Here is a 72,089-nt window from a genome sequence, read left to right as displayed (position 1 = left end):
AATGTTCACTTGTTATGAAAGGTGTAGTTTTTGTAGTGCCAAAACCGACACACAGAAATGTAGTATAAGCAAAGTATCTGATTTATATAAATACATAAATCGTTTCTCATTTCAAAAGATAAAATGTTTTCGTGGTATAATTTTCATATGAAAGTTTCCTTATAATAGTTTTAAATCACATGTGACTCCTTTGATAAAACGCGTATAGTGAAAGTTTATATAACATACGATAATAATCGAGTGTTTTACTTGTATGATCGGAGGTTGCGGGATGAACTCACTTGTAAGATCGGAGGTTGCGGGATGAAAACCGAACAGAATTTCGGCTCGAGAAAGTGGATTTCCTCGGGATTCTCGGGAATCTCGGGAGCACAAACGACCTTCGGGACTTGAGCAAAGTGATCGGGGCTTCGGGGTAGCACGGGCATGGAAAACGAGCCAAGAACGTAAGAGAAATGAAAGAAATGGTGTGATTTCTCCGGAACCCTCGCATCCGTTTTATAGGGGCTGGGAACTGACCTCGTACGCTGGGCGTACGCGTGCATCATGCATGACCGAGTCCTTGACTGCCTCGGAGCTGGGATGGGACGGGGCATAGCCTCGCATAGGCGCGACGTGGACGATCCGAGGCCAAGGCCTCGCGTAGGCTGGGCGTAACTCGGCCCTATCTGGTGACTCCCCTTCGGATAATACCAAGGGTTTCTAATTAAATTTATATTTTAATTATTTAATATACTTCAAAAATTCATATCTTCTTCATACGAACTCTGTTTTCAAAGTTCTTTATATCCACGCTAAGGTGGGACCATACTCTACAACTTTCGTTTAGATCCCGTCGGCAAATTCCGAAATTATTTTTATTATTTATTTTTAAAAAGTCGCGGTAAGAAAATTTCTTTAGAAATTCATAACTTCTTTACCTGACGTCGGTTTTTGCCAGACGTTTTACCGCTAAAATACCATTGTTGAGACCTTCAATTCTCGTTTAGGTCATTCCGGCCAATAGTCGCTCGATCTCTTATTCGAGTTTTTAACCGTCTGCCGTTAAGCCGAACTTGAAAAATTCCTAACTTTCTTATACGAAGTCGAATTTGGGCGTTCTTTTTATGTACGATCACGGTTTAATGACATCTAACGTAATAGGTAATTTAGTTAGTGATTTTTGGATATTTTATTTTCGAAGTTAATTTTAATACAACTAACGTGGTTACAATACTTGACCTTTTAGGTCGTTTACATGTAGTTGAAATATCGGGTTGTCACATCATTCCCTCGTTAGAGGGAATTTCGTCCCGAAATTTAAAGCAAGAAAGATACAAGTGAATCAGAGAAAAAGATGCGGGTACTTTTGTTTCATCTGATCTTCGCATTCCCATGTGAATTCAGGTCCTCGCTTGGCGCTCCAGCGGACTTTCACGATGGGTATGTGACTTTGTTCCGTTTGTTTGACCTCTCGGTCCATGACTTCTACCGGTTCTTCCACGAAGTTGAGGCTCTCGTTGATCTCGATCTCGTCGAGTAGGATAACAAGTGTCTCATCGGACAGACACTTTTTCAAATTCGATACGTGGAAGGTTGGGTGTATGTTACTAAGTTCACGTGTAGATTAAGTTTGTATGATACAGGGCCGATTCTGGCGAGAATCTCGAAAGGCCCTGTGTACCTTGGATTTAGCTTTCCACGCTTTACAAAGCGTATTAAGCCTTTCCATGGCGAGACTTTCAATAGAACACGGTCTCCTACTTGGAATTCCAAAGGTTTTCTCCATTGGTCATCGTAGCTTTTCTGTCGGTCGCTAGATGCCTTCAACCGTTCACGAATCTGAACGATCTTCTATGTCGTTTCTCGTATGATTTCCGGACCGGTGAGACTGTTTTTAGTATCTCGTCCTTTAGGTAGTTGTGTGTCGCCAACTTCGGTCCAACACAGAGGGGATCTGCACTTGCGGCCATAGAGGGCTTCGAATGGAGCAGCATTTATGCTCGTATGATAAATATTTTGTATGAAAATTCGACAAGAGGTAAATGGATATCCCATGCCTTTCCAAAGTCAATCACACAGGCTCTCAGCATATCTTCCAAAGTTTGTATCGTTCTCTCACTTTGCCCGTCTGTTTGTGGATGGTAGGTTGTACTCATGTCTAATCCAGTCCCTAGGGAATTTTGTAGTGATTTCCAGAACCTTGATGTAAATCTAGTATCTCTATCAGAGATAATGGACAACGGAACCCCATGCAGTCGTACTATTTCCCTTATGTAAGTTCTTGTAATCCTTTCCATCTTGTCAGTCTCCTTGATTGGTAGAAAATGCGCGGATTTGGTGAATCTGTCGAGACCCATACGGTATCAAGTCCACCTGTTGTCTTGGGCAACTTGGTTATGAAATCCATAGTAATCTGTTTCCATTTCCATTCCGGTATCTCTGGTTGTTGTAGTAATCCTGAAGGTTTTTGGTACTCGACCTTAACCATAGCGCAAGTAAGACATTTACTTACAAAGGTAGCAATCTCTGCTTTCATGTTAGGCCACCAGTACAATTTCTTAAGATCCAAATACATTTTATCTGAACCTGGGTGAACGGAATACCTCGTGTTGTGCGCTTCAGTCATGACCACATCCCTGAAACCACCATGTCTTGGTGTCCATATACGGTCCATGAGATAATAGGCTCCGCCACCCTTGATTTCTAGATTCTTTTCCATTCCTCTCAGGGATTCACCCGTTACATGCTCGGGTTGTAAAGCTTCTAGTTGAGCCTCTTTAATTTGTGTGGATAAGTAGGAATGGATTGTCATATTCAGAGATTTGACTCTCCGACCAGTGTATTCTTTTCGACTGAGGGTGCCAGCTACTACATTGGCCTTGCCAAGATGATAACGAATCTCGCATTCGTAATCATTGAGTAACTCGACCCATCGTCGTTGCCGCATGTTGAGCTCCTTCTGATCGAAAATGTGTTGAAGGCTCTTGTGGTAGGTGTAAATAGTACTCTTCGTTCTGTACAGGTAGTATCTCCAGATCTTTAAAGCAAATACCACTGCTCCTAACTCGAGATCGTGTGTCGTATACTTTACTTCGTGTGTCTTAAGCTGACGGGAGGCATAAGCAATAACCTTCCCTCGTTGCATAAGAACACAACCAAGCCCTTGATTCGATGCATCACAGTACATTACAAAATCTTCTATCCCTTCAGGGAGGGATAGTATTGGTGCAGTGCATAAGTCTTGTTTCAGAGTTTGGAACGCCTTCTCTTGTTTTGCTTCCCAGTCAAAGATCATGCCTTTCTGGGTTAATGTAGTAAGAGGTTTCACAATGCTAGAGAAGTTCTTTATGAATCTGCGATAGTAGCCAGCTAGACGTAGAAATTGACGAAGCTCAGTAGGTGTCTTTGGTGCCGATCAGTTCTTAATGGCCTTAATTTTGGAGGGATCCACATGTATCCCTTTTTTGCTAACAACGTGGCCCAAATATTCGACTCTTCGAATCCAAAATTCACATTTAGAGATCTTCGCATAGAGCTTCTCTGATCGTAGTGTTTCTAAGACGCTCTGTAGGTGTTGACTTTGTTCTTCCTTACTTCGGGAGTAGATAAGTATATCATCGATGAATACTATGATGAACTGATGCATGTAAGGACAGCATACTCTATTCATTAGGTCCATGAATACTGCTGGTGCATTGGTTAATCCGAACGGCATCACTACAAATTCGTAGTGTCCATAACGGGTTCGGAAGGCTGTCTTGGGAAAATCTTCCTCCAGCACTCGTAATTGATGATATCCGGATCGTAGGTCTATCTTCTAGAAGTAGCTCGCTCCTTGAAGTTGATCAAATAGCTCGTCAATGCGGGGTAGAGGGTAACGATTCTTGACAGTGAGTTTGTTCAGCTCTCGGTAGTCGATACACATCCGGAACAATCTGTATTTCTTCTTTACAAACAAGACCGGTGCTCCCCAAGGTGAGAAACTTGGTCTAACGAATCCTTTCTGGTGAAGTTCGTTAAGCTGACTGGAAAGTTCTTGCATCTCTGCTGGTGCCAGACGATAAGGTGATTTTGCTACAGGGGTAGCCCCTGGAATTAAGTCGATTCTGAACTCGACCTGGCATTGTGGTGGTAATCCCGGTAGTTCTTCTGGGAAGATATCGGGGAAATCTCGTACCTCTGGGATGTTGTTTATATCCTTTACCTCCCGACTCGTATCGACGATGTGTGCAAGAGATGCCTGATAATCCTTCCGCAAACACTTTCGAGCTTGGATGCATGAAATGATGCGAAGGTTTGTACTTGATTTGTTGTCGTAGATCACTAATGTTTCATGGTTAGGGAGATTTAGACGAACGGCTTTTTCAAAGCACATGATGTCGGCGCGAAGAGGACTTAACCAATCCATGCCAACTATAACGTCGAAACTTTTTATTTGGACTGGCATAAGGTTGATTGGGAAAGAGTGACCGTCTAAAGTTAATGTACAACCCATGTATATGCAATTAGTGTTTTCCGTTTTCCCATTTGCCATTTCTATAGTGAATGATTCTTTTAAGATGCTAGGTTTACGTTTAAGTAAGTGAATAAAGTTTTGGCTCAAAAATCTTCTCTCTGCTCCGCTATCGAATAGGATGCATGCATATGAATTATCGAAAAGAAACGTACCAACAACTACTGTAGGATCAGCTACGGCTTCCTCGTGACCAATAGCTAATACTCATCCTACTCCACCAGTATTTGCTTCCTTTGGGCAGTTTCTTTTGTAGTGGCCCACCTCGCCACAACCATAGCATGCTTGGCCTACACCAGCACCGGGAACTTGAGTGATCGGTTTTGCTGGGGCCTTGCAGAAACGGACAGTGTGCCCCTTTCTGTTGCAGTTGGAGCACTGCATTTCCCGAGACGGTCCGTGGTGGTGGTAATTGCACTTGGTGCACTTTGGGAGGTTGCCCACATAAGGCTTTCTTGGGTAGAGATTTGTAGGAACGGTAGTAGGTACCGTCGCAGCGTTTACGAAAACCAGTTGTTGTTTCTTCTAGGATTCTTGGGAAGACCCACCCTTCCCCTTATTCCACCCTCTCTTCTTGTTGTTGTTGTTATTGTTGTTTCCCTTGTGTGGTTCTGGTGCAGAAGTTGTTGAGTTTTGATGATTTCCGTGATCAATAAGCGATTGTGCCAGCTCCTTGGCACTTTCAAAAGTGTTAGGTTTTGAAGCTAACACGCTTGACTGAATTTGGGGCGATAGTCCCCAAATGTATCGTTCTATTTTCTTGCTCTCGGGAGCAATCATATATGGGCAAAGGATTGCCAGCTCGCAGAATCTGTTGGTATAAGTTGCTATGTTGGTACCAATCATTCTCAGAGTCCAGAGTTTGTGCTCGAGTTTTTGAATCTCTCCTCGTGGACAGTACTCCCTCATCAACATGATTTTCAAGCTCTCCCAGCTTATCGAGTTTGCCACTATCAGGGTAAGTACCATAACGTGGCCACTCCACCAAGTTAAATCCCTATCAGTAAATGTGTAAGTTGCAAACTTGACTTTGTTGTGCTCGGGGCAGGAGCAGATTTCAAATATTGATTTCATTCTTTCAATCCACTGCCTTAAAACCATCATACCACCCGTTCCATTAAACATCTGGGGTTTAGCATTCGTAAAGTCTTTATAGGTGCACTCTCGAGGTTGCCCATGACTATCGTCATGGTTGGAAGGATGTATGCCAATTCCTGAACAAGTAGTAACAGGGGTATGGATCTGTGTCATTGCAGCTGCCACAGCTGCGGTGACTACTGCCTGGAACATGACAACATCAAATGGAGGAGGTGGAGGTGGTGGTGGTATCGGCGTTTCGTTGTTAGGGTTACGCCTGGGATTCCTGCGTGGCGGCATCTTTAACTATACATTTAAAAGATTACGATATGGATAAGAATAAATGAATAATGAATGTGTCTCATGGACTAACTCCCCATAGTCCAACAACAAAATGATTAGTATGACTAAATGAAGATGACAACATTTGGATAATAATTTCCATATGATTAGATATCTGTCAATAATACTGGGATTACAGATGTAACAAGTTCAGGAAAATGGCCTACGAGTAGACCTTACATCAACCAACATAGGTAACTTTTTGACAGAACTATGACTAGATCAAGACCTAACAGGTCTAAGATTTATAAGGATAGGAAATTTGACCAATGTTTTTAGATAAACTAGGTTATATCCAAAAGATGAGTCGACGAGATTCTATCGGCGACGAGAGCTGCTAGCATGAGTCCTTGATCCTGATAGTAGACGTTCTATGTCCTTCATAAGCCTTCCAGTTCTTGTTTGCTAAGCTCGAAGTTCCCTAACTTCAGCTCGTGTTTCAGTAAGTTCCCTCTGCAGAGCTATAATGCGGGCTAGAGTTCTATCGTAAGCAGACTCCAGTTGGCGAATGCGGACAGTGTTAACGCCAGAGTTGGGGGCAACCTCCAAGACTTGGTTGATAGTTGCTTGAGCCATTATTGTGTTTCGAGAAATTCTACGAACCATGATTGGTAGGACTCTGTCAGCAGAACCTCCTTCAGTGAGGTTGTAGAAACTTCGGTCTCCATTGTAGGGAATGGGTTGACCTTGTTCATGGCTCCATGTATTCAAGTTCGTGGCCCATAGAGGTGTGGGTCCTTGAAATGCAGGACGGGGATTCAGGTTTGGGTTTTAAGCAGCTTAGGGTAGGTTGTTGACTTCAGGCTCCGAGTCTGAACTATCGGAAAAACCCTCAGCATGGTGGTCATCCAAAGGGATTGGGTGATCATCTTCTGGTTCTTCCTCTAGCCATCCATCGTTGCCTTGGTTTGGGAAGTAGGGGTCCCCATGCGGGTGAAATCTAGCCATTTGACTATACGAGAATAGGGTTATAAGATTTGAACAGAACTTGCCAACATGTAATACTAATTAATCTATTGTATGCACCAAATACTCCTATAGCATTTAAATTGTACGTTTGATACTAGTGTCTATTTTTTGGTAAGTTTTGACTTGTTGCTCACTACAATCATTCCTCGATATACGTTAGTCTAATTTCAGATAAACATAGTTGATCAGGCTATATTCGTCCCAAATTTGATTACATATCTCGAGAACTAATCGTAGTGTTCAACTTGTCTTAATACTTTTGTATAGTTCTCATCATGAAAATATGTCGTTGTATGTATGTATTTTGGATTTTCATAACCTAAAAATAATCTATTTAAATGAAACAAGGATTTTAGGTACGAAAACTTTTGTCAGAGACTTTGAGTCCCTAAGCATTTATAGTTTGTATATCTTATGAGGTTCGATATACTTAGTTCACTATAAACATTGCTCTGATACCAACCTGTCACACCCCCAAACCGGAATGGCGGAAACGTTCGGGTGCAGATGACTGCATGTGGTAACGTAACAAATTAATACATAGTAAAGAAAGCAATACAACCATCATATATATAATTGAAATTTTACATTGTTTAAAAGAGTACATGTTCAAAACCAATTACAATATGATGTCAAAATATGAAATTAAACTAGTGCCGCAACATTCCTTCTTCAAAACCTGTTTGTTACCTGTAATTATTGAATCCCTGGGACATAAAAGTAGTTTTGAAAGAGTAGATTAGCATTTAAGCTGGTGAGTTTCATAAGAATTAAATGACAATGTTTGTATCAAATGAAATGTTTTTGTTATTGTTTGTTTCTTCCTAGAAAATCCAATATTTTCTACTAGTATAAATGTAGCCTTCTTTCAAGACCAATGTTTGTTTCTAGTAAATGTATGTACGTATAAAATTTCCAATACGTCTGAAAAACCCCGTAAATCATTGCGTTTTTAATACTCTATGTGAGTTTTATAACCATACTATTGACAAGGAATGCCTATACACAACGTTCTTCAGGTGTTGGAATGTTCTGACGTTTGTCATGCCAAATGGTGGATTGTAGCTAACAGTCAGGGTGCGGGTTGTAAAGACCGTATAGATCTATACACAAACACCATGCACCCCCTCCAAGGGATTCTGGTATATAATACAGGACTTGAAATGTGTACTCGAACGTATGTGAAGTTAATGTCTCACAAAACTTAGTATAAAACTGATTTACGTGTGAAAACGTTCATTCGTTATTGTATATGAAAGTAGCTTTTTGAAATAGTATTTCCATGTATGTAAAAGTTCGTAGTATTCTCGTAAAACTATACCTATTATAGTTTCCTAAAAGTGTGTTTCGTTTGTATAATAAACCCTTAGTGAAAATGTTCACTTGTTATGAAAAGTGTAGTTTTTGTAGTGCCAAAACCAACACACAGAAATGTAGTATAAGAAAACTATCTGATTTATATAAATACATAAGTTGTTTCTCATTTCAAAAGATAAAATGTTATCGTGGTATAATTTGCATATGAAAGTTTCCCTATAATAGTTTTAAATCACATATGATTCCTTTGATAAAACGCGTATAGTGAAAGTTTATATAACAGACGATAATAATCGAGTGTTTTACTTTTATTCCCCCCCCCCCCCCCCCTTAAAAGCATGTAAAAGTACTCATAAAACATTTAAAAGTGTGAATTATAGGGGTATGAACTCACTTGTAAGATCGGAGGTTGCGGGATGAAAACCTGACATAATTTCAGCTTGAGAAAGTGGATTTCCTCGGGATTCTCGGGAATCTCGGGAGCACAAACGACCTTCGGGACTTGAGCAAAGTGATCCGGGCTTCGTGGTAGCACGGGCACGGAAGACGAGGCAAGAACGTAAGAGAAATGAGAGAAATGGTGTGATTTCTCCGGAACCCTCGCATCCCTTTTATAAGGGCTGGGAACCAACCTCATACACGTGCGTCATGCATGACCGAGTCCTCGACTGCCTCAGAGCTCGGATGGGACGGGGCATAGCCTCGCATAGGCGTGACGTAGACGATCCGAGGCCAAGGCCTTGCGTACGCTGGGCGTACGGGGTTACGCTGGGTGTATCTCGGCCCTATCTAGTGACTCCCCTTCGGATAATACCAAGGGTTTTTAATTAAATTTATATTTTAATTATTTAATAAACTTCAAAAATTCGTATCTTCTTCATACGAACTCCGTTTTCGACGTTCTTTATATCCACGCGAAGGTGAGACCATACTCTACAACTTTCATTTAGATCCCGTTGGCAAATTCCGAAATTATTTTCATTATTTATTTTTAAAAGGTCGCGGTAAGAAAATTTCTTTAGAAATTCATAACTTCTTTATCTTACGTTGGTTTTTGCCAGACTTTTTACTGCTGAAATACCATTGTTGAGACCTTCGACTCTCGTTTAGGTCATTCCGGCCAAAACTCGCTCGATCTCTGATTCGAGTTTTTAGCCGTCTGCTGTTAAGCCGAACTTCAAAAATTCCTAACTTTCTTATACGAAGTCAGATTTGGGCATTTTTATACGTACGATCACAGTTTAATGACATCTAACATAATAGGTAATTTAATTAGTGATTTTTTGGATATTTTATTTTCGAAGTTAATTTTATTACAACTAACGTGGTTACAATACTTGACTTTTTAGGTCGTTTACATGTAGTTGAAATATCGGCTTCTCACACACGCCATAGTGAGTGTGGCAAGTGCCTTTTCTTGTTCTTCAACTCTTTCAAAATCATCATCCGTGTAATTTTCAATCTGTTTGTCAATTACTGTGCCATCTTCTGGAGTAGAAGTAATCCTAATTGGTCCTCTTAAAATGCTTCTCCAAATTTTGAAATCCTTCATTTTGATGTATTTTTCAATTCGGTATTTCCATTCAAGAAATCCTTCAGCTGATAGCAATCTAGGAATACGAGTAGTGGTTCCCATAATTGCATCCAAATCTTGATGAGCCATCATGCTTTGAGATTCCATTTGAGCAATCTTCAACCGGACACTAACACTCAACCGCACACTAACACTCAACCGCACACGTGTAACCACACACAATTTATCAGCAAACACTACACTTGTAACCGTACACACTTCAGCAGCAAACACCAACCGCACAAGCTTTAACAACAAACACCTAACCACACACAACAAATATCAACAGCACAAACTTCAACATCAAACACCAACCGCACACAACAAATATCAACAACACAAACTTCAAAGGATACGCTCCACCGCACACACTATTGGCAGCAAACCTTCAACAGTTGGCAGTAAACCTTTAACAGTTCTTCGATCAAAATTCTTAAAAAACAGTGAATTATTTTTTTTGTTGCACTTTCACACTCAAAAATAACTTCAATTGATACCAAATTGGCTCAGATACCAATTGTAAGTCCCAAATTTAATGATCCAATTCAGTAATCAATAAAGTTGATTATAATAAAGGAGAGATGTAGAAGAAGAACTAAAATCAAGCATGCACACATCTATATTCAGTAAATGTCAAGTACATCTTGAGAAAAGTACTACTACGGTAGAGTTCTGACACAAGCAACCAGTACAAACTGACACAACTCAGTTGCTATAAATAGTACTTCTCCTACCAGCACAAGAGTGTGCAGCCAAACACATGTGTGCGGCCGCACACACATGTGTGGCAGCACACATTACACGATAACATACAATCACTGCAAAATGACACTATCATCTAAACAAAATGATGCCTAGCTCAAACCACAAAATTATGTTCTTTCAAAATTCTATGGTTTATATGTGTTAATATGATTCTTGAAATTTTTATATGAATGTTCATGTTCTTATCTGTGACAACCCAAGTTGTTCCGTTACATTTCCCCATTACCGTTAACGGAATGTTCCACTGTATAAAAGTTATGTTACTTAGAGGGCATCAATTTAATAAACCTTCCATTTGGTTACATTTAACATGCCGTTAAGTCGTGATAAAAGGAAATAAAAACATAAGACACACATTTCCATTTATTTGGAAAATGTCAAGTTTTATTATTACGACCACTAAATCGGGTGCGACCAAAAGCCTCGTTTAACGGCAGTATCGGGTAAAATTCCACAGAGCCCCGACTCGGAACCCTATATAAGGGTGAGTGGACACCATTTGGAGACTTTTTACACTCTCTCTCTATACTCTCTCTCTAGACCCGTTTTGACCCCGAATCCGCAACCAAACGCTTCCAAATTGTAAGTCCGCTTACCCTAGATTGTTCTAAACATTACTAGCTGTAGTTATAGCCCAAAAACCACCCATGAAGGCATGGGATAAGGAGTTTACGGCCCAGGAACACTCTAGGGCCGTAAACCCCTAAAAAGGTGCCAAACATGCCTTTAAACTTGCCCTTAATCTTGGAAAAAAATTAAGGGAATTTCCTAGGAGTGTTTACACATCAAAACACAATGATTTAGGGCATAAATGAGAGCTTATGGCCCAAGCACATGCTTAGGCCGTAAACCCCTCATAAACTTGTCAAAATGCCCCAAAACACTCCCAAATCACCCTTAGGCTTGACACATAAATTAGGGGCTTATTCTCATGGGTTTAGATCACTTAAACATTAGGAATTGGAGGATTAATAGGAGTTTATGGCCCAGATATGTGTGAAGGCCGTAAACTCCCCAAACCAAGCCAAAATGTTGGTTTTTGTCCCCCAAATGACCTTAGACTATTTCTATAAAATACTAGGAAGGAGTTAAGGACTTAAACACATGAAATGGAGGGGTAAAAAGGAGTTTACGGCCCAAGCAAGTACCCAGGCCGTAAACTCCCCAAAACTCATTCAAATGATAGATTTAATCCTCCAAAATAGCATCACACTTCATTAGAAATCACTAGAAAGGCATTAGGGGCTTGAAACTTCCCAAAACTCTAAGGGTGAGAGTTTACAGCCGTAAACTCCCTTAGGAGTGTCCCTAGGCCGTAAACTCCCATATAAAGCCCTTAGGAGCCTTGAATCCCCTCATTCCTTTGAGGAAAAATGCTTAGAATAATTCCATGATGCAAGTAGAAACCTTAAACACCCTAGAACTCATCACCATGAGTTTACGGCCGTAAACTCATGGTGAGATGTCCCTAGGCCGTAAACTAGGTAATAAGGGAGTATTCTTGGATAGCAAGCTCCATTCCTTAGCTATTCACACCTTTAGACACTACCCGGGACACCTAAACACTTAGCCAAAGTGTTTTTCCGCTCCTTTGAGCACGTATATTTGTTTAATTAGTATTAAATATGCTAATTGTATGTGAACATATGTTATAATATGTTAAAATAGGTCATTGTGCGTGTTCAAGTCCTTGCGTGACACCGAACGCCCAAACGACACTTTCGTCGGACCTTCTTACACCAAGTGAGTTCATACCCCTGAATGAACCTTTTAATGTTTTTAAATGTTTTATAAGGGGGAATACAAGTTAAACATGCCAGTTATCATATCAATCACATGTGATTGATACCCCACATGCACCAGATTTTACCACACTGTACACTGTTTTACCGAGTAGGACACTAGAATGGCTTTCAAAAAGGTTTTAAATTGTTTCAAAACTCTTACTTATACTATTTTAACAAGATTCATTCTAAACTGGTTTATGAAAGATTTTCTAAGGTTTTCAAATATATTTTACAAAAGAATACAATTTGTGATTTTCTTTGGACATAAAGGTCCTTCATCAAAGATTCCCTATTTCGACGTATACTTTACTTGTTAAATACGACTACTTCGCTTATACTTATTTTATACTCCTACTCTGTAACGCTTTCACTTATACTTGAACTCACTTGTACCTAATGGACATTTATACTTATTCACACTCTTACTTAGTAATACGATTATACTTCGCTTATACTTGATATCGACTCTACTTCACTTATACTTGATACGCTCTTGCTTCACTTATTGTCGTCTCTACTTTGTGATACGCTTATACTTGTTCGAGACTTCTACTTCACTTGCGACTGCTTCTACTTCACTTTTTAGACACTTCTACTTCATAAAGACCACTTCTACTTGATACGCACTCAGTCGTAGTTAGATGTATGTCTGAGCTTATATAGGTACATATAAGTAATGATTGAAAGACTTAGGAAGGCTCGTCTGCCCTATTTCCTTTTCTTCGTTGAGATGTGGTCTGGTGGGATTGGATGGCTGTCCGAAGGTTGTTTGATTCATTAGTTATGTATTATGTGTATGGGTATGGACATATAGGAATTCTCTAGTCAGTTCAGTAAAGAGTGTCTACCTCTAGTCTATACATACATTAGAAACCCACTATTGGGAAGTCTCTACCTCTAGTTCAACACTTACACACTACCCACTATTTGGAATCCTCGACCCACTATTTGGGATGCATCTTCAGGACACGGCCTTCCCCGTCGTCTAGTTGGTAACCAGAGTCTCCTGTAGGGAGAGCGGACATTGTGTGTATAGATCTATACGAGATTGACAACCCTGCACCCAGACTGCTAGCTACAGTCCCAGCCTACCAAGCCAATGGGTGACAAATGTCACATTTTAGATGCTTGTAGGGCGTCTGGTACTCTAGTCAGTACGGTTACGAGTATCCTGGGTTACCTTATAATTCATGGCTTTAAGGTAACGGTATTTCACCGGCAATTTACATTGCTGGTATCTCACTTTTTAGAGTCACACTGTTTAGACCTTGCAAGATGTATCTTTCATTTGATACTGGCTGTGGTCTGTATCCTCTGTTTTAGACCTTACGAGATGCATCATTCATTTGATAATGTATAGGGTTTGTATCCACTGTATTCACTGTATCCACTGTATCCACTGTTATCACTGTATTCATAGTTTTGACCTTACAAGACGTATCTTTCATTTGATATTGCATGCGGTCTGTATTCACTGCTTTGGGCCTTACCAGTTGTACCTTTCATTTAGTACCTTCTGGGGTCTGTGTCTCTATTTGTTAAACTGAGCCAGGCGTGTCGTTCGTTCGATACTCTCCTGGAGCCTATGGTTCCTTTGCCTTAGTCAGCAGTCCTCACTGCTGAGGCATATGTTATTTCCCTGTCATCTCATGATTTCTTTAATAATCAAATTCAGCATTTTGATAATGATAGCGATTAAGGGAAAACCACTTTTTACACATAATACTGAACAGTCTTGGTAGAAGGCTGCTTTGATTAAAGAAAATATAGGATTTTCTGGAAAGAACTCTAATACACTGTAAGCACTTAAACTATTACTTTATGAAGTTACTTGAATGAAATGTCACTAAATACTTATGAACTCACCAGCATTTGTAAAAATGTTGATACTCGCTTTTCAAATAACTTGTATTCTCAGGTTAGCATTAGACAGGTACATCCCCGGATCTGTTAATGAAGATAGCTTAGTACCACACTGTATTTATTCTATTACTTGTATTACTTTGATGTATTAATGTAACCATGTAAAACTATTACTATTAGTGCAATGTCTTGTTGTACTTTGATTACTATAATGCATGTATTGTGATACTTGACATGACGTCATCCACCCCAGAACGTTTCCACCGTTCTGGTTTTGGGGTGTGACAGATTGGTATCAGAGCATTGTTTATAGTGAGCTTAGTATATCAATTCATAAAAGATATACAGCCTATAAATACAAAAGGGATAAAACACTCTGACCAAGAATTATACTTTAAAATATAACCATATTTTACAAAAGTATAATAACATCCAGAATCTAAACACTTGAACACAAGTATCACAAGAAGAACAAGAATAAAAGTCTTCGGATGTTGAGCATTACTGTCAAACCTGGGTAGTTATTTAATTGTAAGCTGGGATAAATGTAACCTGATCAACTACATTTATCCAAGATGCGATGAACGTGTGCTTGGGAGTGATAGTGGTATACAACATGTCTGAAACTTACCAACTAGGAATTCTAGAGCCAAACATAAAGTTAAAATACTATAGGAGTATTTTGGAACACTAAAAGACTCGCGTAAATCCCAGAATCATATTCAGATGATAAGAAAAAAAAACAAGAAATTAAAATACCATAGAGGTATTTTAGGATACATAGATAACCTTGTGTGAAGAAATAAAAGATCGTTATTGATATACCTAGAAAATACAGAGAGTATACTTCCAAGGTTATATATAATAAGAATCCCATAGGCTAAGAATGTGTGGTTTCGCCGTATTTCCTTTTCCTCGTTGGGATGTGGTTCTAGAGTAATATCACATATTCGAAGGCCTATCGGATCTAAGCTATATATGATTTTTATACCCTATGTAATCGTAGCAGGACTCGATATGGATCACTCAGTGAAATGTTAATAATCTCTTAGGATTCTTTAGACATTTCCATTCTCGCACGAACCCTGAAGAAAATCCTACCCACTTCAGTACTCGATAGAAGAGCTGATTCCGACTCCAAAGAATTTCATTGAGAGGATTTCCAGCTCGGAAACGAATGAACTAGGTCGAGACTATTGAATGCACCAAGTGCCCATATTCTTTTAGGGACAGTGGGGAGAGATTCGCCTAAACTTACGAGATTCCAGTCATCCGTCATGAAGTGATGACACCCAGAGTTGGAATCAGAAGGAAGACGGAGTAGAAATTCAATATGTCCACACGAGGAGAGAACCCTAGGTAACTACCCGAAGGAAACCAACGCCGATTCCAGTCAAAGATACAGGACAGACCGAGGGAGCCAGTACATGGAACCCGAGAAGTGTCTTTTCCTCGTGTTCGTCACACTAATAAACCCTTAAAATAATACAATTTAGTGAGTTAGTGGTTACAATACTCACGCTATGTGTTAGGTAAATCGCCTTGTTCCCGTTGCCAATGATGCGCTTAGAGCGGATCCCTACACTTCTGTTGAGGTTGTTTAGCCATAAGTCTTCATGAGCCTCTCTTTCCGCGACTTCGTTCTGAACTGTTCTCAAATCTCTCCAGACCGGAGAGTGAAACCTTTCCCAGTATAAAGGTAACTTAGTAGGAACGATTCCCATCTTATGACCTTTTTCTGATACTCATACTCTTACCTTGTACACCAGGTTTACATCATAGGCATGTAGGTCGACACTCAGACAACCAGTACTCTAGGCACAGGAAAAATTTATGCCTAATACAGTTAGGACAGATATGTCCAAGGTTTAACCATCGTCTCTCATTTTCATGCATTCCTTTCCCTGTAGGAAAACCATGCCTCCGAAGAAGCGTAACCAATCTACAAGCAAGAAACCTACTCTCTTATTCGATGAAGCTACGTTTCAAGCTGCAGTCTTGGCAGCCGTAGCAGCTGTCATGGCTCACCTGAATGCTAACAACGCCGATGTTAGCAAGGTGTCTATCGGGATTTCTAATCCTGACAATGGACAGCAGCAACCAACACTTCCATACTCAGCCACCCAAGAACCTCACTCAAACCCACTAAAGAGAAAAATCAAGATAGAGGTGGGAAGTACCTCGGCTCAAGGACCTTCCGATGGGCAACGAGCTGAGGTAGTCTATACCCCTATCAATCCTTCCCTCCCGACTCCAAGAAGATCATATCTAGGAGACCTTCCCCACTGCAACAGGTGCAGCTACCATTATCATGGTGCCTGCCGGGAACTCTATTGTGCTAGGTGCCACATGTTGGGGCATACTGCTCGCGTCTGCAGAACCCCGGTTGAGTTCATTACATTAACCACCAATGTGGCGACCCGTACAGTTTGCCACCTATGTGGTGAAACGGGACACTTCAAGAAGGACTGCCTAACCGAAGGGAAAGACAAAGACACAAAAGGAGCCTGACACTACTGCTTAGGCAGAAGCGACAAGGAACTCATTAGATTTTGGTACGTCTCTCGATCTCGGATAACTAAACTAAATACATTAAAATACTAATTCAATGTAAATTCTTCCCAGTAAGGCGAAAGTTGCAGCATTGTTATAAAATTTAAAATTCATCAGGTAAAACTATAATGACTAAACATATACGTTACGGCCATGTATATTTAAGATGGACAGACCTAGAGTGAGCGAATGCCGCCTCATTTCCTGTTCCTCGTTGGGTTGTGGATTTAGGGCGGGGTCGCTCAGTCAACAGTCCTCCCCACCTTAAATATACATGACTAGTATATGTGAGGCGATAATAGGAATGCCTTGTGAGAAGTCTTTCATGAAAAGGTACTCTATTCGGAAACACTTAGAACTCTCTATACTTCCGCGTCGACTCTATCAGTTCAAGAATCCACAGTAGTGATATGTAGGACAAAACCCGAGACGCCTAGAACTTGTGTGCCTGTTCGGCACATGACTCTATCGATCTTCATTATATATCATGTCGAAGTGTGCCCACTTTGACGACTCTGTTGATCACGGTTTGACTTCGTGAAACCATGTGTACAACCTTAGTGTTGTGTAAAAAGAACTTTCTCCATAGCCAAGTCGGCAAATAAAGGTTCCTTCGAACCTAAACCTAGCACAAATAATCATACCTAATGTGATCCGTTAATCGTCCCTCTTATCTCAAACCTTTCGAAGTACCCAAGAGAGGGTACCCCGCACTGTTGACCGACCCCTCGTAGTTAGATGGACATCGAAGTGAACGACACTACAGATACTCTAAGAAGACGACCACCAACCGAAGCATACTCTGTAGATTCCCCGGGAGACCCTTCGCACCTCGCACAATAGGTTCGTGAACCCAGAGAATAGAACTCATGAGGATGACCACTATAACCAGGTATACGCTGGCATACATCAAGTATTGCCGGTTAAGCCAAGCATGAGATCTACCACGAACCTCTTCGCGAAACACTTTCACCCTATTCCATAACGTAGGAGCCGGAGTCAAAAGGATCACTGCGGGTGGAGCGAGTAAAGTTCCGAGTGATGAAACCATATACCCGTTAGATTTGACCTAGACCGAGAAAACTCAGAAGCTTCGGAAGAGTAGTTGCATTAGGTGATCGCACTACTTAGGCACTTCGCCCACCAAGTTATAGACGAGCAGTGCCTATCATCCTCCACCCGCTCGCATGGAGGAATTCGTCATCGCCCAGTAGACGATAAAATACATTCTCCAAAGTGAACACTAGGATACCGAGAACCACATGATAACGTTTGCAGTCAAGAAGAATTGGTCAAGTGCGAAAGTAGTTGCATTAAATCTCATGACCCGGATCGCGAAGAGATCATAGGCTTGACACCAGCCCTGGTGTTAATTGAAGGGTTATGCAGGAACATACACTTTCCATGCTAGAATGAACCACAATCTTAGAGATTCATTGGATTATTAGGTGTTCCACAAATACTATCTCACGCAGAGATAGTAGAACCACCTCCCGAGATAGTCCAACACTCGTCTGGTGAAACCCTATCTCCCCGACCCTCAGGGTTTCCGCACCTCAAGCTTCATTAGTGCAGATTCCTTTTGCACAAGCTTGAGATAGACACTCTGCAGCAAACTGATACCCATAGTCACGCAATCCACTTGACGATCTAGAAAGTCTCTATCAGCCAGTGGACAGGAAACGCAAACCCAAAGACCACTCGAGCTCTCCAGAAACCAACCTGAAGGACTACACTACCAGTGCAAGAGAGAATGTTAAGAACTTCCGGATGGCGGTCACGTCAGTGATGATCTTGCCATAGAAGTACACTATGTTCTTAGTACTGAGAAACTCTACCCATTCCGAGAACCTAGGAGCATAAGAGAATCCTCATGGAGACTCGGTCCAACCTTATTCAGGCCGCTACTACCTCCGGATATACCACAAGATTCACACCCAGACGACCCACTTCTTAGACTTGACTTGATATGTGATTTCCCGACAACACTCTTCGTGCCTCACTCATCTTGATAGAACCCATCGAGAACCCTAACCTTGTAGATACACCAGTTGGAACCCACTAGCTACACTAGACGGAATCCGCATCCCATACGTGAAGGTCTGTCGGAATGACAAACACAGACTAGAGTTCACATGGGAATGCGAGGAAAACCGTATAGGAAGTACCCTCTTACTTCTAATTGGCCATTCATACCTACTTCCTTGCCTAAACCTGAATTACAGGAAGAAATTCCCTCCAACGGGGGGATGATGTGACAACCCAAGTTGTTCCGTTACATTTCCCCGTTACCGTTAACGGAATATTCCACTGTATAAAAGTTCTGTTACTTAGAGGGCATCAATTTAATAAACCTTCCATTTGGTTACATTTAACATTCCGTTAAGTCGTGATAAAAGGAAATAAAAACACAAGACACACATTTCCATTTATTTGGAAAATGTCAAGTTTTATTATTACGACCACTAAATCGGGTGCGACCAAAAGCGTCGTTTCACGGTAGTATCGGGTAAAATTCCACTGAGCCCCGATTCGGAACCCTATATAAGGGTGAGTGGACTCCATTTGGACACTTTTTACACACTCTCTCTATACTCTCTCTCTAGACCCGTTTTCACCCCGAATCCGCAACCAAACGCTTCCAAATTGTAAGTCCGCTTACCCTAGCTTGTTCTAAACATTACTAGTTGTAGTTGATATGTGTATTTTTATATATATTTATGTATAAGATATCTTAATATTTTAGCATTTATTATTATTATTTAGAACTAAAATAAACTTAATATGCTTTGAAATATTTAATTACAGTTAAAATGGGAGATGGAATGCAAAAGAAAGAGAATTGAGCTGAAAAGATGCAAAAAGGATATTGCTGGCAGATTGACCCCTCTTCCGTGTTTCGGGTATATCTGATGACTCACAAGTCCAATTGATGAGATTCAAAATGTTCTGAAAACTAGAAGAAATTTCCTACGACTTATGTGAGAGGGACTTTTGGCTAATTCGACACTTATCTTATCCAAAATCGGACTTGAAGATGAAGCATAAAAGCTGTACGGAAATTCCCTCCAAGTTACTTATTCCCCAAGCACCACTTTCCTTATCTTTATTTGCTTAATCCCTAAGCCACATTAGTTTCCTTATTCCAATCCAACTCTAATATTCCATATAAATCCATCTCCATCAACTATAAATACCCCATATAATTCCACCATTTGAATAATCTATGATATTCCACTTCGACTTGTGCAATAAGAAAACTTCATAGTTGCCGTTTTGAGGGTCTAGGAGGTTGCCGGAAGGCCGTTAAGCTAACGGGAGCGGAGATCGGAAGGCTTGGAGAGCGGATACGTGTCGGTAATCATATGGGCTGTTAACATGACCATGTTTAGCATTCCATTGTGTTACTATTCTGTATTTAGTTTCTGACTTGGGTGTAAAAACTTTTTACTTTGTGTTTATGATTGAATGAAGCTTTGATTATTAGACTAATTGCTATATTGAATAGTTTGTTTGTGTTTAATTTATCTTTCCAAGCTTGTTAAAAGATCCTTACGTATTAATGATAATTATTTGTTGTTAATTGTTAAGTGAATTGAGTTGTATGAACATATGCTTGATTGATTGTCTCTTATGATTTTGATGACCATTGAGATTATAAGTCTAGGAATAACGAATGTGAAACTAGGATTAACTTGGAAATAAGTAAGTTAATGTGTGAGCCTTGTTTGATAACCATCAACAAGAGATTAATTGAATGATCAATTTGATTAACTATATTTACAACTCTTGCTTGATACGAACTGAACACTAGGAAGCATGTTAGTTTAATCAACTGATCACTGTTTGAATTGACTTGTTTGCTAAAGGATTAGTTATAGTGAACGCGAATCTAATCATTTTAGGAATCGGTGAACATGAATAAATGAATTTGTGTATGCAATTGTCTATGTTTTTAAAGTGTAATTTGTCTAAACCAAAGTACCTGAAAAGATTTGCTTTCCTGTTAGTTTATCGAGAGTTGTTAATTAATTGTTCGTTTGAGATTTACTAAACTACTTCTTTATTCTTTCCGTGTGACCTGTAACCTATAATTAAATATTTTAAATTAATTCACCACCGTTCCCTGTGATCGACACCCGACTTACCTAAGCTATATTGTAATCTGACTAGGTACACTGCCTATAAGTGCATAGTTAGTCTAAATTTGTTAGGTTATAAATATTAAAATTAGTGGGTACTTTTGTGCACATCAGTAGTTATAGCCCAAAAACCACCCAAGAAGGCATGGGATAAGGAGTTTACGGCCCAGGAACACTCTAGGGCCGTAAACCCCTAAAAAGGTGCCAACCATGCCTTTAAACTTGCCCTTAAGCTTGGAAATAGATTAAGGGAATTGCCTAGGAGTGTGTACACATCAAAACACAATGATTTAGGGCATAAATGAGAGTTTACGGCCCAAGCACATGCTTAGGCCGTAAACCCATCATAAACTTGTCAAAATGCCCCAAAAACACTACCAAATCACCCTTAGGCTTCACACATAAATTAAGGGCTTATTCTCTTGGGTTTAGATCACTTAAAGATTAGGAATTGGAGGATTAATAGGAGTTTACGGCCCTAACATGTGTCAAGGCCGTAAACTCCGCAAACCAAGCCAAAATGTTGGTTTTTGTCCCCCAAATGACGTTAGACTATTTCTATAAAATACTAGGAAGGAGATAAGGACATAAACACATGAAATGGAGGGGTAAAAAGGATTTTACGGCCGATGCAAGTACCTAGGCCGTAAACTCCCCAAAACTCATTCAAATGATAGATTTAATCCTCCAAAATAGCATCACACTTCATTAGAAATCACTAGAAAGGCATTAGGGGCTTGAAACTTCCCAAAACTCTAAGGGTGAGAGTTTACAGCCATAAACTCCCTTAGGAGTGTCCCTAGGCCGTAAACTCCCATATAGAGCCCTTAGGAGCCTTGAATCCCCTCATGCCTTTGAGGAAAAATACTTAGAATAATTCCATGATGCAAGTAGAAGCCTTAAACACCCTAGAACTCATCACCATGAGTTTACGGCCGTAAACTCATGGTGAGATGTCCCTGGGCTGTAGACTAGGTAATAAGGGAGTATTCTTGGATAGCAAGCTCCATTCTTTAGCTATTCACACCTTTAGACACTACCCGGGACACCTAAACACTTAGCCAAAGTGTTTTTCCGCTCCTTTGAGTGCGTATATTTGTTTAATCAGTATTAAATATGCTAATTGTATGTGAACATATGTTATCATCTGTTAAAATAGGTCATTGTGCGTGTTCAAGTCCTTGCGTGACACCGAACGCCCAAACGACACTTTCGTCGGACCTACTTACACCAAGTGAGTTCATACCCCTGAATTAACCTTTTAATGTTTTTAAATGTTTTATAGGGGGGAATACAAGTTAAAAATGACAGTTATCATATCAATTACATGTGATTGATACCCCGCGTGCACCAGATTTTACCACACTGTACACTGTTTTACCGAGTAGGACACCAGGATGGATTTCAAAATGGTTTTAAATTGTTTCAAAAGTCTTACTTATACTGTTTTAACAAGATTCATTCTAAACTGGTTTATGAAAGATTTTCTAAGGTTTTCAAATATATTTTACAACAGAATACAATTTGTGATTTTCTCTGGACATAAAGGTCTTTCATCAAAGATTCCCTATTTCGACATATACTTTACTTGTTAAATACGACTACTTCGCTTATACTTATTTATACTCCTACTCTGTAACGCTTTCACTTATACTTGAAGTCACTTGTACTTGATGGACGTTTATACTTATTCGCACTCTTACTTAGTGATACGATTATACTTCTCTTATACTTGATATCGACTCTACTTCACTTATACTTGATACGCTGTTGCTTCACTTATTATCGTCTCTACTTCGTGATACACTTATACTTGTTCGACACTTCTACTTCACTTGCGACCACTTCTACTTCACTTGTTAGACACTTCTACTTCATAAAGACCACTTCTACTTGATACACACTCAGTCGTAGTTAGATGTATGTCTGTGCTTATATAGGTACATATAAGTAATGATTGAAAGACTTAGGAAGGCTCGTCTGCCCTATTTCCTTTTCTTCGTTGAGATGTGGTCTGGTGGGATTAGATGGCCGCCCGAAGGTCGTTTGATTGATTAGTTATATATTATGTGTATGAGTATGGACAGATAGGAATTCTCTAGTCAGTTCAGTAAAGAGTCTCTACCTCTAGTCTATACTTACATTAGAAACCCACTATTGGGAAGTCTCTACCTCTAGTTCAACACTTAAACACTACCCACTATTTGGAATCCTCGACCCACTATTTGGGATGCATCTTCAGGACACGGCCTTCTCCATCGTCTAGTTGGTAACCAGAGTCTCTTGTAGGGAGAGCGGACATTTTGTGTATAGATCTATACGGGATTGACAACCCCGCACCCAGACTGCTAGCTACAGTCCCGGCCTACCAAGCCAACGGGTGACAAATGTCACATTTTACATGCTTGTAGGGCGTCTGGTACTCTAATCAGTACGGTTACGAGTATCCCGGGTTACCTTATAATTCATGGGTTTAAGGTAACGGTATTTCATCGGCAATTTACATTGTATGCTGGTATCTCACTTTTCAGAGTCACACTGTTTAGACCTTGCAAGATGTATCTTTCATTTGATACTGGCTGCGGTATGTATCCTCTGTTTTAGACCTTACGAGATGCATCATTCATTTGATACTGTCTAGGATCTGTATCCACTGTGTCCACTGTATCCACTTTATTCACAGTTTTGACCTTACAAGACGTATCTTTCATTATATATTGCATGCGGTCTGTATTCACTACTTTGGGCCTTACCAGCTATACCTTTCATTTAGTACCTTCTGGGGTCTGTGTCTCTATTTGTTAAACTGAGCCAGGTGTGTCGTTCGTTCGATACTCTCTGGGAGTCTATGGTTCCTTTGCCTTAGTCTGCAGTCCTCACTGCTGAGGCATATGTTATTTCCCTATTATCTCATGCTTTCTTTAATAATCAAATTCAGCATTTTGATAATGATAGCGATTAAGGGAAAACCACTTTTTACCACATAACACTGACCAGTCTTGGTAGAAGGCTGCATTGATTAAAGAAAATATAGGATTTTCTGGAAAGAACTCTAATACACTGTAAGCACTTAAACTATTACTTTATGAAGTTACTTGAATGAAATGTCACTAAATACTTATGAACTCACTAGCATTGGTAAAAATGCTGATACTCGCTTTTCAAATAACTTGTATTCTCAGGTTAGCATTAGACAGGTACATCACCGGAGCTATTGATGAAGATAGCTTAGTACCATGCTGTATTTATTCTATTACTTGTATTACTTTGATGTATTAATGTAACCATGTAAAACTATTACTATTAATGCAATGTTTTGTTGTACTTTGATTACTATAATGCATGTGTTGTGATACTTGACATGACGTCATCCACCCCAGAACGTTTCCGCCGTTCCGGTTTTGGGGTGTGACACTATGAGTTATTGTTAGATCATAGAAATTATTTGCTGAATTTTTTAATGATTAATTCTTGATCAATTATGTGTTTTAATGGAATCCATAGTTTGTCCTCAAGTTATAGATTACGAAAAGTCACTCTTTTAAAGTCCATATTAAAACTCATAGGTTAAATAAAATGAAAGGTCACTCATTTTAATAATCCATTAACTCATAAGTTATGAAGTTGAAAGGTCTTGAATAGTTTCATAACTTGCCTTCAAGTTTGGAATTTGTAAAGTCTCACACTTTAATACTTTAATTCAAAATTGAACCTTAGAATTTTAAAAGTTTAAAATTCAACCTTTATACTTCTATAATATTAAATGTTTAATTACTATATATATGTATAAGAATACGTCAGTCTTACTGTTGGTAGGCCTCATTCACGAAGTCGGACTATAAGGGGGTATAAGGTTACTTCCTATAAAATCGTGGTTTAATGGGTGTCCAATCTCACCCACCGCTTCCTTGACTGGTGGAGGGTCGTTAGCCGAACGGGTAGGATAGGAACTTAATCCTCATTAAACATATAATGAAATTATAAAGTAACTAAACCTTTATTAATTCCCAATCTTAGTTACTTTAAGAAAATGTGAAATAGGTGCTAACCCATGAAATTATAGTTTGCACCTTACCAAGTCGTTAATGGAGCGTGTGTGGTTAACCAACGCACTAACAAGGACTAATAAGAGTGGAAAAGGATGACTTAAGTTTTATCATAGATCGATGGAGTGCATGTGGTTAACTGGTACATCGATTAGGTGATAAAATTAATGGTACCAAGTCAATTTTCATGGTTATTCACACCTTATTTGTGATCCTCAACATCCCAGTCACAAAATTGAGAGGGTACAATCGATATTTAAACATGCCATTGAAATTTCAATGTATCTCAAAAGATCTAGGAGTTTCAAATCCAATTAAAACTTAATAATTTATTTTGTTTCGAATGGTGAAAATTGGTAAATCGCCATTTACCTACCTTCAAATATTTTATAGCTTGGATTACGACATCCCTCTTCTAAGTTATAAAATAGTTTATAGGATCATAACCTTAATATTTCATCTGGGTGACTTATTAAGGACTTCTTATCTAATTAAAACTTGTCTTTCTTTTCTTTCAGATGTCTTCGAACACTGCTGCTAGCTCAAACCCTACAGGTTCTTTTTCCCTCATGAACTTGTGTGGGAAAGTCACTTTTGATGGTTCTAAGTTCAATGAATGTATTAGGTACATCAGGATGATTACCCGCTATGAGGACAAGGAATATGTCCTTGACAAGGAGCTTAAGGTTATCAATGAGTCCACTACTACTCCCGAGGAGATTGCAGAGTTTGCTGCACATGAGAGGGATGCTACTAAAGTGTCCTGCAATTTGTTGGCTACCATGACTACCGAACTCCAAAAATCCTATGAACATTTCTACCCCTATGAGATGCACCAGGATCTGATGGAAAGGTACCATCAGAGCGCGCGTCAAGAGTGGTATGAAAACATCTCTTCCATGTTAACAGCCAGGATGAAGGATGGTGAACCAATCACCGATCACTTGCAGAAAATGAAAAGGTTTGTGGACCGGTTGGTGAAACTTAATGTGGACTTTCCTGAGGACATGGCAATTGATATCATTCTACATTCCTTACCTCTAACTTATGATCAATTTCGTATGACTTATTATATGAACAAGGAGGAAGTCAAGCTTAGCAAAATTCAAGGACTTTTAAGGATGGTTGAAAATGGCCTTGAAGGTAATGTAGTTTTTACTTCTACTCCTACTCCTACAACAACCCCTATTCTAGCAATTAGGCAAGGAAAAGGGAAGAAAAGGAATCCCACTCCAAAGGGTACCAAGGGAAAGTCTCTTGATGGCTCCTCTTTAAGTGGGACCAAGAAAGGTCCCATTCCTCCTCCTTCAAACCCAAAGGAAGCACAATGCTTCTACTGCCACCAAAAGGGGCACTAGAAGTGAAGCTCCCCTAAGTACTTGCAGGATGTAAAGGATGGGAATGTTAGACACACCCATGCAGGTGTTTATACCATATTGTCTAAAAACTCATTGCATACTAACTCTTGCGTTCTTGATACAGGTTGTGGTATTCACATTTGTAGTGATTTCCAGGGCCTAAGAATTAGTGAAAAAGTGGAGCACGGGAAGATAAACTTAATCATGGGCAATAGGAAAGCATCACATGTAACCAAGATCGTAGTTTATTATTTATTGCTTAATAATGGGTTATTTTGGATTTGAATAAATGGTGTTACTCGTCAGAAATGGAGAGAAATATTATTTCCTTTCATAGTTTGTACAAGCAAGGATTCACATTTTCATTTGATAATAAAATTGGTGTTATTGATGCTTTTTATAATGATGTGTTTTATTTTAAAGCATTACCTTGTGATGGTGTATATGAAACTGTGTCGATTGGAGACATCTTAGGAAATAATGTATTTCATATTGATTCTTCGATTACCTTGGATAAAGCATCCTTGTGGCATTGTCGTCTTGGGCGTGTCAACAAGAAGCGCATAGGACAACTCCAAAAGGTTGGAGTTTTGGAATCATTTGACCTAAAATCAAATGATAGTTGCGAGTCTTGTTTACTTGGAAAATAACAAAATCACCCTTCACTGGTACTTGTGAGAGGGGTGAAGGTTTGTTGGACTTCACACACACAGATGTGTGTGGACCATTCAAAACCACCACAAGGGATGCTAAACGCTACTACGTGACTTTTACTGATTATTACAGTAGATATGGATATATCTACTTAATCAAACATAAGTCAGAAACCTTTGAAAAGTTCAAAGAGTTTAAGCAGTTCGTGGAGAATCAACTGGGCAGGAACATCAAGATACTCCGATCCGATCGGGGAGGAGAGTATCTTAGTATTAAGTTCCTTGACTATCTTCAGGAATGTAGGATTGTCTCACAATTGACACCTCCTAGGATACCACATCTGAATGGTGTGGTTGAGAGGCGTAATTGAACCTTGTCGGACATGGTTTGTTCCATGATGAGTTAAGCTTCGTTAGCAATCTCATTCTAGGGGTATTCGTTAGAGATTGCCTCCCATATCCTTAATCTAGTTCCTACCAAAAAGGTTGCGAAAAAATCTCACAAGATGTGGACTGGGATAGTTCCAAATCTAGACCACATCAAGATTTGGGGTTGCAAGGCTTTTGTGAGGTGTGAGTCTCACGAAAAGATCGAACCTCGAAGTGAGAGGTGTCCTTTTCATCGGCTACCCACAAAAATCCTTTGGTTACCTCTTCTATAGACCCAGTGAGAATGTGGACTTTATGGTAAGAAGAGGAGTCTTTCATGAGAGAGAATTTATAAACCAAGGAGACAGTGGGAGGCAAATTGACATTGAAGATCTTCAAGAGTCAAGTGGTGAAGGAACCTCAAACACTAGCTACCAACTGAGGAGGAAACTCCTGTTGAGCCGATAGATGAGTTCGTACCTCCGAGGCGTTCCACTAGAGTTAGGAGCACACCGAACTGTTATTATGGTTATCACATCACTAATGAAGTTGATACATTTATCAGTGACAATACATTGATAGATTTGGATGAACCTAATAATTACAGGGAAGCCATGGCAGGCCCCGAGTATGCTAAATGGACGGAGGCTATGAACAACAAGATTCAGTCCATGTATGACAATGAAGTTTGGAATTTGGTTGATAATGTACCAGGTTGTAAGACAGTTGGGTGCAAATGGATCTTCAAGAAAAAGACATGCATGGATGGGAAGGTGCACACTTACAAATCGCAACTGGTGGCGAAGGGCTTTACTCAAACTCCGGGAGTTGATTATGATAGGACCTTCTCACTAGTAGCAAAGATTAAGTCTATTAGGGTTCTGATAACCATAATTGCATTTCATGATTATGAAATATGGAAAATGGATGTCAAAACTGCTTTCCTTAATGGAAAGTTGCCTGGGGATGTTTACATGGCTCAGCTAGAGGGTTTTGTCGATGCAGAGTACCCTAATAGGGTGTGTAAGCTTGAGTAATCCATTTATGGGTTGAAACAAGCATCTCGTAGATGGAATCTTTGCTTCGATGAGAAAGTAAAAGATTTTCGCTTTTCGAGGTGCGAGGATGAGTCTTGTGTATATGTTAGGGCTAGTGGGAGTATAGTTAGCTTTTTTGCTACTATATGTGGATGACATACTGCTCATAGGAAATGACATCCCAACTTTGCAGTAGGTTAAGTCCTGGCTTGGGAACTGTTTTGCTATGAAGGACCATGGAGAAGCTGCCTATATCCTAGGAATAAGAATACTGAGAGATAGGAGTAAAAGATTAATTGGACTTAGTTAGAGTACCTACTTGGATAAAGTGTTGGAGAGGGTCAACATGGACAATTCCAAGAATGGAGACTTACCAATCCAGCACTATGCCAGACTTCCACTGTTGGCTCGATCATGTATGTTATGACTTGTACTCGTCCTGATCTGGCCTTTGCTTTGAGCATGGTCAGCAGACAACAAGGAAACCCTGGCAAGGCTCACTGGACTGCGGTAAAGAATATTCTGAAGTACCTACTGAGGACTAAGGACTGGGTTCTTACCCTCGGTGTGAGTGATGACTTGAGAGTAGAAGTGTATAGTGATTACTTGGAAAAGTTCCAAACATGGTCTGCTCTCAGTCAGGCTCGGTCTTTACCCTAAATGGAGGAGCAATTACTTGGAAATGTCCCAAACACTTGCTCAAACTCACGGTTTTGATGATGGTGGTGGTATTATTTCACCCAAAAACAACATCCATGTTGTAAATGGTGAAATCCAAGCACCAAAACCTAAGTCGAAATCAACATAATGCACTTTTTTCTACAAGTTTGTGCGAAAAACACCACATGCATCCAAAGTTTTCTATCAAAAATGATTTTTGAACATTTCAAACTCATTAATGGTCTTCAAACCAACATGTATGTGATGATCTTCAAGCTCAGATGCTTGATGATCAAAGTTTGTTGTTAAAAAGCTTTCAAATAGGTTCAAGAATGATTTATTTCCAAATAAATATCTAAAACTCCTTTTCTAATCAAATCTTACTTTTCCCTGTACTCCACCAACAAAATGAGATGTTCTACAAATTTTCTGGAAAATCAATCATTTTTCTTGAATTATTATAATTATTGCAATGAAATATGGAAATAAATCATATAAAATACTTTCTGAGGTCTATAAATCCTAGGTAAATTCGTGGATGACCCCTATGCCAGATAACGACTTCTCATTAAGTTTCATCGATTTTTGTTACTATTTAGTGTGGTTTCGAATTTTCTTTTTGTTTAGCCCCAATAAATCACAAAACCACTTTAGAGATGGTGAAAAGGGTATTTAATAATTTTAATTTTCGCAGCTCCTACCCTATGTTCAAGACTAAGAAACACATTTTTAGAATTTTTCATAATGCATTCCTATTTTTCTTGATTTTTGTGTTTATAATGGACTAAAAACAGGAAAAATAGTTCTACTAATCCAAAATTCATGAAAATTTACCAGAAGAACTCAAGATATATTAGAACTCTAAATAAAAATTTTGATGATTTTTCTATTATTTTTCCCCTATTTTCTAAGATTAAATACACTTAAATCCACAAAATTGGATTTCAGAAGATAAAAACCACCTTTGAGATTTTTCGCAGATTATTTAAACTTTAAATAAAGTTTATAAAAATTTTGGTAATTTACTTTAACTATTTAATAATCATTCTTCAATTAATGATTATTGAAAAGGATTAAACAAAGAAAAATAGCAAAACTATTTAAAAAATATCTTGTATATTTTTCAAAGCTTTTATATGTATAATAGCAATGTTACAAAAACTTTGAGAAATTTCGTAAGTTGTTTTCTATTTATTTCAATTTTTATTAGAATAAAGGGACAAAAATTATAAAATTCGGTTAAACAGTTTAGAAATCCATTTTTATATTTTTCCCAGTTTTGAATGCTTAACAACATTAATACAAAAAGTTTGGGCAATTTTGGAAAGTGTTTTCTACTTATTTCAATTTTTAATAGAATAAATGCACAAAAATCATAAAATTTGGTTAAAAAGCTTAGAAATCCATTTTTATATTTTTCCCAGCTTAATAATATTTAATAACATTAATACAAAAAGTTTGGGCAATTTTAGAAACTGTTTTCTATTTATTTCAGTTTTTATTAGAATAAATGTTCAAAAATCATAAAATTGGGTTAAATAGTTTAGAAATCCATTTTTATATTTTTCCCAGCTTAAGTATATTTAATGGCAGTATTATAAAACGTTTGGTAATTTTTTGTCATCTGGATTCTATTTTTCAAGAATTTATATTGTTATGAAGGCATAAAATTTTGAAAAATAATTAATCACATCAAAAATTCAAACGAAAATTTTTGGAAGACGTCTACTGTATTCAGAACAAAAATCTAAAAATTGATGAATTTTGGAAATTTTTTGATAATATTTTTGGATTTTTAGGAGTTTAAAACACATTTAAATGTATTGAATAGCGTTAATTAATATTACAAAATATGGAAAATGATATCCAAAATTATCTTAATCACACGAGTTATAAAATTTCACGATTTCAGAAAAATGTTTGTAACTTAAAAATATTAAATTTTGGCACATTATTGGCATAATTCTATTGTATTAGTAAGTATACTAGTATTAGATTTCAATTAGAGACTCATTAGTGTGTAACATCGTTATAGGAAAACGATAGTTGTGCGAGTGGAGCGTAGAACAAGGCATCATTTGCATCATCTCAATGCATATTGTAAGTATTAACGCACTCCCCTATTTTCGGTTTTTAAATGTTTTGGGGTGAAAAAACATATCCTAAACTATTTATATTCGTTGTATTTATTTGACTCGTAAAAACTTGGTTGCTAGATTTTGCATATTGTGAGTATTCACGCACTCCCTTATTTTCAGTTTTTAAATATTTTGGGTTGGAAAAAGCATGTCCTAAACTATTTATATTCGTTGTATTTATTTGACTCGTGTAAACTTGGTTGCTATATTTTGCATATTGTGACTATTCACGTACTCCCCTATTTTCGGTTTTTATGTTTTGGGGTGGAAAAGCATGTCCGAAAAACTATTTTTTTTTTGTTGTATTTAAATTGATTTGTATCAAACTTGATTTATTTTTTATTGCTATATCTCTCTATATATGTCTATGCAACACAACACAGAACATGAGAACTTATCGTCTTAAGTCTCTTCCCTTACACTTTTCTCCAACCATTAACTCTTTGATCCAATGGTCATTATGGATAGCGCTATTAGGAATTGACAACTCCCCACTCGCACGATTGCTAGAGTGCATGATACCATATAATCAATGGAACCATAAGCATAGATCTTGATAGGGCATCAGTCATACGCTTGGTTGGGAACTCATTGTTTTCTCATACACATACAAACTCGTTACTTATTATAGCAATAAAATTTGTTTCTCATTATAGCAACAAACTTTTATTACTGAAAACTTATATACTTGTTTTAGCAATGAAATTGTTTGCTCCTTGTAGCAACGAAATTGATTGCACATTTTAGCAATGAAACCTGTTTACTCCTTTGAGTAACGAACTTTATCTTCCATGAGAATATTAATGTTGCATCTTATTTGGGCAACATACTTTATCTCTCCTGATGACAAAGAACTTTGTTTTTACAAACTTATTTACTCATTTTAACAATATACTTTTATTATTGGAAACTTTTATCAAAACTTTTGATTTCAATTCATGGAACCAATATTATTTTGTTTATCTGTGAGTACTCACCAACTATTGTTATAGTGGACGCTCGTTTTACATGCTTTTTCAGGAATCATCGAGTAAGTGGCACTTAGGGATACATCACTGTTAGGAGTGTTCACATGTGTTTTATTTCAATTTACATTGTAATTTCTTTTAAAATTTGTTCAAACCCATTGTAAATTTGTAATGAATTTTAATACTAAAATTGGTGTCTTTTAACTTTTTCTTTGAAACCATTTATACGGTCACGCCTCGTGTTTCCGCTTTAGCGGGGTGTGACATTAGCTTATTCTACTTGTGAATTAGAGTACATAGTAGTGAGTGCAACGACAAAAGAGGCGATATGGCTGAAGACTGCATTGGAGACCTTGGAGTTGTACCAGCTATACAGGAGCCTATGGAGATTTTCTATGACAGAAATAGTGCGGTTACCTTAGCCAAGGAACCAAGAGATCATAGCAAATCTAGACACATTGACAGAAAATATCACATCATAAGACACAAGATAGAAGAAGGACTCCTCATGGCAAAAAGTTTATCGTCAGAAGAGAACCCTGCAAATCCCCTCACGAAGGGACTGACTAGGGTTAGGCATTCGTAACATGCAAGGAGCATCGGGCTGAGAGACAATATTAGTTTTAATAATTAGACAGTTTTTTGAAACTTGTAAAGTGTAATTAACATTTGATGATTAAATAAAAGTTGTTATTTATTTATGAGTAAAGTGTTACTATCTTATGTTGATCGTTTACTATTGTTTTAATTTTGCATGTTTTGACTTCCAGAATAATTATTTTATTCAAACTCTTGACAGTTGGTCATTCGTTGGAAGTAGGTATTGAATTAAGATTGTCATGAATTTAGCGTGTATGATTTGTCTAAGGTGCATTAGACATAGTAATGGTTGTTGCAACATTCATGAGTGCTCATAACATCTAAGTATTGGATTAAACCCACTCTCACTAGTATCACTTCATGGAATCTATCTCGAGTGATCGTGAGATGGTAATATCATTAATATCTTCAAAACTAAAGATACGAGTCATTGACTATGAGTTGGTTATCCATTAATTATATGAAAACACATTAGTAACTTTATGTCATAAAACGTGCTTGTGTGCATAATTCAACTAGTAGTTAGTACAAGCATATGTGTGAAGTTTATCTGTTCCTTCAAGCAATAGAAGCGATATTTGGGCCCCTCAATGATTTGGTTTTGACTTATGTATCGGGCCCGATCAGAACCTAATTCATGTGTTCAATTTAGTTCTATGTCAAACAAATCAGAGATCGAGAAACAACTGTTGGACAATAAGTACAACATTGTTCCATGTATTTGTCCAGTTGATATCTTGAGAACAGACTTATCTAAAATGGCGCTTCATAGATCAACAAAGTTTTAAAAGAGCTACGATTGATGGTTGGTTCCTGAAGTTATACTTGAAACTATAGTTATCAGACTTATCCAAGCGGGAGACTATTGGATAATGTGTCTAAGTCCATAACTATATTTGATATGAACTTGACCCAACCCGGCATGGTACATTTGGGTTGCACTTCACCTAACAATTTGTATGGATATTTTTTTGAGAATAAGATGTTTCTGATATATTAATATATTATCAGTTATAATATATTAATATGAATCATATTATTTAACTAGTGTTGATAAAGAATTAATTTAGTGATCAAAAAAGTCTAATTAAATATGGACTCTTACATATATATGTATTGGACAAAGATTTATTTAGGATGGGCTGAGTATATGGAAGTTCACGGATAGTCCATGGAGCTTTTAACCCATGGATCCTAGGTAAATGAAGAGTCAAGGTATTAGGGTTTAACCCTAATCCTCCATAGTATATAAAGAGGTCCTTTGTTCTAGAATTGGCACTAGTGTGTATGAGAAACAAGGGTGGGCCGATTTTAGCAAGCATCATATTCTCTTAAGTGTTTCCAAGTTGTTTTGGGTGATTTATGACACCACTTGAGGCATCCACACTATTGTTGTTAGGCTCTACAACTCCAAGCAATCAACCACAAAAGCGAGGTATGTTATTCTACTTAAATTTTATATTACAAGAACCCCAAAACATCCTAGTTAGGTTGTAAACTTGGAAATCAAATTTGCATGTATTTTAAAGAAAACATAGATCCAAGGTTTCTAGTGTTGCATGTACGCCATAGGAGTGTTAGAATGATCGAAACCCAACAGATCCACCTTCCAAGCTTAATAACACACAAATATGGAGAGAAAACACGATTTAGGGTTTCTGAGCTCAAAGGGGGTTGTAAAGGAGTCTAAGGGAGGCTCATGACCCTTTAAATAGGGTTTAAAACCTTGGAGATTCGGGTTTCATCCTCCAGATCCAACTCGTCGAGTCATGTCCTCCCACTCGTCGATTTGGTCACTTAAGACACACGGCCAAATCTGTTCCTACTCTATGATTTAGGGTATCGAACTCATCTAGTCGAATTTTTAAAAAAGGAAATATAAGACTATAAAGTTTATACCAGAGACTCGGGGTGTTACAGGAAAGATCATTAGCCCCAATTAGCCACTACAACTAATTTGGGCAGAGTTCTTGGTCCACTTCAAACTCAAATTCTGCTTAGCTCAGAACATGCTAGAACTAGAGAATTAGTTTTTAACACTGAAGAAGGGAAGCAAGTGCATTGACGAATATACCAATGCTTTCATAGACAAGATGGAGTTTTATTTGTGCATCGTCCCTAACGAACTAACGAAAGTCGATAAGTATAAGAAGAGACTACCATGAGAGTATAATGTGCCAGTATGCCAGGCACCTACTCTGGAGGAGGCTATCTGGGCTGCTAAGTCTGTTGTGGAGATGATCAAGAGCAGATTCGCCAATAAGGTTGAAGTTAGCGAGAAGAGAAAGTCTGAATGTTCTTCAAGGTCAACCAAGAAGAGAAAATTCTTAAACTCTGGAGGAGAAGGAGGTGAAGCAAGATGGTGCAATAAGCTCAAGAAGAAACACTTTGGAAAATGTGGTGATGATGTGAGATGTTTCAAGTGTGGAATGTTTGGGCATTACGTCAATGCATGTACATTCAACAAAAGGGTGTGTTACGGATGTAGTGTGGAGGGGTACTTCAAGCAAGATTGCCTAAAAAGGGAATGAGCTATTAACCCAAATGCACCGCCAAAGCCAAAGGCAAGAGCATTCGAGATGATCCACGACGAAGTCGGTGACAATGCACGGAACCAGAAGTGAGGACTTTATATCCGAAGATCAAGATATGAAGTAGCCATGCAAATACTATCATGTGGTGTAGCCTATTAGATGCATAGTATAAGGTGAACTTGAATACCTTCATAACCGTTTCAAGAAATAATATAAACATTAGTTATGTTATCTGATGTGTTAAATAACTATGTGAAATTCTTGTATGGTGACTTGGAAAACTACGAGACAATACCTGGAACGAGTATGAGTAAGTGTGAATGGTAGTAGAGGCATATACTATCGGAAGCACAGGACTTGCACATTGATCAGGGAAAGTCACAAGGTTACCAAGGTGCCAGTAATTGATTTTTTTTATTCATGTATGTCGTTGCCATTTTTTCGGTAGTGACTAAGAAGATTATTGTTATTCCGACCCTAGTAGTCGTATTAAATCTAGTCCAACTAAGATAAGTATGTTACGTGGTTTAGAGAACCAAGTTCGATGTAACATCAGACTTAAGCCATAAGATCGAAGTGAAAGATAATCGACGCAATCAAAAGAAGTATCGTAATCACCGAGAAAGTACGAAACTTGTAGGTAGGAGTGCTACATACTAGAATGTGATTACATCAAATTAGAACATGAAAGAAGGAAACTTCCATTATGGAATTTGACTCTAAAAGACCTGAGTCTAAGCGTTGTGTCATATGATGAGAAGTCATTAGAACATGACCCATCAATCTATTATCGTAATCAAATGAAAGAACTTATCTTAAGTATGTTAAGAAGAAGGAGTCTCCAATAACAATTGATTTTGTAACTCGAACGTTACGATTGAAATTCCAACATAGGATAAAGACCGTGTGCAAGATTGAAGACCGACTGCAGTCAAGAAGTCCAAGAGTAAGATACTTATTCTAAGGAATAAAAGAAGTTATGGTTATTACCTAAGGTGAAAAGATAATGTAGGGAGTCATTATACAACCCATGTTATATTGATGATTTCGGGACGTAATCATCCTACAAGGGAGATAATTGTAACACCCGCAGATTCGGGCTAGTCAATAATAAGCGTTAAAAATAATTTGTTTTATTATCTAGGATAGATAATCTTAACCAAAGTAGTAGTTATGGTTAACAATTGTAACATATTTCACATAATAAATAAGAATTATGTGAATATTATGTGTTTCATGATTATTATAACATAAATAGGAAAAATCAGCCGAATCGTCTGTAAATCGTAAAAATAAGTGCACCAACACACACACACACACACATATATATATATATATATACACATACACAGAATGTACGCGTCTCCCCGATCCCGAAAATATAAATTTCATAGAAATCCGACTGCATATGAATTAGATATGATTTTTATAAGATATAAAAGTCAGCCGCACACAATGAATGTATAACATAAAAATCTACGAAGAGAATGGTTGAGTTTAGCTAATGTCACCAAAACGAAAATCTTAGTAGTCTTTAAAATATGAATTTTGAGAAAAAGAATGTCAAAAACGGAGTTCGTATGAGAGTTAAGATTTTAGCAAAATAATTTAATTTTATAAAAATATGAACGAAAAATATATTCAAAATTAGCCAACAGAATCTAAACGAAAGTTGTAGATCTCGTCGATAGCTACGCGTGGATATAAAGAATGTCAAAAATAGAGTTCGTATGAACGAGTTATAAGTTATAATAGCATATGTACGTATTAAAATAATGTACAAATCATATATATGTATACAAATATATATATATATATATATATATATATATATATATATATATGTATATATATATATATATATATATATATATATGTATGTATATATATATATATATATCATTAGAAAGATATCGACGATGCGATCATTATAAGACTAGGTGTTGAGTACTTTCGACATTAGTTTAGTACAAATATCATTCAATCTATCTAAAATAATATTATAAAGGGATGTTTAGTCGTTTATATAACTATAAGGTCATTAAGTAACTATAGAGGGTAGTTTTTGAAATTTCAATTACTATAAATAAGAGCCTCTAGGCACTCATATTTCTTGCATCATTCTCTTGATTCAACAGTCTTTCTCTTCTTATCCCCCAAGCATTTCTATACCTCGTGATTCGACTTCTCTTTTTGTAGTTTTTAGTAAATTAAGATAAGCGGTAAAGCGTTGCAAGAATCTTTCTTAGAAATATTCAGCGACGAAGATCTGCCCCCGTAAAGCCTGGTATCTAGCCAAACCTCTCGGTAAGTGAGTTATGCTTACCCTACTTTAAGTATAGTGATATGTGCATGTTAAGTCATATAGTTTTTATAGATTATTAATACTTTTTGGCTAATTTATTGCAATTATGGAACAAAAGGTGCTTAATCATGTTTGGATTATATTTTCAGTTCAAAAGGAGTGATTGGAAGAAAAGGTAGATGCTATAGCTATTTGGAGTTCGGGAATCAAAGAATAAAGAAAAGAGACAAAAATAAAAAGGAACTCGGCGAGTTGACCATTGACTCGACGAGTTCCCACAAAGGTTCTCGAAGCAAGAAGAATCCTTACCCTGTTGGGCATGGGAATTTAATGAGGGACTCAACGAGTCACCCCATGGACTCGACGAGTTGCCTCTAATATATAAAAAGAGACTTCCTGATCATAACCCGATTTTTGGATGAACTCCTAGGGAGAGAAGCGACGATTAGAAGACGTATTCAAGTGCTGGGAGTTAGAGAATCAAACCTAGATCCAATTGTGAGAAGAATTAAAGAAAAACTCAAGTTTACTTTTATTATTCTTTAAGTTGAACCATGTTTGATTTAATAGAATTCGTTTTTGACTTTAGTTTTGCTGTAATCATGAACTAAACCTATTTTCTTCTGTTTAGGAAAGACAAAGTTTGTGATTATGTGTTGATTTTATGATTTGGATTATCTTTATTTGGTGATTTGTTTTGGTAAGCTTGTTAAACCCTTATGTGTTAGTTATTACTATTTTTTGTTAATTAATCTGTGATTAAGTTGCATGACAATCTCTTAATTGCTAATCTCATATGATTTTTGGTTATATGCCTAGGAATAGTGAACGTGAAACTAGGGTTAATAGAGAATAGGAAAACTAATGTATGAGCTTGTGTGACAAACCATCAGCAAGAGGTTAATTAAAAGACTAATTCAATTAACCATTACAAGTCTTACATAACCTGAATAAATAATCTAGGAAATTCATTAATTTAGGCAACTGGGCACTGCTTAGATTAAATGGTTTTCTAAGGATTACTAATAGTGAACGTGAACCTAATCATCTTATTCGGTAGCCAAAGACAGATTAATCCATTGCACTTTTCATAAAATCAACCATAGGATCAAATGAGTCAACCCTAAACAAGAGTCTTCTTTATTATTGAATTTAGTTGATTTTTGCTTACTTAGTTGATAGTTTAGGTTTTAGTTAATTGTTTAAGTTTCTAGTCTTGCAAAACTAGAGTAAACTCTTCCTTTTATTATTTATTTTTTAGATAATACTAGTAATTAGTTTAATCTGTCGTTCCCTGTGTTCGATACCCTACTTACCTGAACTAAACTGCTAATTGATAGGTACATTGCCTTTCGTGTGTTTGTCATGGTGTTTAAGTTAGTAGGATTAAAACTAGTGGGTTTCACACACATCAAGTTTTAGGCGTCGTTGTCGGGGAACGGTTCCAACTTTGAATTGATTACTATTGTTATCGATCCTTTGTCTGAGATTCTTCTTGCACAAGGTTACTGTTTTTATTAGATTTAGCATTAGGATTGAGTTTTTGGTAGTAGTTTTTAGGAAATTTCGTTTAAACATTTTTGCTGTTTTTGCACTCGACTCGCCAAGTCCCTTCGAACTGACTCGACGAGTCCAACGCTGAACAGAAAACTTTTAGTTTTGTTTTTTGTTCTTTTTATGCGTTTTTTCTTTTGTTTTGTTTGCAGTTGTTACTTGACCCAAGGATCCAATACGCCTTTGGTTCCTCCACTTGAAGATCCAGAGTCTGCTTTAAAGAAGAGCAAAGGACAAGCTGTTGGAGAATCCACTTCTTCGAAAAGTTTGCCTTTGAAGAATCTAAAGTCCATTTTCAGCAAGAAGAATAGCAAAAAATCAGGAGCATCCAACACCTCTTCTTTGGCAAACGAAGATCTAATCAAGGAAGATACCGTGAATGAGTCCGAAAGGGAAGAAAGCAAATTTGGAGAAGACAACGATCTAGAAGGTGGCTTTGACAACACCATGGCGAACATTGATGAGGTTCCCATGGGTGAATGGAAGAAGAGGATACGAGATGACACCATCCCGGGGCTTGTGCAACCCGTAATTCCAGCGACTGCCACTTTTGAGCTCAAGGGTCACATACTCGCTCAACTCAAGGAGACACCCTTTTACGGAAAAGACCACGGAGATGCTTATAAACACTTGGATGAAGACAATGATGTAGCTGATTTCTTTAATGTTCCAAATGTGCCTCGTGAAACCCAGCTGCTTCGCATGCTTCTAGTTACATTCAAGGGTGCTACAAAAGATTGGCTCAAGTCACTCCCTCCAGGATCCATCACTACATGGGCTAAAATGAAAGAAGAATTCATTGACCAGTTTTGCCCACCTTCTAAAATTGCCATGTTAAAGAAATTTATATCCAACTTTGAACAACAACCTGGAGAGTCCCTTTATGAGGCATGAGAAAGGTACAAAAATCTACTAAGGAATTGCCCACACCATGACCTTAATAGCCAACAAGAAGTCTCCATCTTTTATGATGGAGTCAATGTTACAACAAGGCAGTTACTTGACTCGCAAGGCCCCCTCACAAAAAGGCACCCCTGTTGATCAAGGAATTAATTGTGGAGTTCTCTAAACATTCTAGAAAATATCACAACCCACAGAACGAAGTAAGTAGGGGGTAGTGAACACGGTCAATGATAGCATGGCGGCAATGATGGCTAAGATGGATCAAACAATCCATGCGATTCGAGTTGGATGTGAGAATTGTAATGGACCTCACCTCCCAAGGGATTGTTACTTGGATGAGAATAGAGATAAGAAGGCTCAAGTATTTTATTCAAGTAGTGACCGATTTGATAACAATTAGTGAAAACCAAAAAGAGAATGGCTCCCGTATAACGAGTATAAAAAGGCTAAGGAGGAAAAGTTCAAACAAAAAGAGAGGGTTTTTATCAAAAGGAGGAACCGGTGCAAGAGAAGAAATCTGATTTTGAAGACATGCTCACGAGATTTGCAGATGCATCTAAAAAGAGACACAATGAAACCGATGTTGCAATAAAAGAACAACGAAACATGTTAAAGGAGCAACAAGGGATGATTAAAGAACATCAAACCATGATGATATATCAACAAGCCATGCTTAGAAATCAGCAAGCATTGATTCTGAATATTGAAAAACAACTGGGCCAACTTGCACTACAAATAAACAAGAGACAACCTGGTGGACTTCCAAGTAATACCGAACATAACCCGACAGGTGCACACATAAATATCATGACAACTAGGAGTGGGAACATAATTACCCCTCTGATCCCAATTCCAGAAGAAAATCCCAAACTGGTGCAGGAGGAAGCAGAAAAGAAGAAATCCCCAAAATCTCTGAAACCCGACGAGACTCGCCGAGTCGATGACATGGAATCAACGAGTCCCCAGCATGAAACGAAAAAGGAACCTCCTGTAAAACCTTATCAACCTCCACTACCTTTTTTAGGTCAAGCTAGAAAAGATAAACATGATGTGGATTATCAAAAGTTCCTAGAACACGTAAAATCCCTTCAAATTAATATGCCCTTCATCGAGGCGGTTGCACAAATGCCAAAGTATGCTAAATTCTTAAAGGAAATCCTCACTAATAGGAAGAGGATGGAAGAAGTGAAAAAAGGTAGTTCTTAATGAAAACTATTCAGCCGCCATGCTAAACAAAATGCCTAAAAAGAAAGGTGACCCGGGAAGCTTGACATTACCATGTCAATTCGGAACTTTGGCAACCATACATGCATTAGCGGATTCAGGGGCAAGTGTAAATCTCATGCCATATTCGTTTTATAAGAAGTTAAGCCTTCCAGAGCCAAGGCCAATTTGAATGGCAATACACTTAGCAAATAAAACAGTGACATTTCCAAGAGGAATATGCGAGGACATATTGGTAAAAGTGGAGAAGTTTGTATTCCCATCGGACTTTATAGTACTAGACATGGAAGAGGATCCTCAAGTCCCGATCATACTTGGAAGACCTTTCCTCAACACTGCAGATGCCATAGTAGATATGCGAGATTCCAAACTCACCCTTTGGGTGGGAGACGAATCAGTTACATTTGGAGTTGATAAAGCAATGAAGCATCCAAGGTTTAGTGATAACACGAAATTCTCCGTAGATATGATGGACGAACTAATAGAAGATTGGAAAGAAGGCAAGTCGAACAATTCCTCTATAAATTTTGCAGAAGAATTTGATGTTGAAAGGAACCTTAAAGAGATAGAGAGACTGTTTGAAGAAGCCGACTACGATGATTTCGTCAAAAGTGCAGAATTTACGACTCGTCGAGTCGCCACCACAGACTCGACGAGTCCATACAAGGAATCACGATCAAATGAGGAATTTCGCATAAACTCGACGAGTCATCTATATCGACTCGATGTGTCCAGTGCACAGAACACAAAATCAGACCTTAAAACGCTATCTGGTCATTTAAAGTATGCATTTCTTGAAGAAGGTGATCGAAAACCTATTATAATAGCTTCTAACCTTTCCAAATCTAAAAAATAAGAATTAGTCCATGTCCTAAAGAAGAGAAAGAGTTCCATTGGATGGAGTATCACCAATATCAAGCAAATAAGCCCCTCTTATTGTTCTCACAAGATTAACCTGGAAGAAGAAGCAAAGTCGGCAGTGCAACCCCAAAGAAGAATGAATCTGAACATGCAAGAAGTGGTTAAGAAGGAAGTAATCAAGCTTTTAGATGCGGGGATCATTTATTCTATTTCCAACAGTCCATGGGTTAGTCCCGTTCAAGTGGTGCCCAAGAAAGGCGGGATGATGGTCGTAACGAATGAGAAGAACGAGCTTATTCTGACACGAACGATAACTGGTTGGCGAGTGTGCATCAATTATGAAAGCTAAAAAATGCCACTCGTAAAGACCATTTTTCTCTACCTTTTATTGATCAAATGCTTGAAAGATTATCCGGCCATAGCTACTATTGTTTCTTAAACGGACTTTCGGGTTACTTCCAAATACCCATAGACCCAATTGACCAAGAAAAGTCTGCTTTTACTTTCCCGAGTGGGACTTTTGTCTATCGCCACATGCCCTTTGGGTTATACAATGCACCTGCAACATTTCAAAGATGCATGACAGCCATATTCCATGACATGGTGGAAAAATTCATGGAAGTATTTATGGATGATTTTTCTGTTTTTGGATCTTCCTTCCATGATTGTCTTGCTAACCTTGACTTAATGCTTGCAAGGTGTGAAAAGACCAATTTAGTCCTCAATTGGGAAAAATGTCACTTTATGGTTAAAGAGGGTATAGTCTTGGGCCACAAGGTATCCAAAGCAGAAATTGAGGTTGATCGGGCAAAAATAGATACAATTGCTAAATTACCTCCACCCACTAATGTAAAGGGCATTATGAGTTTTTTAGGTCACGTGGGATTTTATCGTCGTTTCATAAAAGATATTTCTAAAATAGCTAGACCTCTAACACAATTACTTTTAAAAGATGCACCATTTAATTTCACTAAAGAATGTCTAGAGGCTTTTGAATTTTTAAAAGAAAAATTAACTAATGCCCCGATCATTATTGTCCCGAATTGGAACCTACCTTTTGAAATAATGTGTGACGCGAGCGACTTTGCATTAGGAGCTGTACATGGCCAAAAGGTTGATAAGCACTTTCAACCCATTTATTATGCGACCAAGACTTTGAATCCAGCCTAAGAAAATTACACCACAACTGAAAAAGAATTACTAGTTGTGGTGTATGCTTTTGAAAAATTCCGCCCTTATCTTATTTTATCTAAACCCATTGTTTTTACTAACCACTCTACTATTAAGCATTTGTTTGCCAAGCAGGATGCAAAGCCAAGATTAATCCGATGGGTACTTTTACTTCAAGAATTTGACATCTAGATCAAGGATAAAAAGGGGATAGAGAATGTTGATGCCGATCATCTTTCTAGATTAGAAAACCAAGAAAGGGAAGACAAAGACAACATGGGTTTTGAAGATAGCTTCCCCGAAGAATATTCGATGGTGATTGTGAGTGAAGAACCATGGTATATAGACATTACAAATTACTTAGACGGCAATTACCTGCAAAAAGGCCTTTCCCATCAACAAAAGAAAAAGTTCTTTGCTGAAATTAAATATTATTTTTGGGACGAGCCTTATCTTTTTAAAAGCTTTACCGATGGAATAATAAGAAGATGTGTATTTGGAAAGGAAAGTAGAGACATCTTGGGACACTGCCACAATGGACCTGCTGGAGGACATCATGGGGTACAATACACTGCTAAAAAAGTGTTTGATTCCGGTTTTTATTGGCCCACTGTGTTTAAATACGCAGCTACTTACGTAAAAGAATGTGATGCTTGCCAACGAACGGGGAATATATTGGCAAGGAACGAAATGCCCCAGTTGAATATTCAAGTTTGTGACATTTTTGATGTTTGGGGTGTAGATTTCATGGGACCATTTCCTTCCTCTAAGGGCAACAAATATATCCTGGTGGCGGTAGATTATGTGTCAAAGTGGGTGGAAGCACAAGCATTACCAACAAACGATGCAAGAGTGGTGGTGAAATTTGTAAAGAAATTATTTTCAAGATTTGGAGTTCCTAATGCATTAATTAGTGATCGGGGAACCCATTTTGCTAATGAACAACTCGCAAAAGTATTGCAAAAATATGGGGTACGCCATAGATTTTCAACGCCTTATCATCCACAATCCAATGGGCAAACCGAAATTACGAATAGGGCGATGAAAAGAATTTTGGAAAAAATCGGTGGGGTACAATAGAAAAGATTGGGCGGATAAATTGGATGATGCACTTTGGGCATTTAGGACTGCATTTAAAACACCAATTGGAACCACACCATATAGATTAGTTTATGGAAAAAATTGTCATTCGTGGAACTTGAACACAAAGCTTACTAGTCTTTGAAAACATGTAATTTTGAGCCACATGAGTTGCGTGAAAATTGAATCTTGCAACTGAATGCTTTAAAAGAAATGAGGAATGAGTCTTATACTAACTCATTGATTTATAAGGACAATACAAAAAGATGGCACGATGCAAGGTTGAAAGGAAATAAAGAGTTTAAGGAAGGACAAAAGGTGCTATTATTCAATTCAAGACCCAAACTTTTTCCGGGAAAATTACGCACTCGTTGGACCGAGCCTTTTTCTTATTAAGCATGTCTATCCTTATGGTGTTATTGAGTTATGGAACAAAGATGGATCAAGTTTCAAAGTTAATGGGCATCGAGTTAAAAGATACGAAGAAGGAATGACACAAGATGAAAGAATTGAAGAAATGTTGGACTTAGAGGAAACCGCAGCAACGTAGAGCAGGAAGGAGTCCAGCTAACGACTCCTAAAAAACAGAAGCGCTTGACGGGAGGTAACCCGTTACGAGAGTTTGTTTTATTTTCTCATTTTATTTTTCATTTAGGTTTCTTAGGATTTTTTTTCTTCTTTCTAATTCTTCTTAATTATTTGCAACTGATTGCTTGAGGGCAAGCAAGGCCTGAGTGTGGGGTGTGGTTCAATCTTATAAAAATATTTTTTTTTGATAAATTTTCAGTTATTGTTAAACAACTTAACAAGACTCATTGAATTTGTTATCTTACTCGACGAGTCCACATGAATTAAGACGGTTCAGTCTCGCGACCTGACTCGCCGAGTCTGACCCAGATTCGACGATTCGACTTTATTTACTGAAAAAATAAACAATTTTTAAATCCGGTAAAACTAGGGTTTTAACCCTTATTTGGAACACATCTCAGCCGACACACTCGATGTTCACTCTTTTCTCTCAAAGATTCATCACCTTCTTCCAACTTTCTCTCCATTTTTCGAAATTCATCAAACAAGGTACGTAATTTCTGCTATATTGTTGTTAAAGTCATGATTTTTAGATGTTTGGAAGTATCAATTTGTTAGAACACCCGTTTTTGGAATTTTAGAGATTTAGGGTTTTGATTTTGACTGAATTGTGGTGTTTTGGATGAATGTTCTTGCATTAATATGCCTTATACACATTTCGGGACAAACCCTCAGACTAATTTTGTGTTTTCACGGGTGAAATTTCACATACCCGTCGACTGACTCGCGCAGTTCATCAGATTCGTCGAGTCTGTTCATGGACTCGACGAGTCTCGTCGTAATACAGAATAGATGTCCTTTTGATGCTTCTGTGTTTCTTTGGATTGTGTGTGCAAGGAACATGTTCAGCTTCGATCGAAGCTCCCGTAGAAGCCAAGGTTCTCACCCTTGGTTGACTTTTTCACGCATCAATTCCGATTCTACGATGAGGAGGTGGAGGAAAAGACTTAACGAACTAAAGAAGAAAGAGATTTATGTGCCCAATGCACTTGATTGGGAATGGTTGGGTGGAGTGCGATACAAAGAGGAGTTAGCACCTTACTTGGTCAAAGCAATCAACCACAATGGAGTTTCTCTTACGTCTGATGGGTGGAACCAGCTATTCAGAATTCAAGAGCTGGTGTATCAAGAGCTATGTTGGGAGTTTTCTCAATAGTTTCTTTCCAGGGAGGAGATGACTATTACAATCCCGGGAACATAAAATTTTGCCGTGGTGGGGAATATCGCCAATGCAGTATGGTGGAGCTATCTTGGAGACTTGGGATTTATGACCAACAATTGGTCAATACTGCTGAGTTTGGAACATTTTTGGAGCAGTGCCACCAAGTCTTTCCGGATGGAGTAACAGGTGATCTTTGGTGGAATACTATCGCCAACAAGATATACGTTGCAAAATCTGCTCAAGAAGGAGCATTCGATCCCCGACTCATCGACTCATTCACTGTCTTATCTCAAGTACCATCAACCAAAGGAAAGATGATGACAAAGTCCCTACCCTTGATGTATTCTATTTATGGAGTATTATTACTCCTAACACTTTTTGTTGCATCCTGTATTTCATAGCTGCATATTTGAGTGAGGGGGCGATCATGGATAGAAAGACTTAAAAAGTAAATCGTGGGATGTTCGTGACCCGCCTGGCTAAGTCCTATGGTTTGATGAATGCAGGGGCGTGGGACATATTGATGGAGGTTCCAACCCCTCCTTTTAATCCTATGGTTTTTAGGAGGGCAAAGATTATTGAAGACTATGGAGGGGGCCACTATGCCATTCCCCATGATGACCCGGTGATAGCACCCGAGGAACCATGAAGGAATGTGACGCCAACAGGAAGCTCTAGAGGAACCACTGGTGGTCCCAGTCGATGATGATGTACCTATGGATTGGTACAATGTGGAAATGAGGCGGCTCCAAAGTGATTTGGCAAGGGGGATCAGTTTTAGCAACCAATCACATATCCAATTATTCAATCACTTCCAACTCCAACACATTGATGGGGGTAATTACCCATACATTCATACATGGGAGGAACGGATTTAGGAAAGGAGGACAGGAGCTAGTGGAAGTCGGGCGGTGCATGATGATGCTGATGATGATGATGAGGAGGATGCGGAAGAAGAAGAATGATTTATCTTTTTTATTTTTGGTTGTGTTCAAGAAAAACAATTTTTATTTGATGTTTGAACTAGTAGTTTTAGGAATTTTGATTGCTCGACTGGTTGTTTGTTTTATTTCATTTCATAATTTGGATGTTAGGGTTGTAAACAAAAGACCTCGGGAGGAGTGCTAGGAAGGGTGAGTTTAAGTGAAAGAGAGAAGCGAGTTCGAGTTCAAGTCCGGCGCTTACGAGAAGTATTAAAAGTGTCTAAGTACTCAAGAAATTTTTTTGCATGAAAGGCTTTGAAGTGATTATAACATGTGTTTAAACAGAGAACAGATTTTTCATACAGCGATGGACTCGCCGAGTGCACCTATCAGACTCGACGAGTCCTAGTGTAAAAAATTGGGTTTCGGCATTTTTGCGTATCAACTCGGCGAGTCTGTCTACTAACTCGACGAGTTGATACGAATTTATCATCTCAACTTGCTGATTTGGTATTATCTCACACGGAAATTGGCTGCACTTATGAAGTATGATTCCTGGAGGTTTCCCAGAGTTTTTCTTGCATTTTTTAGCTTTCAACCACACGTGACAGGACAACCAAGGCATGGATGAGCTGTTCCCATGTCTAAAGTCAGCTGAAGATGGAGCTTTAAAAGAAACGAATCAATCTCGCGACTACTATCCTAGGGGATTTTGTTCCAATTCCCTTTTTACTTTTGTTTACTTTATCATGCATAGTATGCAATGGGGACATTGCATAAATTAAGTGTGGGGTAGGGGATTGGTTACATTAGTTAAAATTTTAGTTAATGTTGGCTTAATTTTAAAAATTTTACATAAAACTGCTAGGATTAATTCATAAATTATGGTAAAAGCTATTAGGAATCATGCTAGTATTATGTTTGATGATTCTATGAGGACCCAAATGTTTAGTTGAGCCTATATACGTTATAGTGCATTTCTAGCCTCCTTATTCTAGTGAAATCGTGGGACAAAAACACGACCTTGCTTAGTTTGATGGATGCAATATGTTTAGCATCGTGTACCAGAAATCTATCCAGGAATCCTTGTATCTTAACCATTAAAGGTTGAAGTTAAACGCCCATGCTTAAGCATGTCGGTATTGAGTGAAAAAAAAAGAGTGAGTTACATGTGAAAAAAAAAAAGAGAATTACAAGAAAAAGTTGTAAGAATTTTTGAGCAGTTAAAGTAAAGATCAAAAGAGCAAAATTCCAAAAGTTCAAAAGTTAAAGATACCAAATATCCAAAAGGCGGTGAATTCAAAGAAATCAAAGATTAAATTCTCAAGAAAGTGAAGAATTCTGAAGAGTTTTATAAGGGTATCAAGAATTGTAATTTTCTAGATTATGTATGCTTGGGTAGCTTTATAAAAATACCTTGAGGCTAAGAGAGTTTTCTAAGGATGGATTCGGAGGGATGCATAAAATGAGCACTGTTCAAAAGAAGTGGGAAAGTGTTTATGAGGATTGTGAGTATTTAGAGTATGGGGGTTCTTTAGGAAAAATTTTAGACATAAATGCATGCGTTGCGGTCTTGACATAATGGCTAGGTTTGATTAGGATTATCTTATGTCATGTTAGTATGTTTAAAAATTCAGTTTTGCTTGGGGACAAGCAAAAGTCAAGTGTCGGGTAATTTGATATGTGAATATTTAGTCATGTATTTTTTATAGATTATTAATACTTTTTGGCTAATTTATTGCAATTATGGAACAAAAGGTGCTTAATCATGTTTGGATTATATTTTCAGTTTAAAAGGAGTTCTTGGAAGCAAAAGGAAGCTGGAATAGCTATTGGGAATTTGGGAATCAAAGAATAAAGAAAAGAGCCAAAAATAACAAGGAACTCGGCGATTTGATACTTGACTCGACAAGTTCCCACGAAGATTCTCGTAGCAAGAAGAATCCTTACCATGCCGAGCATGGGAAGTTAATGAGGGACTCGACGAGTCACCCCGTGGACTCGACGAGTCGCCTCTAATCTTTAAAAAGAGACTTCCTGATCATAACCCGATTTTTGGATGAACTCCTGGGGAGAGAAGCAACGATTAGAAGACGTATTCAAGTGTTAGGAGTCCGAGAATCAACCCTAGATCTAATTATGAGAAGAATTAACACAAAACTCAAGTTTACTTTTATTATTCTTTAAGTTGAACCATGTTTGATTTAATAGAATTCGTTTTTGACTTTAGTTTTGCTGTAATCATGAACTAAACCTATTTTCTTCTGTTTAGGAAAGACAAAGTTTGTGATTATGTGTTGATTTTATGATTTGGATTATCTTTATTTGGTGATTTGTTTTGTTAAGCTTGTTAAAGACCCTTATGTGTTAGTTATTACTATTTTCTGTTAACTAATCTATGATTAAGTTGCATGACAATCTCTTAATTGCTAATCTCATATGATTTTCGGTTATATGCCTATGAATAGCGAACGTGAAACTATGGTTAATAGAGAATAGGAAAACTAATGTATGATCCTTTGTGATGAACCATCAGCAAGAGGTTAATTGAAAGACCAATTAAATTAACCATTACAAGTCTTACTTAACTCGAATAAATAATCTAGGAAATTCATTAATTTAGACAACTGGCCACTACTTAGATTAATTGGTTTTCTAAGGATTAGTAATAGCGAATGTTAACCTAATCATCTTAATCGGAAACCAAAGACAGATTAATCCATTGCACTTTTAATAAAATCAACCATAGGATCAAATTAGCCAACCCTAAACAGAAGTCTTATTAATTATTGAATTTAGTTGATTTTTGCTTACTTAGTTGATAGTTTAAGTTTTAGTTAATTGTTTAAGTTTCTAGTTTTGCAAAACTAGAGAAAACTCTTCCTTTTATTATTTGTTTTTTAGATAATACTAGTAATTAGTTTAATCTGTTGTTCCTAGTGTACAATACGCTACTTACCTTAACTAAACTGATAATCGATAGATACACTACCTTTCATGTGTTTGTCATTGTGTTAAAGTTAGTAGGATTAAAACTAGTATGTTTCACACACATCGTATAGCTTACATTTAAATTTAGTATCATTATTATGAACTTATAAATTATATATATAATATAATATATAATATATAAAGTATTATTATAATATTTTTTTAACTACTCGCGGTACGGGGAATCTAGTTTGAAGGGCCGCATAGGGTTGCTGGATTTCAGAAATGCTATAATGCCAAAATGGTCTTGCCTTCCAGTGTTTCATGTTCGACCCCTGTCTATGTTGGATAAGGTGGCTAAGTCCATAAGTATTTCTAGTAAATACTTGACCCGACCCGACATGGTCCATTTGGGTTGCATGGCATCATGCAATTGAATAAACTAAATGAGAGAAATAACACTTATGGTTTTTAATATATTATAAGTTCTAATATATTAATAATATTTAATTAGTTTTGATCAAGAATTAATTTAGAATTAATTAAGTGATCAAAAGATGACTAATTAGATATATGGGTAGATTAAGTAAATCTTCCATATCTTATATAGTGGGCTAAGAGGCTCCATGGATTGTCAAGTTGGGTTCCACCTTATAGACTGCTCCATGGATGCTCAATGGAGTTAACCCATGGTTCAAGAAATGCAAAGTCATGGAACATTAGGGTTTACCTAATGCAACACACTATATAAGCAATGTAACTCTCCCCAGAATCGGCTACACTAAGAAATAAGAGGGCTTGGCCAATTTTGCAAGTATTAGAGTATTATCTCAAGTTTATTCTTTGCATTTGATGTTGTGTGAAGCATTTGAGGCATCACACTTGAGGTGCTAGGCTCACAAGGTTTCAAGGAACACTTTCAACATCAAGGTATGTAGTTCTATCTTTTATACAAAGAAAATTGTACCCCCATATATGCTATATAGGTTCATAACCTTGGAAAACAACTTTTCATGATTATTAGACAAACATAGATCCAAGGTTATTAGGGTTGCATGAATACTTAGGAAGTGTTAGAATTCTCAAAACTCATCAGTGGTATCAAAGCCTAGGCTTGTTTGTTGATTATTTGTGAAAATTGCTTGAAAAAATCGATTTTCTATTTTCTGTTGGTATGAACTCACCGAGTCCATGAACAAATGCAAGCTACTCGTCAAGTCTGTTCTTGCACTCGACGAGTAGAGGCTGTTGTGTTTAAATTTCGATTTTAGTTGCTGGAAATGGACTAGAAACATTACCCTAAATTGTTTTGGTACTTGAAAACATGTTTTAGATGGTGTAATGTTTATGCTAATCCATTTACAATGACAATTATCAAAATTACTAGTTTTAAGTGTTATTTTTTATTCTTGAAAGTGGTCATATTCATGTTCTTGTTCTTATGATGTTTAGATGATCATAGGAATTATTTGTAACCTATGTGGTAGATTAATTCATGATCATAATGTGTTTTAATGGAGTCCATAACTTGTCCTCAAGTTATGGAAAACCAAAAGTCACTTTGTTAAAAGCCATTAAAATAACACATAAGTTATAAAAATGAAGAGTCTTCATATTTAATACTCTATTAACTCATAAGTTACAAGAAATGAAATTTTTTGAAAGTTTACAACACTTTCCCTCAAGTTTTGGAACAACTAAACTCTTGATTAAAACTTTAGTTCCAACCCTTAGAATTTTAAAAGTTAAAATTCAAACCTTATACTTATAATATTATAAGTTATTAATATATATATATATATATATATATATATATATATATATATATATATATATGTATGTATAAGATCAAAGTCGTCTTACCACTAGTACGCCTCATTCACGAAGCCAGTCTATAAGGTGGGTATGAGGTTGTTGCCTATAAAATGGGAACTTAATGGGTGTCCACTCTCACTCACCGCTTGCTTGACTGGTGGAGGGTCATTAGCCGAACGGGTAAGACAAGGACTTATAAATTCTCATTAAAAGTATAATGATAATTATAAAGTAACTAAAATGTTTTATTAAATTCCTAATCTTAATTACTTTAGGAAAATGTGAATAAGGTGCTAATCCATGAAATTACACTTTACACTTTGTCTAAGTCATTAGTGGAGCGTGTGTGGTTAACCGACACACTAACTTGAACTTAACAAGGTAGGTAAAGGGTGACTTAATGTTTATCATAGTATCGATGGAGCGTGTGTGGTTAACCGGCACATCGATTGAGGGGTAATAGATTAAGGGTACCAAGTAATTTGCATGGTTACTTCACACCTCGTTTTGTGATCCTCGGCATCCCAGTCACAAAACTTGGAGGGAACACTCGAGATTGAAACATGCCTTTGAAAAGTTCATTGAATCTCAAAAGAATCTAGGAGTTTCTAAGAACCAAATTAAATATTTTTAATATTTCGGCGTTGGTGGAAATTGGTGAATTGTCATTCACCTACCTTTCAAATATGTTATTACTTAGATTACGGCATACCTCTTCTAAGGATAATGTATTGTGATTGGGTCCTAGCCTTAATACTACATTTGGGTGTTTTATTAAGGACTATCTCTATTTCTAAACTAAACTTCTCTTCTTTTCAGATGTCTACAAACACTGCTGTTTCTGGCTCTAATCCTAATGGCTCCTTTTCTCTAATGAACTTGTGTGGGAAAGTCACTTTTTATGGATCCAACTTTAATGAATGGATCAGAAACATTCGAATGATTACCCGCTACGAGGAAAAAGAATATATCCTCGATAAGGAGCTTAAGGAGATTGATGAGACAGTTGCTACTCCTCAAGAGATCGGTAACTTTAGAGCACATGAAAGGGATGCCACCAAGGTGGCATGAATCATGATGGCCACTATGATAGTTGACCCCCAAAAGTCCTACGAGGAATTCTACCCTTTTGAAATGCACTAAGATTTGATGGAAAGTTACCATCAAAGTGCAAGACAAGAGAGGTATGAAATCATATCCTCCATGATAACAACTCAAATGAAGGATGGTGAGCCCATCACGGGCCACATGCAGAAAATGCAAAGATTTGTGGACCGCTTGCTGAAGCTTAATGTGAACTTCCCTGAGGAGCTAGCAATAGATATCATTTTGCACTCCTTACCATCATGTTATGATCAATTCCGCATGACATACCACATGAATAAGGAAGAGGTCATTCTTAGCAAACTTCAAGGACTCTTAAAGATCGCGGAAAGTGGTCTTAAGGGTAAGGCGATTGTTACTACTCCTACTCCTATCAACTCCACCCCTGTCTTGGCAATCAGGAAAGGACGAGGGAAGAAGAGAAAGAGTTCTTCGAAGGGTACCAAGGCTAGGACCCTTGATGGCTCTTCTTCAAGTGGAACCAAGAAAGGTTTCGTCACTCCTTCTTCTGACCCAAAGGATGCTGAATGCTTCTATTCCCATGAAAAGGCACATTGGAAGTGGAACTGCCCAAAGTACCATCAAGATGTGAAGGATGGGAAAGTCAAACCCAACCATGCAGGTATTTACATTATCTTATCTAATAACTCACTCCATTCTAACTCTTGGGTCCTTGATACCGGTTGTGGTATTCATATCTGTTCTGATCTGCAGGGACTAAGAAGAAGTGAGAATGTGGAGCAAGGAAGAATAAAATTGATCATGGGAAACAGGAAAGCTTCACACCAAGATGGGAGTTTATACTTTATCGCTAAGTAGTGGGTTTAGTTTAGATTTCAATAAATGTTGTTATTCGCCAGAAATGGCAAGAAATATTATTTCCTTTCATGCATTGTATAAACAAGGTTTTACCTTTTCCTTTGATAATGAAGATGGTTCCATTAATGCTTTCTTTAATAATATTCTTTATTTTAAAGCATTACCTTGTAATGGTGGGTATGAAACTGTATCTGTGGTTGATAACTTAGGAAATAATGTTTTGTGTATTGATTCTCTTAATAATAATACTTGGATAAAGCATCATTATGGCATTGTTGTCTTGGACATATAAGCAAGAAACGCATATGCCAACTCCAAAAGGATGGAGTCTTGGAGTCATTTGACCTAAAGTCAGATGATAGTTGCGAATCATGCTTACTTGGAAAAATGACAAAGTCGCCCTTCACAGGTTCTTGTGAGAGGGGTGAAGGTTTGTTGGATCTTGTACACACGAATGTGTGTGGACCATTCAAACATGCCACAAGGGAATCGTTATTATTTGACTTTAACTGATGATTACAATAGATATGGATATGTCTACTTAATCAAGCATAAGTCAGATACTTTCGAGAGGTTTAAGGAATTTAAACAGGAAGTTGAGAATCAATTGGGCAGCAACATTAAGATGCTTCGATCCGATTGAGGTGGTGAGTATCTTAGTTCAGAGTTCCTCGACTATCTTAGGGAATGTGGGATTGTCTCACAATTTACACCTCCCAGGACACCGCAGTTGAATGGTGTGGCTGAGAGGCGTAATCGAACCTTGTTGGATATGGTTCGTTCCATGATGAGTCAAGCTTCGCTACCAATCTCATTTTGGGGGTATGCCTTAGAGATTGCCGCCCATATTCTTAATCTAGTCCCTACAAAGAAAGTTGTCAAAACTCCTCACGAGATGTGGACTGGTAAAGTACCCAAACTAGACCACATCAAGATTTGGGGCTGCAAGGCTTTTGTGAGGCGCGAGTCTAATGATAAGCTAGAACCCCGAAGCGAGAGGTGTATTTTAATCTGCTACCCACAAAGATCCTTTGGTTACCTCTTCTACAGACCTAGTGATAATGTGGTCTTTGTAGCAAGAAGAGGTGTCTATCGAGAGAGAGACTTTATAAGCCAAAGAGACAATGGGAGGAAAATTGACCTTGAATAACTTCAAGAGTCAAGTGGTGAAGGAACTTCAAACCCTAGCCCTCAACTTGAGGATGAAACTCCTGTTGAACCAATTGACAAGTCTCTACCTCTGAGGCGTTCCACGAGAGTTAGGAATGCACCTGAGCATTACTACGGAAGGTGAGACACTTATTAGTGATGAGACACTAGTAGGTCTGAATGACCCTAACAGCTACGCGGAAGCCATGGCAGGCCTAGAGTTTGCTAAATGGAAAGAGGCTATGGATAGCGAGATACAATCCATGTATGACAATCAAGTTTGGAACTTGGTTGAGAATGTACCAGGTCATAAGATTGTAGGGTGCAAATGGATCTTCAAGAAGAAGACTGACATTTATGGTAATGTACACACTTATAAGGCTCGACTGGTTGCAAAGGGCTTCTCTCAAACTCCTGGAGTGGATTATGATGAGACTTTTTCTCCAGTAGCCAAGATTAAGTCTATTAGGGTTATGTTAGTCATAGCTGCATTTCATGACTATGAAATATGGCAAATAGATGTCAAAACCGCTTTCCTTAATGGAAAGTTGACAGAAGATGTTTACATGAGTCAGCCAGAAGGTTTTGTCAGTATCGAGTACCCTAATAGAGTGTGTAAGCTTGAGAAATCCATTTATGGATTAAAGCAAGCACCTCGCAGATGGAATCTTTGCTTTGATGAGAAAGTCAAGGATTTTGGCTTTTCTAGGAGTGAAGATGAATCTTGTGTGTATGTCAAGGCTAGTGGAAGTATAGTTAGCTTTTTAGTATTGTATGTGGATGACATACTACTCATAGGAAATGACATCCCAACTCTGTAGGAAGTTAAGTCCTGGCTTGGGAAGTTTTTCTCTATGAAGGACCTAGGAGAAGTTGCCTATATTCTAGGGATAAGGATTTGAGAAACCGGAGTAAAAGACTAATTGGACTTAGTCAAAGTACCCACTTGGACAAGGTGCTGAAGAGATTCAACATGCAAAACTCCAACAAAGGAGAGTTACCTATCCAGCGTAATGCCAGATTGAGTAAAGCTCAGAGCCCAAGTATTGAAGCTGAGATAGCAGAAATGAGTCAAGTACTTTATGCTTCGGCTGTAGGATCGATCATGTATGTTATGACGTGTACTCGACCTGATGTAGCCTTTGCCTTTAACATGGTTAGCATGTATCAGGGGAACCCTTGCAAGGCACACTGGACCGCGGTAAAGAATATCCTCAAGTACCTACGGAGGACTAAGGATTGGGTCATTACCCTCGGTAGAAGTGATGACTTGAGAGTTGTAGGGTATTATGATGCTGGTTTCCAGACTGATAGGGATAATTTCCACTCTCAGTCGGGTTGAGTTTTCACCCTAAACGGAGGAGCAATCACTTGGAAGAGTTCCAAGCAGGAGACAGTGGTTGATTCCACTTGGGAATCAGAGTATATAGCAGCAAGCGAGGTAGAAAAGGAGGCTATATGGCTGAAGAACTTCATAGGAGACCTTGGAGTAGTACCAACTATAAAGGAGCCCATGTAAATTTTCTGTGATTGTGAATGTGTTGTTGCCTTAGCCAAGGAACCAAGGGATCACGGGAGATCCGGAAACATCGACAGAAAATATCATTTTATCAGACATCGCATAGAAGAAGTAATCCTCGTGGCAAAGAGGGTATCATCGGATGAAAAACCAGAAGATCCCCTCGCGAAGGGATTGAGTAGGGTTAAGCATCTCCAGCATGCTCGGAGCATAAGGCTAAAGGATGATATAAGTTTTAGTAGTTAGATAAATTATGAAATTTGTAAAGTGTAATTGACATTTGATGATGAATAAAAGTTGTGTTTATTTATGAGTAAAGTGTTACTATCTTTTGTCAATCGTTTACTATAATTTCTTTTGCATGTTTTGACTTCCAGAATAGTATGTTGTCGTTTCACATATTATTCAAACTTTCCACAGTCAATCATATGTTGGAAGTAGATATGAAGTAAGACTGTCATGAAGTTGGTCATAGGTGTCAGGATATAAGACAACACTTCATGAGTGCTCATAAGTTCTGAGTATTGGAATCAACCCACGCTCACTAGAATCACTTCATGGAATTTTATCTCGAGTGATCGTGAGACGGTGATATCATATAAGTCTTCAAACCTAGAGATACGATTTGTTTCCTATGAATTGATTATGCGTTGATTGTACGAAAACACATTGGTAACTCGATGTTATAAAACGTGCTTTTGTGTATAATTCAACTAGTAGTAGAACAAACATATGAGTCGAAGTTTATATGTTCCTTCTTGGATTAGAAGATGATATCTGGGCCCCTGGATGATTTTGTTTTGACCTATGTACCGGGCCCGATCAGAACTAAGTTGATGTGTTGAATTAAGTTCTTTGTCAAACAAATCGGGAATCGGGAAACAAACTACTGGACAATAAGTAAGACATTGTTCCATATAATTGTCCGGATGATATCTAGAACAGAGGATTATATGATCACTTATCTTAAATGGCGTATCAACATCTTCTCAGTTCCGAGAGACCTTGAAAGAGCTACGATTGCCGATCGGTTCCTGAAGTATTGCAGTGATAGTTATTAGACTTATCCAAGTGGCAGACTGTTGGATAAGATGTCTAAGTCCATAACTATTTCTGGTAAATACTTGACCCGAGCCGGCATGGTCCATTTGGGTTGCATGGCATCATGCAATTGAATAAACTAAATGAGAGAAATAACACTTATGGTTATTAATATATTATAAGTTCTAATAGATTAATAATATTATTTAGTTAGTTTTGATCAAGAATTAATTTAGAATTAATTAGGTGATCAAAATATGACTAATTAGATATATGGGTAGATTAAGTAAATCTTCCATATCTTATATAGTGGGCTAAGAGGCTCCATGGATTGTCAAGTTGGGTTCCACCTTATAGACTGCTCCATGGATGCTTCATGGAGTTAACCCATGTATCAAGAAATGAGAAATCGTGGAACATTAGGGTTTACCTAATGCAACACACTATATTAGCAATGTAACTCTCCCCAGAATCGGCTACACTAAGAAATAAGAGGGCTTGGCCGATTTTGCAAGTATTAGAGTATTCTCTCAAGTTTATTCTTTGCATTTGATGTTGTGTGAAGCATTTGAGGCATCACACTTGAGGTGCTAGGATCACAAGGTTTCAAGGAACACTTTCAACATCAAGGTATGTAGTTCTATCTTTTATACAAAGAAAATTGTACCCCATGTATGCTAGATAGGTTCATAACCTTGGAAAACAACTTTGAATGATTATTAGACAAACATAGATCCAAGGTTATTAGGGTTGCACGAACACTTAGGAAGTGTTAGAATGCTCAAAACTCATCAGTCTATACATAGTGGTTGAAAAGTATTGTTTAACACTTATAAAATAATAATGCTCGTAATAAGTTGCGATAAATATTAGACTAAAATCTAGTGGTAATAATACTAGGTTTCGTCGAAAGAAATTATATTGTTAAGAAGCGAAGCACTGTCCAAGTTTGAATCACCACTTTAACAATTGATTCCATAGTTACTTTCATCGTACACATAGATATGAAGTATTTAATATAAATTACGTGTTATGTGTGAATATTATCTGTGTTCTTGATATCTATGCTGGATGAACAAACTATACATGTTTTACTTGATTTTAACTATATATGTAATTTATACCTAGAAAAATATTGGTTAGAGATGGGTAGATGAATGATGAGGGATGAAAGATGATATAGATAAACACTGGTAGCTATGTACTTACTGCCCTATATGTACTCTAAAAATCCTGATAGATGCGCCTAAGGGATAATAATGGTAGTTGAGCCTAATAGAGAACATCCTAATCCTTGCAGCTGCTCTTACATGATAATATCGACAGATGCGCCTAATAGAGGACGTCATAATCCTGGCAGTTGCGCCTAATTGATAATATTGGTAACTGTGCCTAATAGATAATATTGACAGCTTTACCTAATAGATAACATTGCCAGCTGTGCTAAAGGCAACAATGGACTTCGTGCCTATTCCTTAAGAGAATCCTTAGGAATGAAAAAGTGAATGATAGATGATTCTTAGGTTAGATCATTAAGAAGTAAAGAAGATAATGGGGATAGGTAATTGGGTTAATTGTGTGATGATGAAACATAATAACTTTATTATTGTGGGCTGAAAACCCTAAGTACTCACCAGGTTTCCCAACCTGACCCACTCGGTTAATTTGTATCACAAGTCTCGATACGAAGCTACATTACACTGAGAGATTAAACAAGATGTAGATCACTAAAGTAAATGAATGTAAGGTCTGTTTATGCTTATGTTACTGTATTGATGATGACATCCCAAAGTTTTAATAAAAAAACAAAATACATTCCTTCGGAAATGCTTTGATAATATATTTATCATGCTTTTCTGGGAACAAATTTCGCAATATTATTCTTTATAAAGGATACCCTGATTTTCAAATAAGCATAAATAAAATTTTAAAAATGGCCACGAATTTGGAGATGTAACAACTACTGATTTTCTCGAAAGTTCTACTGTAATAAACTGGTTATTGAAAATATTGACTAAGTGTGCAAAAGAAGTAATAGAGTATGGGGGATGTTTAGCAACCATTTGAGAGCAGATCTTATAAGGGATGAGCCAAAGCCTTTGGATAGGCAAGCTTCCTTCAAGTACCTTGGGATGGGAGTGATCTCCATCCTTTCTCGATATTGTGTTATGTGCTCCTAAGGATCCGTAGTTCCATCATATAGTTTCATGCTAAGAGTTTGGAAGTTCTTAGGAACTTCGGTATCAGCTATTGCTGGAGCGAATCTTGAGATCCTGTGACGTTTTGGATATGCCTTTGTATGGGTTTGTCCACCCTGGGTATGCTTGAGATCATTTGTCTCAACTGCTGAAATTCCTTGACCATGTTCGGGTTTATTCGTGCATCAACATTAGTATAGTTAGTATTAATAGTATTACTGTTTAACAAGTTACTAGAATCAAGGTTTCTAGGAGTGTTGAAAGGCTCATTGAGATCATTGATCATGGATGCTCGGTTGTCCATAGTTGTCCCCCAGGGTAATGCCACAGTGGTAGGAACCATGTTCTTTCGGCGATTTTCTGAGGATCCTACACTATAGAAGTCTATGATCCTTGGTTGCACAATTGTGGGCGTTGTTTCCTGGGATTTTTTTAAATTCCACCTTCATCCTCTACAATTCTTTGAGCAGTGCTCTATTATCCTCCTGTTGTTGGGTCACCTGCTGCGTCAATTTCCTCATCATAGCGAAAAGCTCTGCAGTAGTGATTGAGGCAGTCGGATCCTAGAGCCCTAAGGATCCCAAACTTCCTGGATTAGTGATCGAGGGGGTGCTTTTCTTGGAAGTGTCGGGCATTTTCCTCTGAGTAGGGGGGCCACTCAGAGGAAGTGGTAGGTTATTGGTTGGAATGGAAAGGTAGAGGACGAAGAGAGGATTGGTGGTGTAGACATGATTTTTTCAAGGATTTTGAAGACCACGACCCCACAGTGGGCGCCAAATTATTTTGGTCAAAAATTACACAAGTACTAATCAACCAAATTTAATGAGAGGTTGTGATGTTCAGATTGTATAATAAAAAATGATAAAAGAAAGAGACACAATAGGTTACAAGGAAAGACCTTGATCCTTGTAGGGATCTAAGACACAAAACCTTGGGAGGTGATAATGATCAATTGCCTTGATGATTTTATTAATGTAAAAATATGTTTACAGAGAATATTTGAGTATGAGCAAGTGATCAATCTCGTAGAGTCAGCTTCTACGAAAAAACAATGTGTTGTGTGCAAAATACAAGTGTCAATTTCAAGTCTAAACTAGCCAAAAGATGTATGATATTTCTGGGATCCTCTATGAACAGCTTCACGAACATTATTTGACCAAGTATTCCGGGTATTTAGCATAGTTGAGATGAATCTTCATTGAGAATTTGTCTTCCCTTGACTACATTTTCACACGTGTTAGTTATGAAAAAAAATGATAGTCATAAATATTAATAAAAAAATAATGGTGATAATCCCGATCTTGAGGTAGCTAAGGATCCTGGACACTTGAGGATCCTGAACATTTCAAGGATCATGGCCCTAACAAGATATAGACATAGGCTCTACTTATTTCAAGTCAAAATCACATGCAAATATTTTCCAATAATATATATATATATATATATATATATATATATATATATATATATATATATATATATATATATGTGTGTGTGTGTGTGTGTGTGTGTGTGTGTGATTCTTTTTATACTTATAAGTATTTTTAAAATCAATGTTTTGTTTCGTTGTCGGTTATATGCCCTAAAAAGCTTATGAAACTGAAGCCAGTCTATAATAAGGTAGTCAAAAATTACATGCTATTTTTACTAACTTTCTGATTTTATTATATTTTTTAAAATTAACTTTGTATTTGATTTTTATAGGAAAAAAGGTGTTATTCAGCAACTTCTCCAGTTTCACACCCCCCTCCCCTCCTTCCAACTTTAGTTGTAGTAGCTTTCTTTCAAATATAAATATATAATTACCTTGGCTTTTTGATTTTTTTCTTACAGCAAATGTGCCTATGATGAATCCACAAACAATTCATGTAGGAAAGCTTCCTCCTGCAACTGTGAAAGTCGTAAGGCCAAATGAAAACCTTTTATTCTTGATTTCTTTCTAAACATAAAGGGTGTATGGTAGAAAACTTAAAATTTTCAAAAAGCCAATCACGCTTACTTCATATTTATGGGATTTCACAACCACTTCAATGAAGTATTGTATGGGGTAATTCTATTCCAATGATGAGCAAAAGGAACATTCTGGGATCACAAATGGTACTGGAAAAGGAATAATTCAGATTATATGATGTTGACCTTTTCTATTGACAATAGTGTGGTGCATGTTTGTGAGGTACAAAAGGCATTTTTCTAGTCATGATGCTAGAAAGCCACCTGCTTTGTCCTGGTCAGTTTTATCATCTGAAGCTATGCTGATTGGAATCCTTGTTGCAACTTCTCATGCGCTGCCAGGGGAGGATATATGTAGGTGCATGTTGTAGCCCATGGTACTACACAAATTTTCAACCACAGTGGTGTGTATTCTGCACTCATCCCGAGTCCTTCCATTTGAAAATTAGAGTACCTAAAATACAAACTGAAGACCGTAAGAACAAATTTTAGTGAGTTCCCCAAAAATACCACATAATATACAACCACGGAATATCATGCAACATACATATAGTTGTCGTGGGCTACCCCTATGCTCTATACCTAGAATGCTATGGGTTCCCCCATGGTCTAATATCCAAGTATCATGGGCTTCCCTTATGGTCTTTGCATGGAATGCCATGGGTTCCCCTCATAGTCTAATGTCCAAATGCCATAGGCTCCCCTATGGTCTTTTATGAAAGTATCACAGAGACAACTAACAATCCACATAACACTTAGTGGACCGACATTGGTGCCTTCAACCCATGGATATAGTGAGAATACTCACCTCGCACTGTAAGATCCCATGGATAAATCTTGGGCTGCTGGCTGACCGAACACCGAACTATCAATATAAAAACAACACCCAATTAACATTTGGGTTCCAATCAATAACCATATATCCATACTTGGGGTAAAAAGACCATTTTACCCCTAACCTAGCTTGGTCCAAGACTAAGGTCCAAACGCCCAATCTGCAAGACTCAAAAGCCAAATGATCAACCAAGGCCCAAATATGGCCCAATTTTCCAAATTGGACCTAAACCCTAACATGGGACTTACCCTAAACCCCAAACGTCCTTTCTAGTCCAAAACACTTGTACTTACATGGCCCATTAATAACTCAAAAACCCAAGCCCAAAAGAAAGCCCAAAATGCAAAACCTCATCTACTTAGTACGCCCCGCGTAGTCAGTGGGTACACTAAGCATATGCCCAAGAATCCCAGTACACCCAACGTATGAAAAGGTACGCCTCGCATACTGACCTTACCCACATCCAACCTAAAAACGTCTTAATCCCTTAAGCCAAGACGTCCAAAACCTTAGAATAGCTAAATTTAAGTGACTTGATCCATAAAGTCGAAGGCTTTAAACCTTTACATGGCTTAATGAAGCCCATCACCAAATTTGAACTCCAAATGTCACTCCAAAATGTCTTACGATTTTATTAATGCCTTAAGACCTTAGTCCAAAATTCTAGATCTAAATGAAAGGGACTTCTTAAGTCATAAAGTTCCTGACTTTATGACTTAGCATGACTTAATGGGACCCAAATCAAAACCCTAAGTCCCAAGATTCACAAAAAAACTACCAAAACATGCATTGGAGGTTTATACTCATCAAGATCCAAACTTTATGACTCTATAACCCCAACAAAGGCCAAAAATGAAGCTCAAATGTTCTGAAGTAACTTCTTCTCACAAGAACCACCACAAAGGAACGAAAATAATAACCAAGTGCCACCTAGCTAGATCTACATGAAAGACTTTTCATTGTTGAGTCTTTATACCTACAGAAGTTAGAACTAGGTGAACAAAGCCTAGATCCAAAAGTTCCAAATCAAGCAATGACTCTTCAAGAACTTCCTTCTTCATCCTCAAGCACCAAAAACACACATAAATCACTTTAAGCTCAAGAATCACTCAAATGGGGGCTAAGGGTCAATTTCTAGGGTTTAGAGGGATAGAGGTTGAAGATATTAGGGTTAGGTTATCACATAAGGAGCTTAAATAGGGTCCACGACACTAAAATAAGGTTTGGGTCTAATTGGAGTATGCCCAACGTACTCTATAGAGCACTCGCGACCAACTTGATCGGTACGCCCAACGTATGTCGAAGTACGCCCCATATACTACCCTTATCACTAGTATGCTACGTGTACACCTATGTACGCCCCGTGTACCCGGTTAAAGCCCCCAAAACCACCAAACCTCTAAAGGCCATAACTTCTTCGATATAAGTCCATTTCCAACAATCTTTATATCCATGGAAAGGTGACGAGAAGCCATACACTTCTATCGACTCACCTCCACCTAAGAAATTTCCAAACAATAACCCAAAATTCATAAATGACTGAGATATCAAATTACAATTACACCCTTGGGATCCGAAACGCAAACAAACACCTGGATCACTTAGACTATAATACCCACATCTAAAAAGGGCCAAATGCTTTCTTCCCAAAGGCCCAAAACCTTATGATGACTGATGACCGGGCCACAGCCCCGAACAATGAAACAATTCGAAAACGAGTTTTACAACTCTCCCCTACTTAAATGTGATTGCATCCTCGAAATCATTCCTTAGAATCCTCGGCATGCCCCATAGGCCAAGGGACACAATCACAACCTTGAGTATATAAAGGCCTTCCCAAAACAATCGAGCCCATCCTAAATAGAACTTTACAACTCGAAGAAGACAAAAACAAAATCCCATGTAGAAACCAACCCTACTTTTCCTGAAATCAGAAATCTCAAATTGGTCTGACTCCCCGACAGATCGCCCATACTAAACCATTGCTAAATCCATACAATTTATCCCCCAACCGACTATTCATCTTCTGATAACTGGAGGTCCCCATTAGAGAATTGAATCATCGTCCAATTATTGCTGCAGAACACTTTTATTTGACAGAAGGCTCAAATAATCCTTCGAGTTGAGCACTCATCCATGCAACTGTTAGAATCAAACGAAAGTTGCATAACATGATCAAATCTTTTACACTGAGATTATTTAACAAAAAATGAAAGTGATCTAACATATTCTCCAAATAACAAGTGACACCACCCATGAGATCCAAATGAATAATAGCACCTTGACTTATCTTGATACCCTTCACAAATAGAATCAATCCAAGACACATTCATAAGAGCTTGATCTACCATCAAAACTGAACCAATTCATTACCCTTGAACCCTGTGATTGATGCCCTCGGCATATAGATATCCCAATTCCTATTCCACTAAAATGAAATTCCTACACAAAACACTCGTGATACCTGACTCGAGTTCTTACCCAAAAACTAATTCGACACTCAACTCATAACCCGAGATCCACAAATCTGCACTTGCATTTCACACCAAAACCTTCTGATTCCCGACGAACCCTCACTTGACTGATATATAAATGTTCCCAAATCATCTCAGAGACTACCAGTATCGCACCTGGTCCAACCGCCATGTTCTTAAGAGTCCAAACAATAAGGCTAACTATCCTAGAAACCCTTTTGCGCCACACACGGACTACCCAGTTGATCATGTACCTCAAGATCCAAAACATTGACCAAACAGTCTCTACCAGGTCCAACCTATATTGCCATAATCACATGGGCCCCACGTATCAAGAGCTTCTCAGTCCCAACTCCGCCTCAGACCCCAATAGTCGATAACCTAAAATAGAGAATACTTCTTGATAATCCTGGTTGGCGTGCCTAAGGCACGAACTGATTCCTCATCTACATTCGTGACCATCTCTAATAATACTCTACCTCGAACTGATGAATGCAACAATCCCATTGCAGTCTTACAAAACATCAACCAACCATGACCTCACCACACCCTAATCATCAAAATTCCATACATCCTAAGCTGAAACCTACATCCAACTGCATCCCAACAGATGTTCGAGACATACTTCAAATTCCGAAGCCCTCCACATGGACTCAATCACAATACTACTATGCACAATAAAGGAGCTGCTAACCAGCAGCTGGAAGTTTCCTGAACTCCCACCTACACAACCTCAATCTGAATAGCTACTTGGGTCATCCCTCTACCCCTAGCCAAGATGTGAAACTTTCCCTAGATCCACACCCTTCCTAACTTCCGGAGATCAAGATCGATCCTCCCCCACTTGGATTCGATGAAGCTCTCTCTCACCTCTTAATTCTGATGGATCTCCGACCCGTCTACCACAAATAGCATGAACTGTTTATAACCTTTGCTAATCAATACTACTGTTCCATTGCTAACTCAACTAAAGAACCGCCCAACTCTCGAAACCATGAAGAATGCTACTGATATCTTAGATGATCTGATAATATAAATCACATCCACGATACCATACCAATTCCCCGTGTTCTTATGTTGGTGACTAAAAACCATAACCCTGCCCTGAGCCGAGCTGACGAATCTTCACCCCAGTTTCCATTCTCAAAGTAACACTGAACTCTAGTTGCCTATAATCCATACGAATCTATAATTCCTCCAACACATCTACTGACTAAACAACTCATGCAACTGACACCACTGTCTTCTTGCTACCGCTCCTTTCAAAGCAACGGTAGTGTTTGAACCCAATAGTTCTTCCACTGACTGTAACAGCCTAAAAATCTCAAGTATTGTTTAATTGCATTTTGGGGTGTTTTAAAGGGGAGACTCGGCGAGTTGGAGCCAGACTCGCCGAGTAGGGTCGCAGTTGTGGTCGCGGGTTCGCGGCTGGACTCGACGAGTCCAGGTATGGACTCGGCGAGTCGACGCTGTTCAGCGGAAAACCCTAGCCGTTCAGTTTGGGATGTATATAAGGGATCTTATGCCGTCATTGCTCGTCTTTTGGCCGATTGAAGAGAACCCTAAATGACTGAGGCGTCTAGAGCAAGCTTGAAGGCCATGGGTGACCTTGAAGGAATTGTTGTGCAAGGAGGAGAAGGGTTTTAGTTAAAGAAACTGCAGGGAGTTCGAGTTCTGAAGTTTGGGGACATGGAAGGTACATCATTCAGGTAATAACTCGGATTACATTCTCCTGTGATTGATGTGTATATAGATTTAGGGTTTATGGAACCCATTTGGAGTCTAGATGGTTTGTTGTGTTGTATTCAACGTTTATAACCTTGTATTAGGACCCTTAGAGGTCCAGAAGGATCCATGTTTGTATATTCGGGAAAATATGTACCTCAGGAAGCAGTTCGATCGACTGCATGGCGTGGACTCGCCGAGTCGGATGATCAGACTCGGCGAGTAGCTTGAAGATTTACTGGACTCGCCGAGTTGTTCTTCAGACTCGGCGAGTGGAGTCGGGGTGGCCCCGCGATTCTTCCAGGAGTAACTCGTCGAGTCAAAGGGGATACTCGATGAGTAGAAGGGGAATTTTAGAGGATTGAAGAACGACCAGACTCGCCGAGTCGCCAGGGAACTCGCCGAGTCCAGTCGAGCTGACAATGGACTGTTGACCAGAGATGACCGGTGTGATTTCTTAGGGTCAGTTAACGTGGAAGGTAGAAGTGTTAATAAGAGATATATGATGTTACAGGGAGCTTGTAGCTCGGAGGATCAAGTGCAAGGGACTTCAGGAGTTGCTATCTTCCAACGTCCGCGAGGTGAGTCTTCTCACTATACTTCACCCGGAAGGGTTTGACTGTGTGACCGGAAGGTCAAGTATGTTATGTGTTATGTTTATATGTTATAAATGGAAAGTTAGCTGCTACGCGTGATATACATGTTTATATATGGGCCGGAAGGCAAAGTATTATGTGACAGAAAGGTCAGGTATGATATATGATATATGTGCTTTATGTGTTAGAGTATTTGTGTTATGTGTTATATATGTGTATGAGCCGGAAGGAAATTATTTTATGGGCCGGAAGGCAATTATTTTATGGGCCGGAAGGCAATTATTTTATGGGCCGGAAGGCAATTATCTTATGGGCCGGAAGGCAAATATCTTATGGGCCGGAAGGCGATTATCTCATGGGCCGGAAGGCATTGTGCAGTGGACCGGAAGGTCAGGGCCTGGAAAGGCGTACGTGCGTAAGGTGTATATTGGGAAACTCACTAAGCTTCGTGCTTACGTTGTTTATGTTATGTTGTTTCAGGTTCTTACAGTAACGCGGGATGGCAACGGTTCGATTGTACACACCGAAGAAAGAGTTGTGTTTTGGAGGATCCTGGTTTTCTATTTAACTGAAAATGAAACTACGTTTGTAAATCTATTATGAATGAGGTTTTAAACAAGTGTATTAATATTAAATTGATTATTTAAATAAAAAGTTTTGCCTTGAAAATCACGGTGTTACAATTGGTATCAGAGCCTTGGTTTGAGGGATTCGGACGCACCTACGGGTAAATCTGGACTCAAACTGAGGAAGTAAGAGAAAGTTTTCCAAATAAATGGTTTCCTAAAAGTGAATAAGAGTTCAAAGAGAAAGCAAGAAAGAGCAGTGTGTACAATCAGCCAGAGCCAAACGGTGATTTCCCAAAATACCCTTACTTTTGTGTTATGAAATATTTATTATGCACTTTATGAGATATTATTGCATGCTAGAGACAGGCTAGGTATTTCATATCTTAGGACTAGAGTGGCCTGATTTGTGATGCCTTAGTCTAGGGTTGGTTGTTATATGTGCGTTATGCTTTTGTGTGTATGTGATGAGTGACGGTATCTAGTTAGAACGCACGAGGGGTAGAGCTACAGAGTACAGTAGTACTTCCGAGGATGAGCCGAGAAGGTGGAGCTATCACAGATAGGGAGTCCTATGTATGCTTCGATGCTCGAATGCTGCTTGCTTCGTGCTTTGTGGAGTTCTCGATGATGGGAGTCAGCTACTAAGTGAGTATGACGATACTCAGGAGGTAGATGGCTGGCATCATTAGGAACTCTTCAGCAGCTGATAGCAAAGAAGTGGGGGGACGACGGAAGGGACTAAGGAGTAAACCTAGCCAGATGAGTGCGCTGGTAGAGTAGAGGATTTCGCTGGAGAGCGAGCACGCGCGATGGGATTGGTGAAAGAGTAGATTGATCAGCTACTTAGGAACTTTGGGATGGTCCGTGTAGAAAGTATGGGTAGATGTGGCAGGTAGTATGGGCCCGTACTACTGAAAGCAGAGGACCCATACTTGATACAGGGAGCATTCTGAAGGTCCTAAGGAACGGAACGAGGAGTGATGTTATGGTTCGAGTACCATACATCGGAGCAGATTGCGGAGTGATGTTATGGTCCGGGCACCATACATCGGAACGGATTGAGTTAGATGTTGTGGTCCGAGTGCTATACATTGGAGCAGATTGAGGAGTGATGCTATGGTTCAGGTACCATACACCGAAGCAAATTGAGAAGGGATGTCATGGGATGAGTACCATGGTTCATAGTGGATGATGCTGGTGACTATCTTGTTATCCGGTTATGATCGATGAGGTAAAGATCGGACGCTATGGGTTTTAGGCCAGTAGATCATGATTGAGGATGGAGAGGCGTTCCTTGAGGGGAAAGGCGAGTACCTATCAGAGTATTGTGGTAGGGAGTTAAAAGGAGAGGAAACTTCGGTCTGAGTCGAGAAATCAGTCGATAGAGGAGAGGTCACCTTCTAGGTGGGTAGTGCCATTTATGTTCGTGTGCAAGACACGAGGGGTCTGGTGTTTCAGTTCGGGATTTGGGAGTACACCCTGCAGGTAAATTTCGATAATGACTTCCCTCAGAGCATCAGGTAGCGGGTGTACCGCGAGACAGTGATTTACCGTGAGCAGACAGTCAGTTGGGACTGAGGTAGCCGAGAACCACACCACACCTAATCGAGAATGACAGGTTGTGTTATAGTGGTAGCAGTGAAGAATTCAGTCGAGTTTTGCAGTGCAGAGAGTTTCGTCTAGGTTGAGAGTGAGTTCCTGTCCTTGGGACAAATCCGGCGTTGGATATGGGTTGATGAGTGGAGATGAGAGGAGCGATGATTTTGCGGTGCAGTCTACGAGTCAAAGATGATATCGAGCAGTGCAGGTGCTTAGTATTAGATTGGTATGGGATTTGGAACGATTAGAGGCAGCCGTGATGAGAAGTTCTTGGAGATTTAACCAGAGGTTCAGAGTATAGAGGGTTGATTGACTTCATAAGGGGAGGGACTATTGGGTGTTGCATAGCACTTTCCTGGAGCAGGTACGATTTCGCTGGTGAAAGATAGTCGTGGGTTGATGGTATGCTAACTAGTGACGGTTCAAACCCTAGTGGGGGAGAACCGGGTGCAGTACGTAGAAAACAAAGAGTTGGCAAGAGTAGTTATAAGCGGAGAATAGAGATATGCAGTAAGAAATCATGAGACCAGAGGTGTCGATGATCGAGTTAAAGGGGCAGAGTGAGTTAATGCGGGAAGTATTTGAAGAGGAGAACGAACGTATTCATGACATGTGATTGGTGTTGTTGCAAGGGATAGAGAATGATTGGGCAGTCAACTTCCGGAGTCGGTATGCGTATCCTTGTTTGGATTTTGAGTGTCGGGAAAAAGGGATTGGAGAATTATCAGCGCATTTCGTACGTCAACGTTATCTCGCATTCCAATCGAGAAATTATATGCACCAGGGTTGTAAGGCGGGGAAAATATAGATTAATTATGGGGTGCAGGGGATCAGTGGTGGTGGTAGTATTCTGGGATATTCGGGTATGATATCCTTATTTTGGAGTTATTCGGGAATCCTGAATTGAATCGTCGTGTGGCATATTAGGTATCTGCGGACTTAGTAGGAGTCTTCGAGTATGGGCATTTAGGGAGATTATTTGAGAGGATGGATTTTCGCAAGATGGGCGTTCGTTATGTTGATTGCCTCCATAGTCTGTGGTGGATGTTCGAGTCGCAGTACTCACTAGTCAGAGGGTGTTGTGATACTGCGTAGAGTTGCAGTACTCACTGGGTGACAAGAGAATTTTTATGTTGGAATATTTTCGAGCAGCGTGTGAGGTGGGAGAGTTTCGAGTTTGGGTAGCCCTGGTATTGAGTCTTTGGAGCTTGGATGTTGAGTCGAGGCGAGACGGGGGTCTACGTCTCTGTCGGGAGATGCGAGGAGATACGCAAGGAAGCGGCACAGCAGAAACCAGAGATTAGAGTTGAGACGATCCTCGGTGGGATTGTATTTTCTCTCACGAGGAAAAGAAGATTTTGTGACTTACGTGTCACTGGGTCGGGATAGTGGTCACGGGGAGAAAAGTCAGTGGAATATTTAGATCGCGATATGGGTGACCGTTGAGGGCTCAGATGTGGAGCCAAAAGTTGATCTGGTGCTTAGTCTTGAAGAGGAATATGGGAAAGGAGTTTATCATGATGACATCTGAGGACACTTTAGAGATGGCGAACGATGCGGACGTTCGAAGACATGTTTCGGGCATGTGTATTAGCTGTCGGAGGAAGCCGCGGTACGTAATTATCATTGGTTGAGTTGTTCCATATTAACAGCCATCATTAGTGCATTAGTATGCTGCCCTTTGAGCTGTTGCATGGAAGGTGATGTCGGAATCTCGTCCGTTGAGGAAGGTAATGCATGGACCCGAGAGTCCTTGCGAGCAGATCCGGAACGGGTGCGGTACATGGAATAGTGACAAGGTCGTCAAGCGGATTTCCTAGGTAAGGGAAGAGAAAGGTACGTTGGGGGCGAGTGCAGCATGTGTATGCGATTGCAAGAGGAGAACTCGTGAGAGTTGCCCTGAGAATTGAGATTGGGTCCCTCAGTTGTCCGATATGGATAAAGTGGGCTTAGGAACGGGGAACCGGTGATTCAGAGTTTCATAACCCTTATGGGTCGTGTGATCATTAAAATTTAGATCAGGGTCGCGTCTTGGGTAATTCTCGGTTGCAGGAAGCGGTGGACAGTACAGCGATCATGTTTTGGTCGACAGAGCAGATGCAGCAGGATTAACCAGAGGTTAAAGATCGTTAGAATTGACAGGAAGGCTATGCTGACAGACACCGTTTCGAGCATGGGTTTCAGGTCGGCGACTTCGTATTCCTGACAGTCTCTCCATGGGAAGGGGTGTTTCGATCCAGGAAGTGGGGTAAGTGGGGGCCTCGGAATGTTGGGTCTGTGTGTGAGGGTGAGAAGGTAGGAAAGGTGGCCTACCGGTTGGAGCTGCCAACAGAATTGGGATGGATCCATGACACTTTTTGGTGTCGCAATTGAAGAGGTGTATAGCAGATGAGTCAGCAGTGGTTCTTCTAGAGAACGATTAGGTGGATGCGAGCCAGTGTTACGCCGAGAGGCCAGTGGCCATCGGGGATCGGAAGATCAAGTTTCTGAGGAACAAGGAGGTACCTCTGGTATTGATTCAGTGGCAACCTCGGAAGAGATCGGAAGTGTCTAGGGAAGCCAAAACGTGTGATGCGGAAGCAGCATCCAGAACTATTTTCAGAGTGAGACTTCGAGGGCGAAGTCTAATTCTAGTGGGGGAGAATTGTAACAGCCCAAAAATCTCAAGTATTGTTTAATTGCATTTTGGGGTGTTTTAAAGGGGAGACTCGGCGAGTTGGAGCCAGACTCGCCGAGTAGGGTCGCAGTT

At 38.6% G+C, this 72,089-nt stretch overlaps 1 non-coding gene across 1 annotated transcript; it reads right to left on the bottom strand.

Moving 5' to 3' along the window:
• Positions 1–39,936: 39,936 nt before the first annotated feature.
• Positions 39,937–40,043, bottom strand: LOC145028020 (small nucleolar RNA R71). The gene has a single exon (XR_013675777.1). It is a non-coding gene; the product is annotated as a small nucleolar RNA R71 (small nucleolar RNA).
• Between the last annotated feature and the right edge of the window lie 32,046 nt (positions 40,044–72,089).

The sequence above is a fragment of the Lactuca saligna genome, chromosome 1, assembly GCF_052625555.1.
Source record: "Lactuca saligna cultivar CGN05327 chromosome 1, ASM5262555v1, whole genome shotgun sequence".
NCBI classification, from domain to species: domain Eukaryota; kingdom Viridiplantae; phylum Streptophyta; class Magnoliopsida; order Asterales; family Asteraceae; genus Lactuca; species Lactuca saligna.
The sequence above is the reverse complement of the archived record's forward strand: the minus strand, read 5'-3'. Positions and strand labels throughout refer to the sequence as shown.